Source organism: Rutidosis leptorrhynchoides, chromosome 4 (genome assembly GCF_046630445.1).
Source record: "Rutidosis leptorrhynchoides isolate AG116_Rl617_1_P2 chromosome 4, CSIRO_AGI_Rlap_v1, whole genome shotgun sequence".
Classification (NCBI taxonomy): domain Eukaryota; kingdom Viridiplantae; phylum Streptophyta; class Magnoliopsida; order Asterales; family Asteraceae; genus Rutidosis; species Rutidosis leptorrhynchoides.
In genome coordinates, this window is record NC_092336.1 from 449,422,098 (window position 1) to 449,494,186 (window position 72,089).

General features: G+C 35.6%; 3 protein-coding genes and 1 pseudogene across 3 annotated transcripts; 3 read left to right on the forward strand and 1 right to left on the reverse strand.

The window, feature by feature from the left end:
- The first annotated feature begins 2,630 nt into the window (after positions 1-2,630).
- On the forward strand, positions 2,631-5,586 carry LOC139844392 (exosome complex exonuclease RRP46 homolog). The gene is made up of 9 exons (XM_071834609.1): positions 2,631-2,742; positions 2,838-2,997; positions 3,808-3,921; positions 4,080-4,180; positions 4,329-4,349; positions 4,423-4,495; positions 4,581-4,648; positions 5,079-5,202; positions 5,286-5,586. Exons 2-9 carry the CDS (start codon positions 2,892-2,894, stop codon positions 5,399-5,401), a joined length of 723 nt encoding a protein of 240 aa, XP_071690710.1. The 5' UTR covers positions 2,631-2,742; positions 2,838-2,891; the 3' UTR covers positions 5,402-5,586.
- Positions 5,587-6,445: 859 nt separating this feature from the next.
- On the forward strand, positions 6,446-8,002 carry LOC139844393 (putative RING-H2 finger protein ATL12). Its single transcript, XM_071834610.1, has one exon. It carries the CDS (start codon positions 6,681-6,683, stop codon positions 7,686-7,688), a length of 1,008 nt encoding a protein of 335 aa, XP_071690711.1. The 5' UTR covers positions 6,446-6,680; the 3' UTR covers positions 7,689-8,002.
- Positions 8,003-14,563: 6,561 nt separating this feature from the next.
- On the forward strand, positions 14,564-16,881 carry LOC139842171 (probable glycosyltransferase At5g25310). Its single transcript, XM_071832342.1, has 5 exons — positions 14,564-15,283; positions 15,376-15,506; positions 15,587-15,941; positions 16,623-16,715; positions 16,816-16,881. The coding sequence occupies exons 1-5, from the start codon at positions 14,564-14,566 to the stop codon at positions 16,879-16,881; spliced, it is 1,365 nt and encodes a 454-aa protein (XP_071688443.1).
- A 127-nt stretch (positions 16,882-17,008) lies between these two features.
- Positions 17,009-17,249, reverse strand: LOC139844394 (uncharacterized; annotated as a pseudogene).
- Positions 17,250-72,089: the final 54,840 nt, after the last annotated feature.

Below are 72,089 nucleotides of genomic sequence, written 5' to 3' on the forward strand. Positions count from 1 at the left end.
ATTAAAAGTATTATTATTAAAATTTGAGAACTTCCATTATTATTATTATGATTAACGTTAGTATTGTTATTATTAAAAATTATTACCATTATTATCATTAGTAGAAAAACTAATATTTTTATCATTATTATTTAGTTATCATTATTAATATTATTTCTAACATTAATATTACTATTTTTAACATTATTATGATTATTATCATTTTTACTATTAGTATTATTATTATTACAAAATAATACAACTCTTTATTCATTATCGTTATTAATATTATTTTATCAAATAAATACTTATATATAGAATATATATAAAAGTATACATATAAATATATAACAATTGAAATAATATATATAAACTTATTCGATTACGAGTATATGTGTTAATATATATACTTGATATAGGTTCGTGAATCCGAGGTCAACTCTACATTTGTTCAATGCCGTCATATGCATATTTACTACAAACTATCGTATCGTATCGTGAGTTCATCTGCTCCCTTTTTATATATATTTTTGGGCTGAGAATACATGCGCAACTTTTATAACTGTTTTACACGTTAGACACAAGTACTCAAACTTTTATGCTATATACGTGCTTTGTCATGCTAAATTCCTGCCGTAATATCGTTAATTGCTGAGGTATAAGATGCAAGCTTAGTTATTGTGAGTAGAGCTACTGAGAGTGACGTCTCTGTCCATTTGACCGTTGGTCCTTGGATACATAATAATGATTCAACGTCACTGACAGTACAAGGTGTCACGGGGTAACTTTTGTTTAGTCGCGATATTACAAACAGCAACTCTTTCGATTGATATATTTGGTATTAATCAACTTTAAACTGAAATCTTGTGGTCTAATGCTATACTGAACTATTGATTTATGATAAATCTATGAACTCACTCAACCTCGTGTTGACTTTTTAAAGCATGTTTATTCTCAGGCACTTAAATATTGCTTCCGCTGTATATCTGCTGCTTTGATGATGATTGCTTGCTATGCTTGGAGTCTTCATTACATATCATATCAATTAAAGACATTTAATGCTCTAAATACAATGTAATCTATTTATCTTCTGCTACAAAACTCAATAAAACGTCTCATATAGAGTCGTTCTCGTTTATACAACTGTGATTTGATATAATTAGTCACAAATACCCGAGGCCCTATTTGGAAGTGTGACATGTATGATATTTCTTATCGTCACATCTGAGTCTACTTTATGGGCTCATTCGCGAAGTTTTTCTAGAGCGGTGAATCAAGATGCGTCACAAGCTACAATTGGTTCTGATGGTATATGATAATGAGGCGCTTGAGAAGCTTTTAGGAAGTTTGTAATTCGAGGCGCTTCCATGTAACAACTTCGACAACGTCAAGATTACCGAAACAATCAAGACGAAACTACAACTGCGGTATTAACAAGTATGTCGTACTTCTCTTAGAAGTTATGCTTTTAAAATTATGGAAACATGCTAAAAAAGAAAATTACGAAAGATTTTCGAAACTATAAATATGGTATTTCTATAACTTGTGATGTTTGGACCGCACCACATGGTACAGAAAATGCTTATCACGCCATTATGGTTCATTGGTTTAATCATGAATCTTAGAAATTAATGAAATGAACAATTGTTTTTAAACTATTTGGTTATTCTCATACGGAATATAATTTAAGAATAAATTTAAATGATACTTCATTTAAATATAATTTAGTAGATAAATTTTTTACCACTATATAACGACTCCAATTCTACTAGAGCTATAGATTTATTAAAATTATGTATAAAACCATATTTAGATGTTTTTTTGTGTGTGTGTGTGTGTGTGTGTGTTTCTCATGTGATGACTATGGCGAAGATTGACATGTATCTGTATTTAGAGTCCCTGACATTGTATATTTATGTTGTTTAAATAAAAGTTATGATTGTTACAATCGTAATGAATACGGAGTATTTGTTTTATTATTGTTTAAATATAAGTTATGTTTTTATCAAATAATTTGTATTTAGTTAATTTTATTTTTTATCTACATTTTTGTCGAATAATTTGGTTATACACTTATACCAAAGTCGAATGCAGAAAAAAATTGAAAATACTTGAAAAACCGGTTGAAAACCAAAAAATGATTCCGAACATTTAAAACAAAAACAAAACGATTACAAAAAATCAAAATCGAGCCGAAACCACTGTCTTAAAAAACTTATTAAAATAACATTTTTTTACCGGAAAACGATAATAATCAGTTTTTTCCATCTCTATTTGTGCCCAACAACTTAGAGATTATCACCAAAAAGCCTATTTTTTGACCTTTTTTGCGTGAAACCCTTAAAAAAATTCTCAATTTGCCCTCGCAAGGAGCAAAGTGCCTTGCTCCCTTGCGCTTTGCGTCTTTACGACCTTGGTTTCACCTGGGAGCAAGGTCGCAAGGCGCAAGGGAGCAAGACACCTTGCTCCTTGCGAGGACAAATTGGCCAAAAAAAAAAAAAAAAAAAAAAATTTGGGCTCTCACACAAAAAAATTTCAAAAAATGGACTTTTTGGTAATAATCCCAACAACTTATTACATTCCTTAAAAATCTAACCCATTGGGCTAGACTTATAGCCCGTCTAGCCTAATTTACCTATGCAAAATTTAAAGAAGTATCCGAAACAAAAAGATACAAAAAAAAACCCTGTAAACCCTCCGGTTAACAAATCACCACCGCCGGCCGTCGCCTATTTTCGCCGTCGCTGTTCTGTATTTTCTACGGTATGTAACGCTTTATATTTCACTATATCATAATTTTTTTTCATATGTATAAATATAAATTATAGTCTATTGTTTTAATCCGTCTAATAAAATAGGATTTGCCTGTAAAGCATAAACCCTAAATTGAGAATTTGAATTTTCTGGAGATTATGGAAGTTGAGAGGGAGGATGGACGGACACATAATCAACGGAGACCTGTGGCTTGTACACGTGGCATACTTCACCGTGCTCATGGCTCTGCTACTTGGGCTCAAGGTTTTTTATACATTATTTATATAATATATTTGTTCTTTTTCCATTTCTTTACTTTTTTTTGTTTTTTTATTTGTTACAGTATATATGGATTTTTGTAGTGTTGGGGATTTGTATCAGGTTGTTTATTTGCACAGCATATTATTAGAGTACAACGAATAAGAGCACTAGGAGTAGGAGTCAAAAGACTGGACTCAGTGTCTAATTTCAGTGTCTTTCAAGACACTTAAATTTAACACTGAAGGCAAAATCGGGAAAATAGTTCACTGTCTAATTTATCTGTCATTTAATATTTAATTTGTTTTTTATACTATTATTTACTATATTTTCAATAACAAAAATAAATTAATAAAATAATATAGAACAACGTAGATGTGCAAGTTCATGTTCATGTGGTATGTAGTGATGTGTGAGTTCGAAGAATGAGTTGATTTGTATATAGATGTATGTATTGTTTATAGATGAAAATAAGTATTTAAAAGATAATAATTTTTATTGTAATATATCTGAAACGGATGTATTTCACTTTTTTCAAACAAAAAGCGCAACCATTCAACGTTGCCTACACGGAGTCGCTGAGTGATTCGACTCCGAGTGCTCTAAGTATGTACTGTATTTATATTGTTGATTATTATTAGAAAAGGTAAAAGGTTAAATATTTATTAAATAATCAAAAGCAACTACCCCCTTGTGGTATTTTTATGCATAAGTAAAATGGTATCGATTATTTTGCCATTATTTAAGCTTTCGAAAGACTTACTCTTTGTTTTGTTTGTTGTTTATTAAATTTTCTTTGTTGTTTTTTTTTAATAGGTGAAACGAAGGTGATTGCTGCAGTGTATGGACCGAAAGCTGGAACGAAGAAAAACGAAAACCCTGAAAAGGCGTGTATTGAAGTCATTTGGAAGCCAAAAACCGGGCAAATTGGTTAGTGTGTATTTTGATGTTTGATGTTTTTTTTCATGATGCTAGTATGTAAAGTATTATATAAATATGAATATAGTTGTAAACTATCTGAATCTTTTAGCCGAGGTTATGCTTAATTGATTATGTTGTATTTTGTTTGCGTTGTCTTGATAATTTAGGAAAACCTGAGAGGGAGTATGAGATGGTATTAAAAAAAACACTGCAGAGCATTTGTCTTTTGAATGTTCATCCTAATACAACAACATCAGTTGTAATACAGGTAGACCAGTTAACCCTTGATCCTTTTTACATTTCATATATATTGTTGGTTATGTGAAACAAACTATATAATGTTCATGATGACACTATCTTGAACTTCGCTGTATGTAACTTCATATCCAACTTTAAAAGTTATTATTTTGATGCAGGTTGTGAATGATGATGGCGCTGTATCCTTTATGGTTGTAATTTACTCATTTGATTTTAAATGTTTGTTATTTTTCTTGACACACTTTTTTTTAGCTTTTTCCGTGTGCGGTAAATGCAGCTTGTGCTGCTCTTGTAGATGCAGGGATCCCCTTAAAACATCTTGCTGGTAAGAAAACAAATTACTAACATCCGTAGTTATTTGTACTGGTAATTTCATGGATTTACCATTTTGGATTTAATGGTTTTTGTAGTTGCAATATGTTGTTGTATGGCTGAAAGTGGCAGTATTTTACTCGACCCTAGCAAGTTGGAAGAACAGGTTCGTGTAATTTTCTATTGTCAAGCTACTGATTTTGGGTACTCAACATTTTTTTGTCAGTTTGAGGTGTTGTAGTTTTTATATCACCAAAATATCGTGCTTTTATAATTATTTCAAAAATTGTAAGGTATGTCATATAAGTTTTGCTGTTTCAAAAGATTGATTTGAAAAATATCTTTTGATGCATACAAAACATAAAAATATAGCGCCACAATGATCCAAATCATTTTTTCCTATATTTCTCTCTCTCTTTTTTTTTTTTTGCTGTGAGATGCTTCAAAAGGTACCTAAAGAATATCTAGTTGGTTGTAAAAAGAAGTCAGAGACATAAAATAAATAAAAAAGGCGAGTACCCGAATTGAGAAACATGGTTGACCTGGATGCTTTTTATGCCTTTCGAAATGCAAAATAACTTTTTATCTAAATGCAGAAAGTGAAGGCATTTGTATATTTAGTATTTCCAAATTCGGTAGTTTCTGTTCTTCCGGAAGGGTCGAGAGGTGAGGTAGTGGAACACGGGATTATTACATCTGTAACACATGGCGTAATGGCAGGTATTTAATGTTTATTTGTTCAAATTATTATTATTTTCTATTTAATTTCTTCTTAAGTAATCATTTTTCTTGTTTTTTTACAGTGGACGATTACTTCAGCTGTTTGAAGCTGGGACGTGCTGCTGCTGCCGAGTTGTCCGAATTTCTCAGAAACAGTTTAAAGTTAAAAGGCAGCAACGATTCATCTAAAGCTGGTTGATCATACTTTCTGTATGTCGTTTTGTTCTGAACAGAGCAAACAACTACTTTAATCAATACGATAGAGGTGGAAGCATTGTACGTTTCAGGTAATCACAAAATCATCATCATTGGATGTGTAATTTGTTTGTGCGGCTATAGTTTGGAATATTGACATGAATCTTAAGTAGTGCTTATTCTGTTCAATCTAATGTTTTGAGGCAATCAACCGACACCGGGCATAATGGGTTTTAAGCTGAGGGATAGTAGCAATTTAGATCATATCAACCCCGTTGAGAATCTGGTACTGAACGTACTCTGCCATTGCCTCTGTTAAGTTTTTAAAGGTAGGAAGTGAACCCGTTTGACCCCTTCAAATATTTTTGTTATATTGGGCTTGTTTTGGTTTACCTGTCTTATGTAATGTGTATGGGTTAGAGTTTTTTTTTTTTTTTTTTTTTTTCACGGCAAATACGCCCATTTTGTCCACGACGGGACTCGAAGTCAGGGTTAAGAATTTTGTTGCTTGACCAACTTAATTAATAGGGAAGGATGTAACGAAATGCATCTTCTTCTTTTTTTGGAGTATTAATCAATTTGTTTTTTTTCTTTATTTTGAGATAGATTTCTAGTCCGGGCTCTATTGTCCTTTAAAAAAGATATTTAAAAATTTGTATATTAAAAAAAAAATCATACACTAAATTTCTGTTATGCGAGAAAATGTGGTTTTTTTTTTCTTTCAAAATTTGAAGTATGTTTGTAGTAAGTAGGTTATATATGTTGGTCTGTCCACTTTTTGTATCATCTTGTTGGTCTTTTGTGTTTATCGTCTCGTTATTCATTGACCAACCGTCCATGTCATACCGGCTATACAATATAAAACGTATCTTGAATTAACTTCTAATAACGTAAAGTTATGTCCTACTAGTTGTTTTCATTTATTATTAGTATCTATAAAATAAGTTCATAGTAATAATTATGAAATTGTCAATACCTTAAACAAGTAACGACCATTGTTGTCTGAAAATCAATATAAAATGCATGCTATTTGTGAAAATACATTAATTGGATGCATATGGTGCCATAAAGACAAATTTAGAGAGACAAAGGCCGCCAACAATAAAACAAAATATGAAGTCACTAACTTATGGACCATGCAATTAAAATTGATTCCGTTGATGCTAAACTTGCACTAAATTATAGTTTCTTGAAAGAGACCACTAACAGGACATTTAATAAGATGAACAAACCAATTTGCAAGACTTAACAAAAACAATACTCAAGAGCTCCAAATCTTTTGAATGAATCCCAAATGTTTTATCAAATTCCTTTTCTTGATCTTTGTGTTTTTCATCATCTTGTTCTCCAATGTTTTTGCTCAACAAAGTTCATCTGATACGGACCAGGATGCCGTGCATGTTGTTCATCCTAGCGTTCTTATCATCATCGGGGTTCTATGCACTATGTTTTGTTTAACGTTTCTCATACTCGCTTGCATGAAGTTTTGTCGATCGGATGTAATTCTCCAAACCCCAGTAGGAATGGTTAGGTCCAGGTCAAGGTTTTCTGGAATCGACAAAAAAGCCATTGAATCTTTACCCTTCTTCAGATTCTCGTCGCTTAAGGGATCTAAAGAAGGGCTTGAATGTGTGGTTTGTTTGTCGAAGTTTGAAGATTCTGAGGTTTTAAGGTTGTTGCCAAAGTGTAGGCACGCGTTTCATATGAAATGCATCGATGAATGGTTAGAGAGTCACTCTACTTGTCCTCTCTGTCGATATAAATTTGATATATCGGATGTCACTAACTTCACTTGCACGAATAGTTTGAGGTATCCTGAAGACGACGGTTTTACTAATCTTGAAATCTTTGTTAAGAGGGAGCAAGATGGTTCGTCTAGATCATTGAGGAACTTTGCAAAAAGTCCAAAAGATGATGTTTTGATTCAATATGGAGATCAAAAGTTGTTAGATAAGTTCAAACATAAGATCATTGTATCCGATATTGTTTGCAAAAACCGATGGAGCGATGTCAATTCCTCAGATTTGATGTTTTTGAACTCAAAAATGCTTAATGAGGTGTCAAGCAAGCGTTTTTCGCCTTCTTGTAGTGGGAAGTTTGAAGTAGATATCGAACAAGTCATGAAGATTAAGGAAGATATGGATAGAAGAAGATTATATGAGTTGAAGGTTGGTAAAACTGTAGATAGTGGCGAAACATCAGTTTCGACTTCTGACATTCCTACCTTTACGAAAACTGGGGAGTTTGAAGGTATTGAGAAGAGATCAATGTCGGAGATTACAAACGTCTAGAGATATAGAGAAACTAGAAGTTTACATTGGTCCAGTAGTGGGGAAGACGAAAAGTTATATCGAGTTTGGTTGCCAATGGCTAAAAGGACCATTCAATGGTTTACGAACCGTGAGAGAAGTTCCTTAGAATCAAGTTTGAACCATGTTTGATCGGATCTTGCTAGTGGTCTGTCTAGTGAATCGTTCTTTCGAATATTGTAGGCTTAAATCATAAACTGTGATAATTTGTACAATTTACTTGTTGAGATGAGATATGAAAGTGGCTAAATATTGGTAACCTGGATTTGTAAATGTTTACAAACGATTGTACAAAATTTTAAAGGGTTAATAATATGAACATTCCCTGTTACTCTTAATAGAATGTCTCATAATCTGCAAAAGAACAGAAACTTTCCAGTAACTTAAAAGCTTAGTTTAACTTATGGGATTAATCTTCGTAACTCTAAACTACAAACGGGTCGGAAAGGTTCCTTTACATGTTATTTTGGGAGAGTGGTTAATTTTAGTCAATGTACATGATATTGCTCATTTTAGTCATATATTTTAATATTTATTCATAATATCAGTCATTTCATTGCATATTTGAGCGTGTTATAGAACTATTATAACTTATTTTGCATGAAGATTGTTTCATGTATCTTTGTGGGGCAGTGTATAGGTTTTGATCAAAAACAAGCCTTAACCTGCTCTTTCATGAGGCTTGATTGCACTCTCTCTCCTAACAAAGATAGTGTACGCGCCACCCACCGTAGCTTTATTTCATGTGATGTCTCTTGTTCAATGTTCATTACATTTGATCGAAAATCCTACGAATTCACTGGGATTCATATGTAGGTCATCGGAACCAAATCGGGTGTTCAACCGTGAGAGCGGTGGTTGCACAACATGGCCAGAAACCAGACAATGTGCCAGACCGAAAACTACTATGGTCGGTCTTCACTAATTCTCACAAAGGTGGTGTACGCGCCCGAACACCTCACCCGATTCTTAAGCATGACGCTCACGGATTTAATCCAAAATTATTACGATAACCTGAGCGGAAATCCAACTCTTACATAGGTCACTTAAATTATATTTGAGTGTTAACAGTTTCTTGTTCATCGCTTTCCTTTTCACTCGGAAAGTAGTTTACCGAGCAAGTTAACTGGTTCGTGTCGCTATCCGTTACTAGGTTAGCAGTGGTTGACACGCACACCTCACTTTTACTATTGCTTTCCCATCACCTTCCTTTTCATTCGGAAGGTAGTTTATCGAGTTAGTCAATTATCTATGTCGCTATCCATTACCATGTTAGCAGTGGAAGACACACTACACAATTCACAAACTCCGGTGTCTTGCTCATCTTACTCCTTTTAACCCGGAGTGCTTTTGTCAGAGCTTGATACTTGTACCGTGTCGTAATCCTAAAACCAAGAATTTGCTGTGGATGACACATTTTGTCGCCTAAACAACGGTTAACCCGTAATCATTGGAGACTTTTTGGGGCTACAACCAAAACATGAGAGCCACTTGGGGCCAAAGCCAAGTACGCGAAAAACCATACTGAGTCACCTGGGACTATCACCACGACCCTCCTTTCACTTGGGCATTCTATTCTAGATAACAAGAATAGCCGACTTCAGCACTTATGATTGTTATGCTGCTTTCCTAAACAGCAAGGAAGATTCGTGGATGGCACACCCACTTTATATCACATTCTGGTTGTCACAACGTTATTTGAGTACTAATGAGTCTCGTTTCGAGTCAGGGATCGAAATTAGCATTTCAGACTTTTTCCAGGCCAGAATGATATTCTGGGCCTCGTAATCGTGAGATTTTTTGCTCGCAATCGCGAGGTTCTTTACGAGAGTTTCTCGCACTTCGAAGGAAAGTGAAAAAGATAGTGAAAAAGATAGTGAAAAATGAAATCTGGCAACCTCGTGGTCGGGAGATTTAGCTCGCGGTTGCGAGATTTGAGTTTTGTGAACTTTGCGGTTGCGATATTTGCCTCCCGGTAACCTATTTTACTGACAGGGTGTAGTCTGTATTTTACCCTAATATTGCTCTTGAAAGAAATTACTTTTTATTTGGCCGTTTTAAAGAGAATATACGCAAATTTGGTTGATTTTTAGATATACATGATCATATAAACGATTCAATCATTCCAGAAACAAGCATTGATCTCATCAACAGTCAAGATTACTACTTTGATTGGGTTGATTTTTTTTGTCAAATACAATGATTTATACTATTAATTTTGGTTTGATTTTGTCTTTGAACATGGTTGTTGGCTAAGTTATTTATGCTTATCTAGACTAATAATCAAGATGTTGGATGTCTAATTTTGTGATTAATTGTACTTCATATGATAGTTTGAAGTTTGAATAAAAGAACGATTCTTGTGATGTTTTTTGTTCAACTTAATTGATATTTGTGATTGTCTAGTAGAATGAAACTCATTGGAGTTGTTTATTGGTGATTGTGATTGTCCGATTTAGTGACGTTTATTGGAGTCTATTGCAACCATTTTAATTGATTATTTTGGGTTGTGTAATTAAGCGTTTATCTACCAACGAACGTTTGCTTCAATGGTATCATGCCTCATTGTGGAAGGGCCCGCGATTAGTTGTCAAGCAACCCGGGTTCAATTCCTGGGGGCGGAAGGTTTTCTCTCCAATTTCCTATGATTAGTTGTCAAGCAACCCAGGTCCCGCGATTAGTTGCCAAGCAACACGGGGAGGAGTTTCCTTCTAGCGTGTGTGGATGCAAATGATGAGGGTCGTTGAAATAAATGATTCACTGATGCAAATTCGCCGTTAAAAAAAATTAAGCGTTTATCTAGACCAAAGAGACTAATTAAGTTTTTCTAATAGTTGATACAAGGGTGAATTGTGCTCGATGAAAGTTTGCTCGATTATTGATGTCTATGAAAATATGTCACAATTTGAGTCTTTGAACTAGTTGATATAGTCGGTTACAAATAGAGAGGTCTTAGGTGACAATGACACTTGCAGCGTGTAATCTAGTTTGAGTGCGCAAGAGTACTCTTGATGAACCAACCGTATGTCACATACGTAGTCAATTAATCAGATTTTTTATTACAAATCACCAATATCGAGAGTAAAAGATGTAGATGAACATTTGTGTTTAATTTGATTTCAAAACTATCTTAATTGCTTTGCTTACTTTTGTTAATTGAAAAACAGAAAAATGTTGTCGTTTACTTTATTACCATCATTTTGATTTCCTAACCGTTAAATGGCACCCCTCCCCCAAGTTATTACTTGCTTTTTTTTTTCTTTTTCTTTTTTAATATATATTTACTAATTTAGTTACATTTTAGTTTACAATCTTGAATTGCATTTATATTGTTTTGTAGATGATACTTCGAATATCACCATTTACAGTACTACTATACGATTAGATACACTTGTCTAGTTGTCTGTTAGTGTTTATTTTGGTACATTTCTATTCATAATTTATAACTTAAATTTTACACATCAATACATGGTTTAACTAGGTTATTTTGTGAAAATTTCCGTCATATTTACTTGTCACCTAATTATATGGTGCCAGTCAATTTTTAACTTTGAAAGTATTTGTAAAATGTTTATTAGTGAATATATGAGAATTTTTGACCAAACACGTGTCTATGAATCTTATTTACAAAACGCATGCCCCTTCAGAAATATATACCAATATATACCTAACTAATGTACATCCCTTTAATTTAGCTTTTACTTTTTCGAGTAAGGAAAATACTAAGTATTAAAAAACCATTTAAAAAACCTAGCCCCTTTTATCACGATTACTTCTTTGTTCCTGAAGTCGACTTCCCTCGATCTCTTCTCGCCGATCTTCGTTGCTCCGTTTGGCCGTTCTTTCGCTTCCAGTCAGGTGGTACATTTAACTAATAGTATAAAATTAATCAAACTATTTGTTTAGAGATGAGATACTCCGTAATTAACTTGCTGCTATGATTACTCAACATTCCAAGTTATCATGCGACATTATTCTTATTTAATTTATTTGTTGAGATTGAAGACTTGTGATTACTAGCAACATTTTGTGAAGATTATTTATCGGTACATATTATTTATCGGTACATGCTTGTTGTGTACATACATGAAAGAATTTTTTGTGAAGACTTGTTTAGTTGTTTATACCATCATTGAAAGAATTGAGAACTCCTTTTAATATTTGGATAAATTTGCTGAATTAAAAACATGAAAAAAAAATCTAGAGGTATAAACGAGAAGTTAATGGGTAAAAGAGGTCTGGAAATGGATTAAAAGGGTATCAGTTGTAGTTGTAGTGTAACCGAAAAGATGGACAAAATGCTTATAATTATTCTTTTCTTCTCTTTGAAAAAGTAAAAGATCAAAAGCAACCAAATTCTTTTTGCAGAAATAAAATTTTCATGATAAAAAGGTAAATTTCGTATACGTAGTTGCACAAATTTACAAAAATTATCTATATGTATTTTTCACTTAATTAATTAAAAAATATGTCTATCTTTATTTCAAAAACAAATAATCAATCATTCAAGTGATTAAAATAACCTTACTTTAACATTTTCAAATTTGTGAATAACTTTTATGGATTGTACACAATCAATTTTTAGCCGTAACACAATCAAACATGTTTTAATGGATTGTACTGTACAATATCATAAAGCATATTTAGTTGTGTACGTTTAATCCCCGATTAATTTTCAAATTGCCAATTACTCCTTCTAAAGTCCCGATCGATTAATCTCCAAATAACGACCTTTCATATAATGTATCTTCTTAAACAACACTTATAAATAAAACAAATACGGTTATATTTTTAATAAAGTAAAAAAGAAATAAATAAAGAAAACAAACGTGACTCAACTCACTTGTTTTTCAAACATTTAAATATAAAGTAAAATTGGATTTAGTGTAATCAACATGACACTCGTTAATCACTATTATATAAAAATAGTAAAATAACATATAGAATAGCAGAATTATCAAATGATACAAGTTCATTTTTAGACACATAAGCTTTATCGACAAACATTCTTCAAACATGTGTGGACCAGTATTCCATAACCCCTACGCCAAATCAACGGTGAAGAACTTTAAGGAACACCGGTAACAAACTGGTGCTTATGGCATAAAGTGGGTAACAAGTGGCACGTAGCCGGTAACGATAAATATTTGTGGAAAAACGAACGCTTTTTGAAAAACGATAAATATTTGAGTTACTTTTCATACACGTTGATTTTGCGTTAAATTTTTAAAAGTCGACAATTTCATAGCGAAACGCGGAGATGTAAAATAACATTTAAATCTTTGACAGGTTATACCTTTTAGTTCGACTCGAGTTGCACTTCAACGACATGATCGTTAGCCACGAAATAATTTTACAAACTAAACACAATAAAATACATTGAAAATCGAACCCCCGGCGCAAAGCGAGGGTTCGATAACTAGTTTAATACAAAAGTAACAAAATGAACAAAAATTAAATTTTGATGATCTACCAAATCATTATCAAATCAAATTATCAAATATAAATCATAAATAGTCTAAAAAAATGATAAACTTAATTGACCTATTTATATATAATTTCTAATTTGAATTAGTCACGTGTAGGAAAGTTTATATGCAATTTAATTTAATTCGTGAATAGCACGCGGATCATTCACAAAAAGTACTCAAAAAAAGTTCACCGTCAAAATTTGTACTGTAATTCTTACAACAACAAATTTTAATTTTAATACTGTAATAATTAATAATTAATAATAATGATAATGATAATGATAATGTAAAAAAAAAAAACTAAAATAAAAATAAAAATGTTAATAGTAATAAACTGTTACTCCGTAGTACTCCGTATATATAAGGAAAGAATCATGCATCGTTACTGAATCAAAGCAAAATATCAGCTAACCAACCTTAAAATAACTACATACATACATTCCGTGTGCCGCCATTGAAACATCTGGCATTAAACCTCACAAATTCAACCACGTTTCACTCTCTCAGGTAATTAATTCCCAATTTTTCAATCGTTAATGAATCCTCATGCAAATACTGTGAATACATTTATTTTTATTTTCAATTTCAATGTTTTTCGCTTCGATCGATGAAGAATACGTACAAATCTACGCAATTATACTTCTGAATTTGTTATCAATTAGTTTGACTGATTATATTAGTCACTTTAATTTCTTCAAATACTCTGTTTTTACCGATTGATGCTCGTAAAAAATCGCAATTCGGTTGAGGTAATTTTTATTTCGTTGAATATTTTAATTGCCGTGTTTTTTGATTTAGGATTGCGTATGCATGTAGATTTAATTTTGTAATTTTTTAGTTGGATTTTAGTTATTGAGTAAGTTGTTCAATGTTTATTGTATGTTTCTTTTACTAATTTTAGCTATAGCTATTTAATTACGTAATATTAAGTACACCAGTTTGACACTCAAGCTAGATACTGATTCTATTTTGTTTTTATATAAATTGAAAAATGAAAATGAATGAATTAGTTATAGTTATAGTTATAGTTATAGTTGATAGAGGGTGAAAATTCAATGTTTATGTATGTAATTTTGTTTATATGTATTCTGTGATACATTTATGTAAAGGTTTGATTATATGATCAATAGTTAGTTTTTACAAGGATATATGATCCGTACTGCTAGCAACACACAAGATGTGTACCGTTATCGAGCACGGTTTTGAGCTGAAGTTTTTAGTTCAAAACCGCAAGCGGTATGCATCTTACATACAATTAGCAGTACGGATCATATTTCGTTTTACGAGAAAAAGCGTATGTAATAATATCGATTTGTGGTTTTGCAGTGGTGGTAGGGTATATTGCATATGTGTTTTGAGTACTTGTGATTTTGGTGGGGTATAACAATGGGTCATGAAGTTCAGTATATACTCGAATTCAAGAGATTAATATGGCTAGTAGCAGTTGTTTTTGCTGCAGTTATTATCTTTCAGTATTTTGAGTTTCCGTATGGTAATGTTTCGTCATCGTTGTTTACTATCGGAATGACTCAACCGCCTGTCAGTGGGTCCGACCCATCTGAACCGTCATCTCAAGTTCCTGAATTGTTGGGCAATTTTACCCGTTTTGATGGATCTAATAATGATACAAAGCTTGTTGATTCACTTGAGAAGGGTAGCAATGTAAGTATTGAAATTGAAAGTAAATCGAATAAGGATGATGTCACTGATGAATTCGCAGAAAAAGATGGTACTCGCGTGTTTGGAGATCATGTAGATGAGATGCATACCGGGAATTTGTCTATGACTAATGTTAGTAATTCGATAAGCCCAGTATTAAAGTCAGTTGAGACGTCTGTAATTGCTCCTTCGATGGCTTTGGATGATAATAATAGTACATATAAATCAGTGACAGAGATACCGAGTGCGGGACCCAGTTTGAAGGAGCCAGTGACATGGCAGAAAAGCCTTGCCATATCACCTGCTGACTCATCATCGAAGAAAATTTCACCAGTGAAAGAAGTTCCTCTTGTGCAAAAAGTTCACGAGCTGTCAATGGGTGACGTAGTGACAGTCTCTGAAATGCATAACATTATGCTGCATAATCGTGCTACAGTTCGTTCAATGGTATTATATTGTTCTTGTGATAAACGCGTTTTTGTTTAGTAATGGTTATTTATGATGTTTTAACTTGTGTATATGCAATTATGCTATTGTAGAAACCATTATGGACTTCATCGGTAGATCAAGAGTTACTAGACGCAAAATGGCAGATCGAGAATGCTCCTGATGACGTCAGCGATCCTGCACTTTACCCTCCTCTGTATCGTAACGTTTCAAAGTTTAAAAAGTATGTAAAAATCCGCTTACTTTTTAAATACTCTAATCAGATACAAGTTTCTTGCTTTTTGACACGTGTACACAATACAGGAGCTATGAATTAATGGAAAAGATTCTTAAGGTTTACGTATACAAAGAGGGCGACAAACCGATATTTCACCAACCGCAAACTGTACTTTCGGGAATTTATGCATCTGAGGGGTGGTTTATGAAACATATGAAAGAAAGTAAACATTTTGTTACAGTTGACCCGAAACAAGCCCATTTATTTTACCTTCCTTTTAGCTCGTTAATGTTGGAAGAAAAGCTGTATGTGAAGGGGTCCGGTAGTCGAGATAATTTGGTACAGCACTTGTTAGACTATCTTCACCTGATTGCTGGGAGATATGATTCGTGGAATCGGACTGGTGGGTCCGATCATTTCGTCGTTGCTTGTCATGATTGGGTAAGTTTTTAGTCTTTTACACGTGTTTGGATATGCGTTTTGAAAATGATAATGTGATATATATTATGTTTGTAATTTGAGTTGAGCTAAGAGTATTATCGAAGTTGACTATTATTGATTTAGCTACTCAAGTAGCCTTTGACTAATTTGCTCGTAAAGCTCTTAGCTTTATCGAGCTTGTGCCATCTTAGACCACTCCCTATGATAGCTGCTCGCCATGGCTCACCGCAGCTCAACATAGCCATGGTGCCATAGGCACCAGCTCACCATCATAGCATTCACCGCAGCTCAACACTTCTTATCTAACTGGGGCCTGCATACTTAATATTAATTAGACTTTATGCTTTAAGAGCAGTATTGTTTTAGCCATGATAGGGAGGGTTTAGTTCTAGTTAGTTATAAGATTTTGGTGCTGATGTGATGCATTTAAGATAAGTATTTTGTTAGCCATGTTAGGGAGTGATCTTATAGGTTTACCTAAAAAAAACCATATTTGCAATATTATTAATTATGTAATGCTGAAATTGATAGTTTCAAGTTTAGATGAGCTCAAAATGGTCAGTAAAACAATCAAACTCAATCCGATTTTGAAAATAGAGGCTACATCGAGCTTTAGTCCACTTTTGTAGTAGGCTCGATTATATATTCTATGTATAACTGACTAAAATTGATTTTTTCCAGGGAACAGATGAAACCAAAAGATCTTTGAATACCAGCATACGTGCTCTATGCAATTCGGATGTTAAAAGAGAAGGTTTTGAATTAGGAAAAGACGTATCACTCGCTGAAACCTACGTTCGCTCATCTCAAAACCCGTTACGTGAACTTGGAGGCAAACCCGCTTCCCAACGCTCGATTCTCGCTTTCTATGCAGGCCAAATGCACGGTGACGTTCGTCCCATTCTCTTACAACATTGGGAAAACAAAGATCCCTACATGAAAATTTTCGGCAAGCTTTCGAAATCCAAAGGCAACAAAAATTACATCAACTATATGAAAACCAGCAAGTACTGTATATGTCCTAAAGGCTATGAAGTCAATAGTCCTCGAGTTGTGGAAGCCATTTTTCACGAATGTGTTCCCGTAATCATATCGGATAACTTCGTACCCCCGTTTTTTGAGATCTTGAATTGGGAGTCGTTTGCGGTTTTTGTTCTGGAGAAGGATATTCCGAATTTGAAAAACATTCTTATGTCGATTTCGGATAGGAGGTATTTGGTGATGCAACAGAGAGTTAAAAGGGTACAACAACATTTTCTATGGCATATCAAGCCTGAGAAATATGATATTTTTCATATGATATTGCATTCAGTTTGGTATAATAGAGTTTTTAGAGTGAATGACATTGAATGAGTTAAGAGTTTTGTGATTGAGCGAATTTTGTTGACGTTAATAGATGTTGCAACATTCTTTATTGTCGATTTTAAAGAAAATGTAATAATATTCTTTTTCTTTATATATCCATAATAAAGGTTATGTATTGTTATGTGTATTCCGGGAAGTTAAGGTTCAAGTAATTGATACGGGTTGAGATGTCACGGTTCCAGGGTTTGTTGAACATGATAGAGACAAGGAAAAAGGGCATCCTTTTTATTCGACACAGTTTGAGGTTGCTATTGAAAATGTTAAACGAGCAAAGAGTGCTGCTGATGTCGTTAAAGTTGACGACTCTTACTAGATGAAACGCCAAAGATGGACAGCCCTATTGGGCTCGCTGTTAACACGCTATACACCATATAATTGTTGGGTCAATGGAAGTGGACCTTGGTTTTGATAATGGGCCCAATCAGGTCTCTGGCAATGGGCCGGTGTTGGAAGATGCTGGGAATTATCACCAAAAAGCTCATTTTTTGACCTTTTTCGCGTGAGAGCTCAAAACTTTTTTTTTGTTGCCAATTTGCCCTCGCAAGGCGCCTTGCTCCCTTGTGCCTTGCGACCTTGGTTCCACCTTATTGTTCCCATGTGAAAGCAAGGTCGCAAGAGGCACCTTGTGTCCTTGCTTTCACCTGGGAGCAACGAGCAAGGTGCCTTGCTCCTTGTTCTTTGCTCCCAAGTGGAAGCAAGGTCGCAAGAGGCACCTTGCGTCCTTGCTTCCACCTGGGAGCAAGAAGCAATGCACCTTGCTCCTAGGTGAAACCAAGGTCGCAAGGACGCATGACGCAAGGGAGCAAGGCACCTTGCGAGGGCAAATTGGCATTTTTTTGGGCTCTCACGCAAAAAAGGTTAGAATGGGCTTTTTGGTGATAATCCCAAAATTTTGTTGCGATGGACAACTTGGTTAACACAGGTATTGGGACAGAGAATGAGGCCTGTTTGTTGACGGCCCAGTTGCTGTTGATGAAGTTGTTGGGCATTGTTATGGGCCAAATGAAGTGTTGGAGCCAATTGATGATAACATCACGTTGGTAGTAAGTTTGGATCGGTTGAAAAAGGAAAAAAAGAATAAGAAGGAAGAATTGGCAAAATGTATGACAAAATCAAATGTTGATAAGCCTACATTGGTTTTGATTTGTCGGAGTGGATATTTGCGACTGTGAGGTCCCATCGTGCGAAGGATTTCGTAAATCATGATATGTCTTGAATATAAATGTCTCAAAAAGTTTACTTGGTGAAGCTAATCCGAGGTCGAGAATGAAGGCAAACGAGGCTTTCACTTCGGGCGTTTATAAGCTTAAAGATAACATCGATGATTTGAATTATGAGGACGCAATTCAAAGCTTGTTTATGGGTCCTCAAGATGGAAGAGATGGCGGTTCATCGGCAATCGGAAGAATAAATATGTTTGCAGAAGATTTCGCGGCTTTCGATGTATTAATGACACGTTTGGCCGATGAGAGCATATCGGTGTTATCCTACAAGATAGAGAATCAGTCCGGCAAGAATACTTTGAAAGAGATGGTTAATGGCAAATTGAAAAGGGCGGGACCTATAGGTTGATTGTTGTGGTTTGTCTTGTGGAATTCGCTTCATTTGTTTCTTTCTCTTTTCATTTAGTTTTCGTTTTGTTTGGTTTGTGTTTTTTAAAGTTTTCTGGGCGTTAGAGGAGATTCAGTTTTAGATAGTTTTCCATTATATAGTTGTTTTCTAGGAGCGAGTTTTCACGTTTTTCTGTCTTCTTGTAATCCTTGTTGAGCGTGTTTTCCTTTGAAAAGCGGTCTCGGTTCTAGATAAGTATTCGTTTTTTCACCAAAAAATATGTTCAACTGGGTTTATCATTCAAATGTTCAATATAAAATAAATATGTTCACTCTATTGGTCAACATAATTGGTTATATAGCAGGGTTTACTGATCTAGATCAATAGTTGTTTCTAAAGATTTTAGAATTTTTTTTTATTGTATGTGTTGTTTCAAAAGATTATAGGATTTTTTTAATCGTATGTTGTTGGATATGAATCAATTGTAAAACAATTTTATTTTCATATACTTTTATTATAAATTTCTTGTTTAGTGAAAAACAAGATGTTCAACTATGTTAGGTTTAACTTACGAATTAACGGTATCTCTAAACTTAATCTTAGTAGTGAAAGTGTTGCGAAAAGGTACTACTGAAGTTATGTCCCTTACAACAATCTCGTCTTTTGGAGATTAGCTCTTGAAGTGCATTAGCTAACAAGTGTTCGATGGTGAAAGGACCCGTTCATATACATTATAAACGATTCACAATAGTTGATTACATCGCGAGGTATTTGACCTCTATATGATACATTTTACAAACATTGCATTCGTTTTTAAAAGACAAACTTTCTTTACAACGAAAGTTGACGGCATGCACATCATTTCATAATACATCCAACTATAATTGGCTTAATAATAATCTTGATGAACGCAATGACTCGAATGCAACGTCTTTCAAAATATGCCATGAATGACTCCAAGTAATATCCTTAAAATGAGCTAATGCACAGCGGAAGATTTCTTTAATACCTGAGAATAAACATGCTTTAAAGTGTCAACCAAAAGGTTGATGAGTTCATAGGTTTATCATAACAATCATTTCAATATATTAATAGACCACAAGATTTCCGTTTATAAATATATGTACACTCGCAAGTGTATAAAAGTATTCTATAAGTTGTAGGCACCCGGTAACAAGTCTTAACGTTCATGTTTTGCCCTCTGAAGTACACCAGATCAGGTGTGTTTAAAATAACCTCGAAGTACTAAAGCATCCCATAGTCAGGATGGGGTTTGTCAGGCCCAATAGATCTATCTTTAGGATTCGCGCCTACCGTACATGGACAAGTAGTTTAATGTTACCAAGCTAAGGGTATATTTCTGGTTTAAACCCACGTAGAATTAGTTTTAGTACTTGTGCCTATTTCGTAAAACATTTATAAAAACAGCGCATGTATTCTCAGTCCAAAAATATATATAAAAGGGAGCAAATGAAACTCACAATACTGTATTTCGTAGTAAAAATACATATAACGTCATTTAACAAGTGCAAGGTTGGCCTCGGATTCACGAACGTATCAATATTGAGATTCAATATTGCAGGAAAGTACGTAGACGCAACGGAGATGATAAACACTAGATTGACCTCACGAGCATACCCATGAACCATACCCATCACCTCCATAGCTATAACCCATAATTTCCTTAGCTTCGACTCATTCAAAAAAAACTATTTTGAAATCACTCGGACAGCACTCCGTCGTAATATTTTATGTATACTAATAATATCTTGAAATAATACAGAGCAAATATATATATATATATATATATATATATATATATATATATATATATATATATATATATATATATATATTTAAGTTTCTATGAAATAATGAAACCTATTGAATTCTATTTATAATAGATTTTTGAATTATTAAAGTGAATTATTAAAGTGATTTATTTTTTTTTTTTTTTTTGAAAGGCAAGCTTGCATCAGTCCGGACCGAAGCCTAGTCATCATTTGCACACACACACACGCGCTTTCGGGCAGGAAACCCGAACCACACTCTGAGGATCCGACCCTTTAACCATCCCGAGGGGCAGGCGGGCCGGATCTTAGTCCCGGAGCGGGTCGGTAAAACCTTCCCTTTGGGCCACCTTCAAGGAATATATTTCAATTCCTAGAGCGGGTGACGAGGCTCGAACCCGAGACCTCTAGCCCTGCGAGTACACAAGTGTAACCGCGGTACCATTGAAGCAATGTTTCGTTGGTAAGTGAATTATTAAAGTATGAATTATTAAAGTGAATTATTAAAGTATGAATTATTAAAGTGAAAGTAAAGTAAAAGTAAAGTAAAGGTAAAGTTAAAGTATAGTAAAAGTATAAAAACTATGTATGTATAATACGCGTATAAATATATATAATATTAATTTAAATCGTTATATATATTTAATGAAATAAAATATAAATATCGTTATATTTATTATACTGGTTAAGTAATGAGTTGTAAAAAGTGATTCTAGATATTTATAAAAGTTATATACGTTTTAATAATAAAGTTCTTTTTAAACTGAAAACGTCTTTGTACGTTTGAAAATAGATTAATAGAATATTATGGAAACCAATTCTCCACTAACTTTTGTCTAACTTTCGTAAATGACACTTTTTGTTTTTATTTATAAATAGCTTTACAAATTATTTTGAATATCGTTAAGAGGAATAGATTTTCTCAAATCATAGTGGACCTCTCAACAGAGACTTGTAATCATAATTCAATGTTTCTGATAATTCAATCATTTAATATATTTTTTTAATTTCGTCGAAAATCATATTGAAACAAATACGTTCGTTTAAAGTATTATACGTTTAATACTTTATTAATATTCTCAAGTTATAATATATATATATACATATACATATCTATTTATATATAACGGTTCGTGAATCGTCGGAATTTGGTCGAGGTTATAATGAATGTATGAACACAGTTTAAAATTCTTGAGATTTAACTTAACAAACTTTGCTTATCGTGTCAGAATAATATAAAGATTAAAGTTTAAATTTGGTCAAAAATTTCCGGGTCGTCACAGATGGTTGGATTGAAGGATTGAACTGATGACAAGAGTTACTACCCGAGTTGGGCTTGGTTCCGTGCAACACAGGCCATTTTTTTTTTAAAACACAGCGGAAGACTTTTATATTAAAATCACAACATTTAATACATCACAGCAGAAATCCACATAATTATGTTTAAGTTTACACGACGATGTTACTTATTACAAAATACATGTTACAAAAGTCCACATCAGAGTTCACACGTCAAACATGTCTTCAATACTAGCACCCGTCCAAACTAGCAGTACCTAAACCTGCAAGGGTGGAAATGTGGGGGATTAGCATAACGCTAAGTGAATGGAATTTTATCTAACATATATAGCTTAAGTCACACACAAGCTATATACTAACAACAACACATGCTAACTACCAACTAGCATACAATAAGACAATACGAGGATCGGCGGATTGTACGAGCATACGACTCTCAGCTGATCGGACCTGAGTCTGCCGATAATCCCTGCTACTCAATTCACAGTATAGTTATCCAGATGCATGGGATGCATCATTCACACTATACTCCACAATCAGTAGCATATGGACCCAACCTCCCTAGGCACAGTTGACCTCATCCAGACTCTAACCTCTCCTAGGCACGGTCTCAAGTCCCCAGTCTCCCTAGGCCCGACTAGTGTCATTCACACAGTGTACACATAATTTACACACAACATCAGGCATATGATATTATTCTAACATGGCAATTTCTACACTATACATGGTAAAAGAGTCAACCACATTAGCATGATATGCTACTTAAACTCTATCCGGAGATAGACCCACTCACCAATTACCAGCAACTGCTCAGTTATTAATTCTGAGCTTCTTCCTTATTCTTATCTCCTGAGAACAACAAAACCCAAGTTAGAATAGTGTTTCAATCAAAATTAGACACACTGACAGCACATTTCAACAAATTAGTAAAAAAAAACGTTCGCTAAAAATTCATGCATTTTCAAAATTTACATCCTGAAAATCATAAAAGCACGCGGGTAGCATAACGGCTAAACATTAACACTTGGTAAAATATTCTGCCCATAAAGACACACGGTCGACTGAGTTACACAGTCGGTTGACTGTGTCCACACACTCGGTCGAGTGTCATCTCACACGGTCGACTGACTAAATTAAATAATCTGGCCAGAATTCATACACACTAGGTCGAGTGTGTAACTCAACCGGTTGATCGTCTGAGTCGCTCGGTAGATTGTCAAAGACAATCGGCCGAGTGTGTTCTTAGCAGCTGATGCTACAAAACCCACGAGTTTCACCCCCAAATCACCAAATCTTGATTTTGGACTCGTTTCTGACCCTGAAAATGGTTACACCTTTTGCACAAAACCTTTTGGGACTTAAACCCACAAATCTTACACTCAAACAACATCAAAATCAACCAATATGGCACCAAGAACCAACTTTGACAAAACCTAACTTTAAAACCCATTTTGACACAGATTTGATCATGAAATCGAACAAGCTTTACCTTGTTAGAATCACAATAACACAAGGAATGATTTGACACTAAAATCAAGCTTCAATTTGAGATCAAAAGATTTAGGGTTTGAGATGGTGAGGAAGGAGAGATTACGAGGTGTTTTTGGAGAAAATTCTAGAGAAAGGGAGAAATGAGAAGAAAAAGACATTAACGTTTCATCGTCGGGTATTTATCAGTTATCTGAAATCTTTCGTACCTCGTTAGGCGACGCTAACGGAGTCCAAATTAAATAAACAAACATGGTCTGTGACCCTTGTCACAAACTGATCTTAACCAAATAATAAAATAACACTATTCACATAATTAAAATAAAAGCATATAAAACACATAATAAAATCCTAAGGGCAAAATAGTCCACTTATAACTAGCCCAGTTTCCAGTCTGTTACAAATCCACCCCCCTTAAAGAGATTTCATCCTCGGAATCTGGTCTTGGTCAAACAAACGAGGGTAGCGGGTTCTCATCAACTCTTCCGTTTCTCACGTAAGAATAGAACCCAAACTGTATTTCCACTCAATCAACACCATCAGTATCTCTTTCTTTCTCAACTTATTCACCTTTCGGTCAACTACACGGACTGGTTCTTCCACCAATTTCTTATTCAAATCGACCCTTAAATCTTCTAAAGGAAGAAGTTGCGTTTCATCGTCGACTTTACACTTACGAAGATAACACACGTTGAATGTATTATGAATACCGGCTAACTCCAGCAGAAGATCTAACACCACAGTCTGATCGTTCAACACTTCACTGATCAGAAACGGACCAATAAATCTCGGTGCTAACTTACCACGTTTACCGAATCTGATAACCCCTTTCCACGGCAAAACTTTTAGATATACTCGTTCACCCACATTAAAGGTTACCGAACGTCTATGCGGGTCAACATACATTTTCTGCCTATCTCTAGCGGCTTTCAACTTTTCTCTAGCAATTGCAACTTTTTCAGCTGTCATTTGAACAATTTCGGGACCTGCAAACTGTTTCTCCCCGGCTTCTAACCAACAAGTCGGAGTCCTGCAATGACGGCCGTACAACATTTCATAGGGCGGCATCCCTATACTCGAATGATATGAATTATTATATGCGAATTCGACCAACGGAAAATGTCTATCCCACGAACCACCGTATTCTAACACACAAGCCTTAACATATCCTCCAAAGTCTGTATCGTTCTTTCACTCTGACCGTCTGTATGAGGATGATAAGCTGTACTTAAATTCACACGTGTACCCATATTCTGTTGAAGACTATTCTAAAAATTTGACACAAATCTGGAATCTCTGTCTGAAACGATCGATAACGGCACACCATGTCGACTAACTATTTCTTTCACATACAATTCGGCTAACTCACTTAATGAAGCTGTTTCACGAGTAGCAAGAAAATGAGCACTTTTAGTTAGACGATCCACTATTAGCCAAATCATATCATGTCTTTTCTGAGTTCGAGGTAATTTGGTCACAAAATCCATCGTTATATGTTCCCATTTCCACTCTGGAATCTGTAACTGACGTAACGAACCATAAGGTTTCTGATGTTCTGCCTTCACTTGAGCACAAATATGACACTTTTCGACATATCGAGCGATATCTGTTTTCATTGTCGGCCACCAATACACTGTTTTCAAATCATGATACATCTTATTACTACCTGGATGTACTGTCAACCTGGATTTGTAAGCTTCTGTCATGATTAAATCCCTCAAGTCTCCAAGTTTAGGCAGCCAAACACGATTGTTTAAGGTCTTTAGTCCCCGTGAGTCATCAATTAATTCCACTTTTCGTTTGGTCATTTGTTCAGATTTAATATGTTCGTCCTCTAAAGCACAGGCCTTAACGGTTCTTAAGCTGTTAATCAAATCTGAAGTTATATTCAAACGAAGGAATTTCACATTTTCACTTGACTTTTTACGACTTAGCGCATCTGCAACCACATTTGCCTTACCCGGATGGTATTTAATTTCACAATCATAATCTTTGATCAACTCTTGCTATCGTCTCTGACGCATATTCAATTCTTTCTGTGAGAAGATATACTGCAAACTCTTGTGATCTGTACATATAACACAATGGGTTCCATACAAATAGTGTCTCTACAGTTTCAAAGCAAACACTACTGCAGCCATTTCAAGATCATGCACTGGATAATTCTTCTCATGAACTTTCAACTGTCATGAGGCGTAGGAGATTACTTTATGTCTTTGCATTAATACACAACCCAACCCAGCAAATGACGCATCACAATATACTACAAATTCGTCTGAACCTTCTGGTAAAGCTAACACTGGTGCCTGACACAGTAGCTGTTTCAAAATCTGAAAAGCCTTTTCCTGTTCATCAGTCCATCGAAAGGCTACATCTTTACGAGTCAACTTAGTCAACGGACCTGCTATTTTAGAAAAATCTTTGATAAACCTGCGATAATAACCAGCCAATCCCAGAAAACTCTTAATCTCAGTTGGAGTCTTCGGAGAATTCCAATTCATTACCACACTTATCTTTATTGGATCAACGTTTATACCTTCGGCACAAATCACATGACCTAAAAACTGCACTTCACGTAACCAAAATTCACATTTTGAAAATTTTGCAAATAGTTGCTCGCGTTTCAACAAGTTCAAAACCTGTCTCAGATGTTCAGCATGTTCACTCTCTGTCTTTGAATACACTAGTATATCGTCTATAAACACAATCACAAACTTATCTAAGAACGGACGACACACTCTATTCATTAGATCCATGAAGACTGCTGGCGCATTCGTCAACCCAAACGGCATGACAAGAAATTCATAATGACCATACCTTGTTCTGAACGCTGTTTTCGGTATATCAGATTCAGCAACACGAACCTGGTGATATCCGGATCGTAAATCAATCTTAGAAAAGAATGAAGCACCCTGTAACTGATCGAACAAGTCGTCTATTTGAGGTAACGGATACTTATTCTTCACTGTTCTTTTGTTCAATTCACGATAATCAATGCACATACTCATTGACCCATCTTTCTTTTTAACAAACAATACCGGAGCACCCCACGGTGAAGAACTCGATCGAATAAACTCACGATCTAATAACTCTTTGATAATGCTAAAAACGAACATATATTTCATAGCATTATTCCTCAAGAAAGACAAGCTTTTAGTTGCAATTGTTCTATTTACAAGTGATATTCGTTTAAATAATAAAAGGTGAAGACAAAAGACAGATTCGACGAATTGAAGACGCAAACGACCAAAAAGCTCAAAAGTACAAAAGACAATCAAAGAGGTTCCAATTATTGATAAGAAACGTCTCGAAATTACAAGAGTACAAGATTCAAAACGCAAAGTACAAGATATTAAATTGTACGCAAGGACGTTCGAAAATCCGGAACCGGGACCAGAGTCAACTCTCAACGCTCGACGCAACGGACTAAAAATTACAAGTCAACTATGCACATAAATATAATATAATATTTAAATAATTCTTATAATTATTTAATATATTATATTTATATTTAAACCGCCGGTAAACAAAGAGCCAAACTCCTCTGAGCTGTAAAACTAAACTCCGCGACTCGCGGAGTTTGAAGGCCAAAATGGCCGCGAGTCGCGGAGCGCCAAATTCAGAAACCCCCTATAAATCTCGCGCATTCTGATCGTAAAATATCATCTTTTTTTTCTTCTTCTCCTCATACGTAAAATATATATATATAATTTATATTTTAATTTTAATTATAATTCTAATAATAAGGGTATGTTAGCGAATGTTGTAAGGGTGTAAGTCGAAATTCTGTCCGTGTAACGCTACGCTATTTTTAATCATTGTAAGTTATGTTCAACCTTTTTATATTAATGTCTCGTAGCTAAGTTATTATTATGCTTATTTAATCCGAAGTAATCATGATGTTGGGCTAATTACTAAAATTGGATAATTGGGCTTTGTACCATAATTGGGGTTTGAACAAAAGAACGACACTTGTGGAAATTAGACTATGGGCTATTAATGGGTTTTATATTAACTAAACAATACCTTGTTAATTTAATATACAAACTTATAATTCGACGTATTTATATATAACCACATACGCTTGACTGGGTACGGTGGGCGGGATATCTATAAATACCAATAATTATTCATTTTACCGGATATGGAACTGGATTAATAGTTAATAAACTTGTTGAAACAGGGGTGAATTACATTCAAGGGTAATTGGTGTAATTGTTAACAAAGTAGTAAAACCTTGGTTTACACGCAGTTGATAACCTGGTGTATTCATTAAACAAAGTATTAAAACCTTGTTACAATTCGAATCCCCAATTAGTTGGAATATTTGACTTCGGGAATAAGAATAATTTGACGAAGGCTTTCGCTCTTTATATTTATGACTGATGGACTATTATGGACAAATCCGTATGGACATATTAAATAATCCAGGACAAAGGACAATTAACCCATGGGCATAAAACTAAAATCAACACGTCAAACATCATGATTACGGAAGTTTAAATAAGCATAACTCTTTTATTTCATATTTAATTTCCTTTATTTTATATTTAATTGCACTTCTAATTATCGCATTTTTATTTATTGTTATTGTATTTAATTGCACTTTTAATTATCGTACTTTTTAATTATCGCAAGTTTATTTTATCGCACTTTTATTATTTGCAATTTCATTATCGTTATTTACTTTACGCTTTAATTTAAGTCTTAATATTTTACATTTGGTTTTAACTGCGACTAAAGTTTTAAAATCGACAAACCGGTCATTAAACGGTAAAAACCCCCCTTTATAATAATAATATTACTTATATATATATTTGTATTTTTATAAAAGTAAACTAATATAGCGTTAAGCTTTGTTTAAAGATTTTCCCTGTGGAACGAACCGGACTTACTAAAAACTACACTACTGTACGATTAGGTACACTGCCTATAAGTGTTGTAGTAAGGTTTAAGTATATCCATTCTCTAAATAAATAAATATCTTGTGTAAAATTGTATCGTATTTAATAGTATTTTCTGCTAAAATTAATAAGCTATTTTCGTATACACCTCGCGAAACATCAAGTATTTTTGGCGCCGCTGCCGGGGATTAAACCTCTTAAAAGCCGGAAGTGCAACGCTATATAAAAAAAAAAAAGATTTTTAGATTACTTTTATTAAAATTCGTTTTTATAAAAATACGTTTTAAATATTCGAAAATATAAAAAGAAAAACAAAAATATAAGTATTTTTAAGATTTTGTTAAATATTTAAGTTTTATAAAGTTTCTTTATTTTTATTTTATAAAAACATAAGTTTTATTTAAGTATTTTGTTTTTATTTAAAAACATAAAAAATATATATATATATATATATATATATATATAAATATAGTTTTAAGCATTTTATTTATTAAAATTATAAAGTAGTTCTATTTTATTTAAGTTTTTAAAATATAAGTTTTTATTATACACATATTTTTTTTAAATATATAAACAGAAAAATTAAAAACAGAAAAAAAAATTAAAAAGAAAAACGCGTCGAATTTTAAATATCATGTCAGTTGAAAACTGGAACCCCGCGACTCGCGGGGTTTGCTGCATTGAATACCGCGACTCGCGGAGAAACTCTGACACCGACAGAAACCCTAAACATCATTAATTACGGAGTTATTATTATTATTATTTATTAATTAAAACCCTAATTATGCTTTTAGTTTTTAATTAGTTTTTAGTTTTTATTATTATTTTGTATATTTTGTTTAAATTAGTTTAATTAAATTATAAAATTAGTAGATTTAATAAATAAATAATATAAAAATAATATTTTTATAAAAATTGTAATTTTTACAACTTTTTGTATATTTTTATATTTTGTCCCTTTTTAATCGTTTTAGCGTAATATTTGTATTTTTCGCTCATATTTAATTTTAAACTTAGTTTTTGCCATAGTCATTTTTACTCATAGATTTTTAGGCTTTGCCGTAGAATTCCTTAAGTGCTTTTTCTTTAGACTAAGATTTAGGTACTTTAGAATTTTGCGACGCCTTTTTTAAGTTTTAGTTTCTTTTTAAGTTAATTCCATTTGGGATTTAGTTTTTCTTGTAAGCTTTAATATTTTTAGACGACCTTTTACTATGTATCAATTATCATTCCAATTAGTAATCTCAATTTGCGATTATAATTTTAAGCTAGTTGTAGTAATAAGGTTAGGTTAGTCAAGTATTTTTAAGTTTTTATAAGTTTCTTTTATTTTTCCGTCACCTTTTATTTTTCAACTATTTTTCTTTTTCGACCTTTTTCCTACGAACTCTTTTTCTTTCTTATTTCTCGCTATTCTAGTTTTAGGACATAGATTTTTATTCTACTTCTTATCTAAATTTCTTAAAATTACGAAAATTTATTTTAAGTGGTTAAATTAATAGACATAAAAATTTTCTGGTTCGTAGTAATAGTTGGATTTGTACGTGGACCGGGTTATTGGAGCCAAACAGTCCTCAATTATATTGAGATCAAACGAATCCTGCCCCTCTGCTGCATCTTTTGGCTATTCGAAACGTGGGCAAAATCAGAAAATTCTATTGATTGGATAACTTATTATAATTTTTCTTTCCTTTTAAAAACTAATAGGATATTCAGTGAATGCACCGAGCAAGACGATCACCACCTTTTGTACGTTCACCACCTGTAACTAGATCAAGACATTTAGCAAATATTACCGCCGTTGATTTTTCTTTAGAATCGTCATCCAGTCAACCAAGTACTTCAGTTCAAATTTCCGATAATCCATTTTTTGAACCCAACCTCACAATTGAGAATCCGAAGAATATTCAGGAACGGTTCGTAGATCCTGAACCATTAAACTTTCCTCCGGAACCACCAATCATTCAAACAGAGATTGTTGAGGAACGAACCATTAAATCAGAATCCTCTAGTGATTACGATTCAACAAATTCAATTATGGAGAATCTGGAACCTTTAAGTATGGAAGACCGAATGAGAGCTAAACGCACTGGCCAAGGTCACGCAATTACTCATCCAGAAATTAATGCGCCAGATTATGAAATCAAAGGACAAATTCTACACATGGTGACTAATCAATGCCAATTTAGTGGTGCGCCGAAGGAAGATCCAAATGAACATCTACGTACCTTTAATAGGATCTGCACACTATTTAAAATCCGAGAAGTGGAGGATGAACAGATATATCTCATGTTATTTCCCTGGACTTTAAAGGGAGAAGCCAAAGATTGGTTGAAATCGTTACCTGAAGGGGCGATTGATACATGGGATGTTTTAGTTGACAAATTTCTTAAACAATTTTTTCCTGCATCTAAAGCCGTAAGACTTCAAGCAGAAATTGTTACGTTTACACAGAAACCAAATGAAACTCTATATGAGGCGTGGACTAGATATGGAAAGTTATTAAGAGGATGTCCGCAACATGGTTTAGACACCTGTCAAATAGTACAAATATTCTACCAAGGATGCGACATCACTACAAGAAAAGACATAGATATAGCAGCTGGTGGTTCTATTATGAAGAAAACCGAAACTGATGCTTACAAAATTATTGATAATACTGCTTCCCACTCACATGAGTGGCACCAAGAAAAAGATATCGTTAGATCATCTAAAGCAGCTAGAGCCAATTCTAGCCATGACTTAGATTCCATTTCCGCAAAGATAGATGCTGTGGAAAGACGAATGGAAAAGATGACTAAGGATATTCACTCAATACGAATTAGTTGTGAGCAGTGTGGAGGACCACATTTGACAAAAGATTGTCTCAGTATTGAATTAACAATGGAACAAAGAGAGAATATTTCATACATAAACCAAAGGCCTGGAAATAATTATCAGAATAATTATCAACCGCCAAGACCGATTTACAATCAAAAACAGAATTATAACCGAAATATTCCATACAACAACCAACAAGGTCCTAGCAATCAACAAGTATCCAATAATACTTACAATCAGCAAAGACCTAATTTTCAAAACAAACCACCACAACAAACCGATGATAAAAATCCGAATTTAGAAGATATGATGACAAAGCTAGTTGAAACTCAAACGCAGTTTTTCACCTCTCAAAAACAAACCAATGAACAAAATGCTCAAGCATTTAGAAATCAACAAGCTTCTATTCAAAATCTGGAACAAGAAGTAAGTAACCTAGCAAGGTTAATAGGTGAAAGAAAACCGGGAAGTCTACCTAGTGATACAAATGCTAACCCCCGAAATGAAACAGCTAAAGCCATTACCACAAGAAGTGGTACAACACTTAAACCACCGGAAATACCTGTAACTTCTGATGAAACTATTCCTACTCCACAAGAACCACAACCTGATCAAGATAAGGAAAAAGAACCGGTAGTTGAAAAGGTTAATGAAGATAACACAGTTAAGGCTAAACCTTATGTTAAACCATACCAACCACCACTTCCTTACCCGAGTAAAATGAAGAAAGAGAAACTTGAAGCCGAGCAATCCAAATTCTTGGATATGTTTAAACAGATAAATGTAAATCTTCCTTTCATTGATGTGATTTCAGGAATGCCTAGATATGCTAAATTCTTGAAAGATCTAATCTCAAATAGAAAGAAAATGGAAGAACTCTCGGCTGTTACTATGAATGCTAATTGTTCAGCAGTGCTGTTGAATAAGATACCAGAAAAACTATCTGATCCAGGAAGTTTCACAATTCCATGTTTTCTGGGTAGTCTTAGTTCAATAGAAGCATTGGCAGACTTAGGTGCTAGTATAAATCTAATGCCGTATTCACTATACGCTAAACTAGACCTTGGAGAATTGAAACCAACCAGAATAAGCATACAACTAGCCGATAGATCAATAAAATATCCTAGAGGGATAATGGAGAACATGCTAGTTAAAGTTGGTACTTTAGTATTTCCAGTAGATTTTGTTGTTCTGGACATGGAAGAAGATTCTTAAGTTCCTCTCATATTAGGAAGACCATTCTTAAACACGGCTAAAGCAATGATAGACGTGTTCGGTAAGAAATTAACCCTAAGTATAGAAGATGAGAGTGTTACCTTTTCAGTTGATAGAGCAATGCAACAACCACAATCTGCAGATGATACGTGTTATTATATTCAAACTATAGATGCACATGCAGAATTATTAGAAGAATTTCCAGAATTACAAGGAACAGGAGAATGTTCTTTAAGAGAAGGTAATGAACCAATTGATGAAGCTGAAATGTTAGCTACGCTAATAGCTAATGGATATGAACCAACAACAGAAGAAATTCAAATGCTAAAAGAAGAAGACAGATATCGATACAAATCATCGATAGAAGAACCTCCGAAATTAGAGTTAAAGCCACTTCCAAACCATTTGGAATACGCTTATTTACATGGTGAATCAGAATTACCTGTAATAATATCGTCTTCTCTTACTGAAAATGAGAAATCACAACTCATTTCTGTGTTGAAAGCTCATAAACCAGCCATTGCATGGAAGATTCATGATATTAAAGGAATAAGTCCTTCGTATTGCACACATAAAATCCTTATGGAAGAAGGTCATAAAACGTATGTGCAACGCCAACGAAGACTAAATCCTAATATGCAAGATGTAGTTAAGAAAGAGATTATTAAACTGCTAGATGCAGGTCTAATTTATCCAATCTCTGATAGTCCATGGGTAAGCCCAGTTCAATGCGTGCCTAAGAAGGGTGGCATGACTGTCATTACAAATGAGAAAAATGAGCTTATTCCTACTAGAACTGTAACAGGATGGCGTGTGTGTATTGATTATAGAAAATTAAATGACGCCACCAGAAAAGATCACTTTCCCTTACCTTTCATAGATCAAATGTTGGAAAGATTAGCCGGAAATAGTTATTATTGTTTTCTAGATGGATTTTCCGGATATTTTCAAATTCCAATAGCACCCTAGGACCAAGAGAAAACCACATTCACGTGCCCTTATGGTACTTTTGCTTACAAACGCATGCCATTTGGACTTTGTAACGCCCCTGCAACCTTTCAAAGGTGTATGATGGCGATTTTTCACGACATGATAGAAGAATGCATGGAAGTATTCATGGATGACTTTTCAGTCTTCGGTGATACATTTAAATCATGTTTAGTTAATCTGGAACGAATGCTAATTAGATGCGAAAAATCAAATCTAGTACTTAATTGGGAGAAATGCCATTTCATGGTTAAAGAAGGCATCGTTCTTGGTCATAAAATTTCAAAAGAAGGAATTGAAGTGGATAGAGCTAAAGTAGATGTAATTGCTAAACTTCCACATTCCACCAATGTTAGAGGAATTAGGAGTTTTCTAGGGCATGCCGATTTTTACCGACGTTTCATAAAAGATTTTTCTAAAATTGCCACTCCTATGAATAAACTCCTAGAAAAGGATGCTCCATTCATCTTTTCAGATGATTGTATCAAATCTTTTAATATTCTTAAAGAGAAACTCACTAATGCACCGATCATGATAACACCAAATTGGAATCTACCATTTGAACTAATGTGCGATGCAAGTGATTTTGCAATGGGAGCCGTTTTAGGACAAAGGATTGAAAAACGATTTCAACCTATATATTATGCTAGTAAGACATTACAAGGAGCACAAACGAACTATACAACAAATGAAAAAGAACTCCTTGCTATTGTCTTTGCTTTTGACAAATTTTGATCATATCTCGTTCTAGCAAAAACGGTGGTCTATACCGACCATTCTGCTCTTAGATACCTATTTTCGAAACAAGATGCTAAACCAAGATTAATCCGTTGGATCTTACTCTTACAAGAATTTGATATTGAAATCCGAGATAAAAGAGGAGCAGAAAATCTCGCCGCTGATCATCTTTCTCGTCTTGAAAATCCCGAATTAGAAGTTCTAAATGAATCAGCCATACAAGACAACTTTCCTGATGAATATCTATTGAAGATAGATTATAATGAAATCTCATGGTTTTCAGACTATGCAAACTATTTAGTATGTGGATTCCTTGAAAAAGGATTATCGTACCAAAGACGAAAGAAATTCTTCAGTGATATAAAACACTATTTTTGGGAAGATCCACATCTGTTTAAAAGTTGTCCCGATGGAATAATACGCCGATGTGTATTTGGAGATGAAGCTAGTAAAATATTAAACCATTGTCACACAGGACCAACAAGAGGGCATTATGGGCCTCAACTAACAGCAAGAAAAGTTTATGAAGCTGGATTCTATTGGCCTACAATTTACAAAGACGCACACCTTCTTTGCAAATCCTGTGATGCATGTCAAAGGGCCGGAAAAATAAATCAACGTGATGAAATGCCACAAAATGTCATCCAAGTATGTGAAGTATTTGACATTTGGGGTATTGACTTTATGGGTCCATTTCCAAAATCTCATAATAATCTATATATACTCGTAGCCATTGATTATGTATCTAAATGGGCGGAAGCACAAGCTCTCCCAACTAACGATGCACGAGTTGTAGTCAACTTTTTAAAATGTCTTTTTGCAAGGTTTGGAACACCGAAAGCTTTAATAAGTGATCGGGGTACTCATTTCTGTAATAATCAACTTGAGAAAGTTCTTAAAAGATATGGAGTAACTCATAAAATCTCCACCGCATATCATCCACAAACAAGTGGACAAGTTGAAAATACCAACCGAGCTCTAAAACGTATTCTAGAGAAAACCGTAGGATCAAATCCGAAGGAATGGTCCATTAAATTGGAGGATGCACTCTGGGCTTTTAGAACAGCCTACAAAACTCCAATTGGAACTACACCTTTTAGACTTGTTTATGGAAAAGCATGTCATCTTCCATTAGAAATTGAACACAAAGCATTTTGGGCTTTGAAGACATGTAATCTTGATTTACATGAAGCCGGACGTCTATGATTAAGTCAACTAAACGAATTAAAAGAATTAAGACATGAAGCATACGATAATTCGTTAATCTATAAAGAAAGAACGAAGAAATGGCATGATAAAAGAATCAGAAGTTCAAAAGAATTTAAAGAAGGAGACAGAGTTCTTCTTTTCAATTCACGATTCATGCTATTTCCTGGAAAATTGAAATCAAGATGGTCTGGACCATTCATGGTCAAAAGAGTTTTCCCATACGGAACGATAGAATTAATAAATTCAAATGGGATTGAATTTAAAGTTAATGGTCACAGAGTTAAACATTACATACATGGTCCGATGGAAGTCGACAACGAAGTTAATCACAATTTCGACACCACAGCTAACTAAGTGTGGGGAGAATCAAGTCTTTAAAGGATAATATGTATTTCTGTTAGAGTTAGATTGTCTGTTTTCGTGTAGTTCTCGAAAATGGAACCCGAATAGTCTTTCCCTAGCAGACCCTAAAGAACTAGTCTTCTCCCCCCATTCTGAATTTTTATTTTTTTAGGTTTTTACAAAATGAAGACTGCCTGTGAACTAAACCATGGTCTAATGCTACACGCTTTGATCACTAAACGTAATAATGACATACTACCGAGTGAAATAGTATCAGTAATCAGAGAAAGAATGGACGGAGTTAGAAAAGAATGCAGATGCGAAGATAATAAGTTACAATTTGGTAAAGGAAAATCAAAATCCGCAGCGAAAAGAAGAGCACGACACCTAGAAAGATGTCACAAATGCGGAAAATGGTCACATGGAGGTAAATGTTCAAATAATCAAACCTATTCAAATACCGAATTTGTTACTTTATGCAGAGACGGACCGTTCATATGTTTAGAAGAAAAGACACTGAATGCTCGAGGTTACGCCTATGTAGCCATGGAAAACCAATTAAACCGACTATCTTATGAATGGGATAGATCATATAACTAAGAAATCTATTTCACAGGTATGTCTGTACAGTTTTTATTTTTATTTTTATTTTTAACCTTTTGATAATAAATGCTAATTTGTTCGCTAAAAAGTATTAAATTGGTATTGAATAAAATTAGGTTTGGCGACCGAAATTATTGATATCATTCAAAAATTTATTACATCACTGCAAAATTTAACGTTTATTCTTAAGGTATAAATATCTTTAAACAATCAACCCAAAATATTTCAAAAATTCTTCATGAGTTAAATTAGGTTTTGGAACCGAAATTACTTTACCGAAAAGAGGGGCGCATATTTTTGATAATATTTGATTGATTAAAGTGGGATAAAAAGACAAAAAGATTTTTAATTTTATTTTTACCATGTTTTTAAAATTAATATTTAAATCTTAAATTAATATTGTAAACTTTGTAAAAACAATATATTTAAAATTGTAAATATTTGAAAAATTAATATAAGTTTGGTGTGAATTTTTAATATGAATTTTTAATTTTATGCATTTCAAATTTTAAGTTTGGTGTGAATTTTTAATATTAATTTTGAATTTTATATTTAAGCTGTGTGAATTTAAAAACAAAAATTTACTTTATCTCATTAAGTTAAAAATATGATTTTTAAAATTCGTCGTAAGTTGAAGACTAGGTCTTTGAACCGAAATTGCTTTACCCGAGGGAGGGACGAGAACTTTTATTATCATTGTTTTTAATCTTATTGAATTAAAGTATGCCAAAAACATTAAAAAACCCAAAAATCTTAGCTTTTAAAACAATCGCTACAAAAAGACAAATTTTAAAATTTTGTCGAGGGACGGACTAGGACATCGATCCGAAACGACCTCGTCCTAAATAACAAAGGAAACGAAATTTTAAAATTAAGTACTTAATTGTTTTATAAGTTAATGATTATAAAAATAAAAAAAATATCAAACTCCGCGACTCGCGGAGTTTGAAGGGTTATTCACCGCGAGTCGCGGGAGGACCGGAAATCAGAAAAAAATAAAGAGCTGAAACTGATCAGTTCACTCCCCACAACAGCAAAATAACTGCGAAATAACCCACGAAAAACCCGAAAAATACACCCCAAATTCACAATTTTTAACCGTTAATCACCAAATTTTTTACTAAAATCATGTTGAGAAGGATGCTATCTAGGAATTACTCAAGAAAAACGGTAAATTTCTACACCTAAACACCATTTAATCCGAAATTAGTGTTCTTGAGCCATTTTTTCCCCAATTTGATTTTGATGCTTTTTAGTGTAATTATGCTTAAATTGTTTATGTATTATGCTTGTATAACCTAGATTGATGCTGTTTAACATGATTAGAAGCCTTAAACTTCAAATTTTGAGTAATCTAGGGTTTGTGTTCTTGAGCAAATTTAGGGCTTTTTGATATAAACAAGTTATGGCCGATTTTTGTCATGAATTGTTGCTAAATTGAGTAGTGTAACATGTCTAGGTAGTTAAATGATCCAAACTTTGAGCCTAAACATGATTTTGAGAATTAAAGTGGACTTTTTCAAGTCTAAAATTCATGAACTTGATTTTTGAAAGATAATGCCATTTGAGACTTGTTTAATTGCTAGTAATGATTATTTTGACATGTTATTTGAGTTAAATGCTTATGAACTTGGCAAACATTTTCGTATATGCTTATATGAAAAAGTGTAGATTTGATGAAAATATGAAAATGAGCTTAAGTTTGATATAAATTGATAATGTCATTGTAATTATTTTGATTGATGATTTTGCTGACACTAATGCATATTTGGATGCACAAAATTTGTGTTTGATGTGTTTTGCAGACTGAAAGGGGTGAATCTTCATCCCAAGCCCGTAATACTCCTGCTGAGAATGCGGAACAACAGGAGGTGGATAACTACTACAAGCAGGATATACCTCATCCAGTCATGACCTTTTCTGATATGCACTTGGAAGAATTGCACCCGAACCTGAGATTTGACAGACTTTGGATAGATTATCCAAAATATCAAAGGGGTTTGCATACTCTTCATTCTATGGTTGTTGAGGTACCAAGGGTCATAGAATGGGGACCCTTAGAAGCTGTAGAATTGGCCGGGCCAATTAGGGAATTACTTGTACAGAGGTATGGTAATTCTTCTTTTAATGACTGGGTACGTTTATTCACCATGCGTAGACCTGTATATAAAGTATGGTGTGAAGAATTGTTATGTAGTATAGAGTTGAATGATCGGGTAGCTAATTTAACCGATCGTTCTTTTATTAGATTTTTGTTAGGCGGTTCGATGCGCCACATGTCTTTACTGGACATGGCTCAGGCTTTACGTATATATACGTCTGAGGAGTTAGCATCTGCCGATTGTAGAGGGTTGATACTAAACGGTAGAAAGATAGATGAAAATTTTGATACACACGGTGTGTGGAGTCAAATGACAAGCCATCACCGTTTCAAAGGGGGAAATTACTCTTATTTGGATATAGATAGAGCCGAATTAAGAGTGATTCATAGGTTTTTAGCTAATTCGATTACACAAAGGGGTAAAAACAAGGAAAAAGTAAATGAACAGGATTTGTTTTACCATATGTGTATTCGAGACCCACAAAGCGCTGTAAGTATACCATATTGTGTGGGTTATTATTTATCAGCTATGGTTCGGGGGATGAGACCGCATAGCATAATAGGAGGTGGTATTTTTATTACTTTGATTGGTGAATATCTCGGTGTGGATATAAGTCGGGGGGGATTATTAGTAGAAGAACCGGAACCCCGCGATACTATAGTTTTAAATGTATACCATGGTGCGAAAGTTTTGAAGAGGCGAAATAACGCCGCAGTACAATACCATGGTAGACATCCACAGGTGGAGAGAAACCAACAGCAAGGTAATGTAGGAGGGGGGAATGAGATGCAAGAAATGCAAAGGTTTATAGCTTCTCAGGAATACGAAAATGCTAGACAGAGAGCATTTGAAGATTGGCAAGTTCATCAGAACCAAATCATAGCTCATTGCCAACATATAGGTAGAAACTATATTCCTACACCGAAACCCATCTTCCCTCCCTGGTCTATAGAGATGCAGCCACCGTATCCTACGTATGACCCTGCCGAAGCATTGTATAGCACCTATGGTTATGCCTGGAACCCCTATTGGTACCAGTATCATCCCTAGTATACTTAGTTTTATTTATTTTGTAATTTGTAATCATTGATACGTTTAATACTTTTGTTAATATTGTAATCATTTTTATAATTATCTAACTTTTATTCTTAGATTTTAATAATTTTTGAATGTGGGGTAATATACCAAACTTCAAAAATATGTATATATGTTTGCAGTTTATCTTATGTACACAACAGGGTAAAACAACGCATTTTCAAAGACTGGCATTAAGTTCAGCAAAAGCAACTAATTTTGACGACAAGATGCAAAATATATGTGAAATAACAACAAGATGGAATGAACAAATGATGTGCACCATTTATCATTCAGCAAACAAACGCCAATATATTTGGAAACTTTGGTAAAATTTAATCATTTTCACACAAATCACCCTCAATAATTTAAATTGTTACTGATTTCTTGCAAATGAGGGCATTGCAAGATCTTAAGTGTGGGAAGGGGTTAAATTCTTTCGGATTTTAAAAATTTTTACTTTATACATTTGGTTACCATTAAAAATACTAGTAAAGCAGTAGTTGTATTAGAATCTAGTGCTCTCTGATAATAAAGAACAGCCCTGGTCTTATATACTGACTACCCAATTCTAGTAAAATTTTTCAAAATTTTCAATTAAATGAACTAAAAATCATGTTTATACATATTTATGAACGATAAAACTAGGTTTTAACACCGAAATTATTGTTACCTCAAAAAGGACATAAATTGAGAAACAAACCAAAATGTTAAAATTCATTTAAAATGGAATAGAGGACGATAAAAAGGAAAATAAAAGCCAAGTGTGGGAAAATTTACCAAGTTATCTTAAACATATGTCACATATCTCTGTAACAAATAACTGAAAATACTTTTGCTTTGGACTAAACTAAACTGTTTTACCCGATGAAAGAAAAGAAGAGATGGATCTACACGATGAATCAATTCCATCATTAAAAGGAAGTAAAGTCTTCCGAAAAAGACACGCGCTTCTTAATTTAGGTCATGAAGTTGTCGTCCAGACCAGCTGTAGGTTGACGAAAAATCTAGAAAAGTCATCACTAAAATCAGCAGGAAATCCACGGACCTCAGCATTAAACAGGGTCGCCAAGTGGTCAGATTTATCCTAACCATGAGAAGGATTTATCTCGTACAATGGGGGGGCACCATGCAAATTAGCTGGACAAGACTAATGAATCAGATCCCCAGAAAGGATAATCTCCTTAAAGATTAAAAATCAGCTTTTAAGACTGATATTACTCAATCCTAGAGATTGACCTTAAAGATTGAGAATTACAAACTCATGGAATTCAATGATATCTAAACTCGAGTTTGAACGAGAAAATATTTTGATCAAAATTACAAACCGATTTATTTTCTGAAAACCCTATTTTCAATGCGTTCATTACCATTGAACGTAAAATCCTAGGAATTCACCTGGAATTCATTAGGTCACCTGAACCAAATCGGGTGTCAACCGTAAGAACGGTGGTTGCATAGCATGGTCAAAGACAGGACCTTGTGCCATACCGAAAAATTATAAGGGTGAGCTTTACTATTGCTCCTACCAAGGATAGTAATTGCGTCCGACACGTTATAGACCATAATTAAAAGCATGTCAGGGGACATTGCCTTAACAGTTGCTTGTTCAACGCTTTCCTTTACAACCGGACTGTAGTTTACCGAAAGGTAATATACGGGACAAGTAAACTGGACGTGTTGCTTTCCAAATACAAGATTAGCAAGTGGGTGACACAAAACCATAAGTTTTGAGCTAAAATTTTCAAATCTGAAACCCACCAAACCCACAAAAATATTTTGCAAACACCGGTAAAGGGTTATCCCGGAAAACTTATCTAGGGTAAAAACTAGATTTAATTTTCAAAAGATCAAATGTTTTCATAAAGATCCAATTTCCTTAATGGATCTAAATTTTTATAGTCATGTGGGACTGTAAACCATATCGTTACTACCATTGTTCATACCACCGTATAGAAATCACTGATGTACAAAGTGTGAAGAATAAAGAAGTGATTCTAGTATTTCAAGACGATATTGCTTGAGGACAAGCAACGCTCAAGTGTGGGAATATTTGATAATGCTAAAAACGAACATATATTTCATAGCATTATTCCTCAAGAAAGACAAGCTTTTAGTTGCAATTGTTCTATTTACAAGTGATATTCGTTTAAATAATAAAAGGTGAAGACAAAAGACAGATTCGACGAATTGAAGTCGCAAACGACCAAAAAGCTCAAAAGTACAAAAGACAATCAAAGAGGTTCCAATTATTGATAAGAAACGTCTCGAAATTACAAGAGTACAAGATTCAAAACGCAAAGTAAAAGATATTAAATTGTACGCAAGGACGTTCGAAAATCCGGAACCGGGACCAGAGTCAACTCTCAACGCTCGACGCAACGGACTAAAAATTACAAGTCAACTATGCACATAAATATAATATAATATTTAAATAATTCTTATAATTATTTAATATATTATATTTATATTTAAACCGTCGGTAAACAAAGAGCCAAACTCCTCTGAGCTGTAAAAGTAAACTCCGCGACTCGCGGAGTTTGAAGGCCAAAAGGCCGCGAGTCGCGGAGCCCCAAATTCAGAAACTCCCTATAAAGCTCGCGCATTCTGATCGTAAAATATCATCTTTTTTTTCTTCTTCTCCTCATACGTAAAATATATATATATATATAATTTATATTTTAATTTTAATTATAATTCTAATAATAAGGGTATGTTAGCGAATGTTGTAAGGGTGTAAGTCGAAATTCTGTCCGTGTAACGCTACGCTATTTTTAATCATTGTAAGTTATGTTCAACCTTTTTATATTAATGTCTCGTAGCTAAGTTATTATTATGCTTATTTAATCCGAAGTAATCATGATGTTGGGCTAATTACTAAAATTGGGTAATTGGGCTTTGTACCATAATTGGGGTTTGGACAAAAGAACGACACTTGTGGAAATTAGACTATGGGCTATTAATGGGTTTTATATTAACTAAACAATACCTTGTTAATTTAATATACAAACTTATAATTCGACGTATTTATATATAACCACATACGCTTGACTGGGTACGGTGGGCGGGATATCTATAAATACCAATAATTATTCATTTTACCGGATACGGAACTGGATTAATAGTTAATAAACTTGTTGAAACAGGGGTGAATTACATTCAAGGGTAATTGGTGTAATTGTTAACAAAGTAGTAAAACCTTGGTTTACACGCAGTCGATAACCTGGTGTATTCATTAAACAAAGTATTAAAACCTTGTTACAATTCGAATCCCCAATTAGTTGGAATATTTGACTTCGGGAATAAGAATAATTTGACGAAGGCTTTCGCTCTTTATATTTATGACTGATGGACTATTATGGACAAATCCGTATGGACATATTAAATAATCCAGGACAAAGGACAATTAACCCATGGGCATAAAACTAAAATCAACACGTCAAACATCATGATTACGGAAGTTTAAATAAGCATAACTCTTTTATTTCATATTTAATTTCCTTTATTTTATATTTAATTGCACTTCTAATTATCGCATTTTTATTTATTGTTATTGTATTTAATTGCACTTTTAATTATCGTACTTTTTAATTATCGCAAGTTTATTTTATCGCACTTTTATTATTCGCAATTTCATTATTGTTATTTACTTTACGCTTTAATTTAAGTCTTAATATTTTACATTTGGTTTTAACTGCGACTAAAGTTTTAAAATCGACAAACCGGTCATTAAACGGTAAAAACCCCCCTTTATAATAATAATATTACTTATATATATATATTTGTATTTTTATAAAAGTAAACTAATATAGCGTTAAGCTTTGTTTAAAGATTTTCCCTGTGGAACGAACCGGACTTACTAAAAACTACATTACTGTACGATTAGGTACACTGCCTATAAGTGTTGTAGCAAGGTTTAAGTATATCCATTCTCTAAATAAATAAATATCTTGTGTAAAATTGTATCGTATTTAATAGTATTTTATACTAAAATTAATAAGCTATTTTCGTATACACCTCGCGAAACATCACTCTTGAATCTGTGACATCATTTCACAAATTTCAGACGGCGCTAATCGGTAGGGAGCATTTGCAACTGGAGTTGTTTCAGGAACCAACTCAATCTTATATTCGACTTCCCTTACCGGCGACAGACCAGGTTGTAACATCCCGCATTTTTCCGTTAAATTATTTTAACGCCCGTCTTTTTATTTTTGTTAATATCGTTCGTATCTAGATTCGTATCCTCCTTTAGCTAATGTTCTAAATATTTTCGTTATTAGATTATAACATCTCCCGTACTCTCGTGTATTTCAAAATAATCCATTTGGTTAATTCCCTCACCAGACTACAAACTTAAGGGACTAATCTTGCCACTTGGGCAAAATTTGGTTAACTAGTAACCTCCTCACCACCACACATTTCATTTCATCACCTCCTTCCTCTTTTCTTACTTCCCTTTTTGCTCTCAAAACCTTCAAACACAAATTCATCATCCAAATCCGGTCTAGCAAGTGTTCTTCAAAACAAATTGCATATTTGGAATCCTTGCAACTTCCTCTTCGATTCCATACCAATTTCATCACATTTGGATAACTTTCTAAAAACACTAAATTTCTTGTTCTTGATCTTTTAAACTTAAAAGTGTGTTAATTAGTGTCTATGGCTCAAGTCTAACATGAATATGTGTTTAGTTTACTCGATTTGTTGTTTTGAGTAACTAGCATGAACACTTGAAATGGGTGTGCTTAATCTTTGATTTTGGATGATTAAATGTTGTTTAAATGTTAAAATTCATGTATTAAATGTGTTACTAGCATCATTAGCTTCAATTTGATGTGTAGGTTGACTTGGAAAACTTAACTAACATGATTATTGATTTTGTGATTCTTGGTTAGGGTTTGATAGCTTTTAAAATGACCTTTTGATGCATTGAATGCTTGTTAATGTTGTTAGTAAGTGTTTAGCTGCAATGTATGTTTAATTACCTTCGAAACGGCATATCGTATGTGTAAATTGGATTCCCGAATCATAAAATGCGTTTTACGAACTTGAAACTTCAATGATGAACTTTTAACGATCATTCAACGAGGATTTGGTCATTTAAATGATGTAATTGTTTGATGATATGTGATTAGTTGTATTCCTCGTCAAAATACCTTTCCAACGATATAAGATACATGTTTTAAGTGTTTTCAGTTCACAATTTGTGTTTGTTTGAGTTTTGGTTCAAGACTTGTGAAATTTCAGCTTCAGCTGTGATGCCCCGTACAAAACCATCGTGTACGAATCATCAACAACAGGATCATTACAAGGTTAAGTACTATATGTGTTTTAAAAACAGAGTTTGCATTCATTAATAAAAGTGACGTCGTAACATACGTCAATTGTTTTACAAATCAAAAGTATGCTTCACTAAGTAGAAGCATTAAATAAGTGTACGTGACCATAATGGTCGTTATATAACATAAGTTCATAAGTAAAAAGTTTGAATGCAAGATAAGTAGTCATGCGAATACAACTCTAGGCAGCGGGTTCTACAGCACAACAAGTATGATAGCGGAAGCGACTTCAAGCACCTGAGAAAATACATGCTTAAAAAGGTCAACACAAAGGTTGGTGAGCTATAGTTTAAGTATAACAGTAACGTAAGTAGGCCACGAGATTTCAGTGCTACAACGAGCGTTTCAAAAGTATGTAAAAGTATATGCTTAACCGTGGGCACCCGGTAACTAACTTAACGTTTAATGTACCCCCTTAAAGTGCACTTGGAAAGTGCGTATAACCTCGAAGTATTAAACACTCGTTAAATGCTAGCGCTACTAGCCCGAGTGGGGATGTCAAACCCTATGGATCCATATCTAAAATTCGCGTTCATGGTTCAAAAACCAATGATTAAACGTTACCGAGCTAAAGGGAATGTTTATGCCATTGTATAACCCACACATATATAAAGTTTAAGTACTCGTGCCTAGTATGTAAAACATAAAATCCGCATGCATTCTCAGTTCCCAAAATAAGTTAAAGTAAAAAGGGAATGCTATAACTCACAATGATTAGTAGTAATGGTAAGGTAGTAGTCGGAAAGTGGTGTGCAAGTAACGGTCCAAACGTCCTCAACCTAAGTCAAATAGCACTAAGTCAATAAGTCGTCTCAAAAGGTTTACAAGTACGTAATTAAGGTCATAAGGGTCATCATCAATCATCATTAAACAAAAGGTAACAAGTAAGACTCGTTTATGAAAGTCGTTTAAAACAAAGGCTGACTTCGGTCAGTCACCACAGCCTCTACCCTTACTGAATTAAGGTGAGACCAGTGGTCATGGCTCCGTCTATGAGTCCCTTAAGTGTGGTAAAATTTACAGAAGCAAATTCGTCTTGGTTTGACCGTGGCGACGGTCTAAGTGCGAGTAGGTCAGAAATTTCTGCACAACGTTAAAGGACATGGTAACGATCGGAGGGCCATAAATCCTAAACCGTAACTCGGATTAAGACGAGTCCTATATGAAAAGTTATCTACTCGAAAAGTTCTATCTAAAAATCAAGGTTAGAACAGCCCAGGTCTACTGGTCTGTTCCAGAAGCAGTAGGTCAGAAACTTTTGGACAGAATGCAGTGGGTTTTCAAGGGTTCCGGTGATCTTGGTGTTGGATGCTCATCATGGTTCTCATCCTTGATGTGTCTAGCTTCAAGTGCACAACTCATGGATGTGTATACATCATCTTAACCAAGATTTGTCCATCATAACCTTAGTGCAAGTCTAAGACATGAATTTGATGAACCAAAGTTACATCAAGTCCTAGATCTACACACACATGAACAATGAAAGTAATTCTAACTAAGTTTTGACACTAGCAACACAAGTGTGAGTCTAAGACATGTAGATCAACTCACTTAAGAGTTGTATAATGTTTGATGAACCAAGGTTTCGTCAAAGTCTTAGATCTAGCACACACATGAACTTTTAAAACAATAATAAGTTACAAACTTGAATTGAACTTAAGTAAGCAAGATCTTAGCTTGTAGAACATAGTTCTTAGTTAGGTCTTGAAGATTCAAGACTCAAAGTCTAGATCTATAGTTCTTAAGTCAAATCAACACAAGTTAGAGAGTTTAAAGTGTTGTTCTTGAACTAACAAGTTAGATCCAAGAAATATAAGATCAAGATTAACTAGTAATCATGACCAAGGTTACATGTAAGTTTATGAACAAGTTCATGAACACTAAGAAAGATCACAACCAAGTGTTGGATCCATGATACTTGCACCAAAGTGTAAGCTCTTGTTGGTTTCATGTCCTTGTTCAAATGTGTAGTAAGCAACTAACAATAAGAAATAAAGAAAATGAATGATAAGCCTAAACCAACCATGAAGGTGGTATTCTAGTAACATACAACAAACAAGAACACAAGTAACAATTATGAAGATTATAAACTTTAAATCTTGAAAACAAGTAGAGTAGAACCATAAGTTATGAAAGAACTTAGATCCTTTGTTCTTGACTTCCTTAAACATAATGGAAGTAGCAAGATTACATGAGATACAAACTACTAAGTTTGATCTTTAACAATGACAAGTAACAATTACAACAAACAATCAAGTAATAACAAAAGATGATGATGATCTATGTATCATTTGGGTTCGGTTTTCACAAGGAAAAAGAAGAAGAAAAACTTCAAGTTAACTTACAAGAACAAGAGAGAATTTGAGAGAGAATGAAGCAAGTTTTGTGTGTGTGTTTGAGTGAGGGATAACAAGTGAACTAGTAATGTAAAATATGAAGTGTAGACTCCTTTGAAGCCCCCCAAACCGACGGCCTGCAGGTGGGTCAAGGGGAGGTCTTGGTTTGTTGGATAATTGCATGTAAAGAGGCTTAAAGTTGGTTAAAGAATGGGGTTACATGGGGATTATGGCAACTAGATTCCATTTGCAAGTTAACTACCTAGTTTGAGTTCAAGTATTACTTACACTTAAAAGAATGGGCTAAAGGTCCACTAATATAAGTAGGGTGGGCTTGGAAGCCCAAGTCAAGAGTCCACTTCATTAATTAAAGCCCAAGTTCAATAAATCCCAAGTTAAACCAAATAAAGCCCAAGTAATTAACCTATCACCTTAGTTAATTTAAAATGATTAATAAAATTAATCATGGATGTAAATAATATCTTAAAATATTATTCGTGCAAGTTCCGGGTGTCACAAAGACGTTTCGGGCATTTAAAGTTCAAGTACGGGCAATTAAAGCAACATGTAAATGTAATAACATACATTCGTTTAATCAAGCGTATTAATAATAATAATTATTAATAAATAACGTAGGAAAAACCAGGGTCGTTACATTACCCACCTGTTAAAGAAAATTTCGTCCCGAAATTTAAGCTGAAGTAGATGGAGGAGTCGGGAAAAGATGAGGATATTTCCGCATCATTTGATCCTCTCGTTCCCAAGTAAACTCAGGTCCTCGTTTGGCATTCCATCGTACTCGTACAATCGAAATCTTGTTGCGTTTCAAAGTTTTGATCTCACGATCCATAATCTCAACAGGTTCCTCCACAAAGTGGAGTTTGTCATCGATAGTAAGTTCTTCCAATGGTATGATGAGTTCGGGTGCAGCAAGACACTTCTTCAAGTTTGACACATGGAAGGTAGGATGAACTGAGCTCAATTGTGCTGGTAGATCCAAACGGTATGCAACTGGTCCAACACGTTCCAAGATCTCGAAAGGACCAATGTATCGTGGGTTCAACTTTCCACGTTTTCCAAAACGGATCACACCCTTCCAAGGTGCAACCTTCAACATTACACGATCACCAACATTAAATTCAAAGTCTTTCCGTTTAAGATCGGCATAGCTCTTTTGGCGATCACGGGCAGTCTTAAGTCTAGCTTGGATCTGAGCAATCTTCTCCGTGGTTTCGTGAACTACCTCGGGTCCGGTGATTTGCTTTTCGCCTACTTCGGCCCAACAAATAGGAGATCGGCACTTACGACCATACAATGCTTCAAAAGGTGCAGCATTAATGCTTGAGTGATAACTGTTGTTGTACGAGAATTCGGCGAGTGGCAAATGCCTTTCCCAGGCCTTTCCAAAATCAATGACACATGCACGCAGCATGTCCTCCAAGGTCTGAATCGTTCGTTCACTTTGCCCGTCAGTCTGAGGATGATAAGCAGTACTCATGTCAAGACGAGTTCCCATGGCTTCTTGCAAAGAACGCCAAAATCTGGAAGCAAAACGGGGATCGCGATCGGAGATGATTGATAAAGGTACACCATGACGAGATACAACCTCTTTGATGTACAGCTGAGCAAGTCTTTCCATTGTATCAGTTTCCTTCATCGCTAGGAAGTGTGCAGATTTGGTGAGGCGGTCAACAATAACCCAAATAGTATCGCATCCGCCCACCGTCTTCGGCAGCTTAGTAATGAAATCCATTGTGATCCCTTCCCACTTCCATTGTGGGATTTCCGGCTGTTGAAGTAACCCAGAAGGTCTCTGATGCTCGGCTTTAACCTTCGAGCAAGTCAAACACTTACCAACATAAGTCGCAACGTCCTTCTTAAGATTCGGCCACCAATACTGTTCTTTAAGGTCGTGGTACATCTTACCTGCACCGGGGTGAATCGAATATCTCGATTTGTGTGCTTCATCAAGTATCAGGCTTCGTAGATCTCCATAGTAAGGTACCCAAATTCTTCCGGCATAACATCGGAGTCCAGACTCTCTAACCTCGAATCGAGAGACAAGTATGTTCAAATGCTCGTGAGATAAGTTCTCCTCTTTGAGAGCCTCAACTTGGGCTACTCTGATCTGGTTGTTGAGGTTCAAATGGATGGTGATGTTCAGAGCCCTAACACGGAGAGGTGCCGTCCTCTCCTTTCGGCTTAAAGCGTCAGCTACAACATTGGCCTTGCCAGGGTGATAACGGAGTTCACAATCGTAGTCGTTGAGCGTCTCGATCCATCGACGCTGTCTCTGTCATAACCCGTCCTTAACCATAAGAACGTGTTAAATAACGTATGATTTCATTGCGAGGTATTGACCTCTATATGCGACATTTTTAAAAGAAAAACTGCATATATTATACATTACAAACCATGATTCTTATTTTTGTTACAAGCTTTGGACAACATAAAAATGATTATCGTTTAGCGATAATCTTCGACTTACAAACTTTACATATAATGATAACAACACGGTTTCTAGCATATTTTACAACACAGATCCTCGGGTATGCAGTTTTATTTTTGACACAAATATGCGTACGCAAGATCCTGCTCAAATTCAACATTATGCAGCGGAAGCTTTAGTAATCACCTGAGAATAGACATGTTTTAAAAGGTTAACATAAAGTTGGTGAGATATAGGTTTAATGCCGGCAGCAATATATATATATATATAGACCACAAGATTTCTTATATAAACAGTTTAATAAAAATATTCTAAGTGGTTGAGCACTTGGTAACCATACTTAACATTTAATCACGTCGCATATTCCCTTTAATATGAAATCTTACTACACCGTACCAAGTGTAGTCACAAAACGAAGTACTGTGCAACCGTTGAATACTGGTCGTCCAGTCCGGTTGGGGTTGTCAGGCCCGATAGATCTATCAACAGGATTCGCGTTTACAATACCGCTGTAAATATTAGTTACCAAGCTACAGGGAAGTATGCCAGTGGTACAACTCAACGTAGAATATATTTTTCAGTTACTTGTGTCCATAACGTAAAACATAAAATACATGTATTCTCATCCCGAAATATTTAGAGTTTAAAAGTGGGACTATATACTCACGTTCGTCTTGAAGATATATATATTTTTGACTTGGTCTTCCGGTTGATATCACGAACCTATCCATATATAATATATCAATACCTTTTCTTTTTAAACAAACGTCTCATATATATACTTGTTATACTTTTAATACTTTGAATAATTCCTTAGTCCGTAGTTAGCATTTCGTTGTTAGTAATTCAATTTTAATGGTTCATTTGTAGATGTTTAATATACCCGCAATGAAATAAATAAAACCCCCAACGAAATAAATAAAACCCCATCGTATATGTATTGGTCGAGATTAATCTTGACCCACGGTACCGGTGTTGTCAAATGACGTGTTGCGTACATAAAGTACCGGTGTTGTCAAATGACGTGTTGCGTACAAACATGGGATCTTATGATTAATCTTCTCGTATTGTTTATGGGTGATCCTGAACCATATAAAATTGAATTATAAGTACATATATATAAAATATCATGTTATCTTAGAAAGATGTGATTTTATTTAATTTTTCCCAATTAATCCCGAAGTTAAACAAGTCTTGGATAACCAATTTTGTTTCGGTCATAGTTTCTTCGTTACAAATCCGTTTTCGTTGATTCAACTTGCCATCTCCTTGGATCGAGTTCCTCTTTAAGACTATGAACTGAAAATACCTTGGTTTGTATTCAAAATCACACGGCATAGGTGAAACTTTAGTGAAACTTATGAAGTTAAACATTTTCCTTTATGTAAACAACCTTAAATGATTATTTTTCTAAAAATACTTATACTTTGAATTAAATCATGAAATTTTTATGTGTTATCATATTCATATTAAAAATCATTTTTCCAGAAGATAAACTTCCAATTCAAAGTTTAAGATGGTTTTTAATTATCCAACCCAAAACAGTCCCCGGTTGCACTCCGACATCGTAAAAACAGTTTTTAAGGTGTTCTTTGAAAAACCAAGTTATACCTTGTTAAATTAGCATGTAATTAAGTTATATTACAGGTCTTGAAGTATTTTAAAAGTTAAGTTAGAAGGATCTATTTAGTTTGCAAACAAGTTTGAAAACTTTCAAACTATGTTCTTGTTGTTAAAATTTTATACCACAAAATAAGATAGCTATATATATATGAATCGAATAAGGTTATGAACATAGTTACTACCTCAAGTTCCTTGGACAAGGTTTCTGTAAAAGAGGAGTAAGAACCTAGAACTAAAAGGGTGATGGAATTGGATGAAAGATTGGAAGTAAGTTTGTGTTCTTGGAAGGATTCTTGAAGTGTTTTTGTAAGGGTTTTCTTATGGTGATTAAGTGATGTTTTTGAAGCTAAATGATGGGGAAAATGCTTGGAGATGATCAAGTATGAAGTTAAGAGTATTTTGAGAGAGAAATGGGAGTGTAAGTATGAGAAAATGGGGTGAAGAAATGGTGTGCATGCATAAAAACGTTTTTAGGTTATAAAGGAAAAAAAAGATACCTAACTTTGTTTTCTTGCTAAATAATTCATGCTACTTGACAAATGGTTGGTTCCACATGTTTCTTAATCATTTAAGGCTGCTAAGGAGCAGATTTTTATTGGTATATACCAATAGTAAATACATCTAGAAGCTGCGTATGATACGGGTACATATACCCTAGATATACGTGTAGAAATCTTTGAGAAAACGGAACGAGGATTCAAATATAGCTATCTTTTGTAAATATACTTATATTGTTTTATGTATGTAAGCCCTTTAAAAGTGATAAAATACATATCTATACGATGCATGTATAAGTATTATAGGTTATAAGTATTTATGTCGAAGAACGTTACGTATAGTTATCGTTTTGAAAACTTAAGTTAGTAGTTTCAAAATATACTTATAACTCATTGTTATTAGTACCCAATGAGATGTTAAACATCCTTAGATCATGTTAAATATATGTAAATACATATATATACATAAACGTATAATTATCGTATGTTATATAGTTCGTGATATCATCGGTCAAATTGGACGGTCAAACGTTGTGTAAAACTCTTTTCGAAGACATAAGTCTCAACAATTTGGATTGCTTGTCATGTTGGTAAGGTTTAATTTATGTAAATATTAATCTTATAAATATAGAATGATCGAAAAAGTGCGGGTCATTACAGTACCTACCCGTTAAATAAATTTCGTCCCGAAATTTTAAAATTGTACCTATTTTGCGTCATCGGGAAACAAGTGTGGATACTTTTGTTTCATTTGATCCTCTCGTTCCCAAGTAAACTCGGGACCCCTTCGAGCATTCCAACGAACCTTAACGATCGGTATGTTGCTCTGCTTGAGGCGTTTAACTTCACGATCCATGATTTCGATTGGTTCTTCGATGAATTGTAGTTTCTCGTCGACATGGATTTCTTCAAGAGGAATGGTGAGGTCTTCCTTTGCAAGACACTTCTTAAGGTTCGAGACGTGAAAGGTATTATGTACTCCGGCGAGTTGTTGCGGTAACTCGAGTCGATAAGCTACCGGTCCAATGCGTTCGATGATCTTGAACGGGCCTACATATCTTGGGTTCAGTTTACCTCTTTTACCGAAACGTATTACACCTTTCCAAGGTGACACCTTTAGCATAACCATGTCACCGATCTGAAACTCTAATGGTTTCCTTCGGACATCGGCGTAGCTCTTTTGGCGACTACGGGCTGTTTTCAATCTCTCTTTGATTTGTACTATCTTTTCAGTAGTTTCATGTATGATCTCGGGACCAGTTAAGTGTCGATCTCCTACTTCATTCCAACAGATAGGAGATCTACACTTCCTTCCGTATAATGCTTCGAATGGTGCAGCTTTAATGCTCGCATGATAACTATTATTATACGAGAATTCTGCTAATGGTAGATACTTATCCCATCCGTTTCCAAAATCGATCACACATGCCCTGAGCATGTCTTCAAGAGTCTGAATTGTTCTTTCACTCTGCCCGTCCGTTTGCGGATGATATGCGGTACTCATATCCAAACGAGTTCCTAGTGCCTCCTGTAGTGATTGCCAGAACTTTGAGGTAAATCTACTATCACAATCAGATATAATGGAAATAGGTATTCCATGCCTTGAAACTATTTCCTTTATATATAATCGTAATAATTTCTCCATTCTATCTGTTTCCTTTATAGGCAAGAAATGTGCAGATTTGGTAAGACGATCAACAATTACCCAAATGGTGTCGTATCCCCAGGCAGTCTTTGGTAACTTCGTGATGAAATCCATGGTAATACCGTCCCATTTCCATTCTGGAATTTCTGGTTGTTGAAGTAACCCTGACGGCTTCTGGTGTTCTGCTTTGACTTTGGAACAAGTTAAACATTCCCCAACATATGTTGCAACGTCTGTCTTCAAATTAGGCCACCAATAATGCGTCTTAAGATCTTGGTACATCTTTCCAACTCCAGGATGTATCGAATATCTTGTCTTATGTGCCTCGTTCAATATCAACTTCCTTAATCCACCCAACTTCGGTACCCAATTACGATTTGCAAAATATCGAATTCCATCTTCCCGCATAACGAGTTGCTTCTCATACTTCTTCATTATTTCATTTCCTATATTTTCTTTAGTAAGTGCTTCTCGTTGAACTTCTTTGATTTATGAGTTGAGATTCATGCGAATTTTTATGTTCATCACTCGTACTCGAATTGGTTCTCGTTCCTTTCTGCTTAGAGCGTCGGCCACCACGTTCGCTTTCCCGGGATGATAACGAATTTCACAATCATAGTCATTTATTAACTCAACCCACCTACGTTGCCTCATGTTCAGCTGTTTTTGATCGAAAATATGTTGAAGGCTTTTATGATCAGTAAACACAGTGCATTTAACCCCATACAAGTAGTGTCTCCATATCTTCAATGCAAACACGACTGCTCCCAGTTCTAGATCATGCGTCGTATAATTCCGCTCGTGAATCTTTAATTGTCGGGATGCGTATGCAATAACTTTCTTTCGTTGCATAAGAACACAACCAAAACCTTGTCGCGAAGCGTCACAATATATTTCAAAATCATCGCTCCCTTCAGGTAACGATAAAATAGGCGCCGTAGTTAACTTCTTCTTCAGTAATTGAAATGCGTTCTCCTGCTCCGAGGTCCATTCGTATTTCTTCCCTTTTTGCGTTAATGCTGTCAACGGCTTAGCTATTCGGGAAAAATCTTGAATAAACCTTCTATAATAACCGGCTAAACCCAAAAATTGGCGTATCTGCATTGGTGTTTTAGGAGTCTCCCATTTTTCAATGGCTTCAATTTTTGCTGGATCAACCTGAATTCCTTTGCTACTAACAACGTGGCCAAGAAATTGCACTTCTTTTAACCAGAAAGCACACTTAGAAAATTTAGCGTATAGCTGTTCTTTTCTCAACAACTCTAATATCAACCTTAAATGCTGCTCATGCTCTTGCTCACTCTTGGAATAGATAAGAATGTCATCAATGAAAACGATAACAAACTTATCTAAATACGGACTACAAACTCGATTCATGAGGTCCATGAATACAGCTGGCGCATTCGTCAATCCAAACGGCATGACCAAAAATTCGTAATGACCATAACGTGTCCGAAAAGCAGTTTTCGGAATGTCCTCTTCTTTGACACGTAGTTGATGATAGCCCGATCTTAGGTCGATTTTCGAATAAACACATGATCCCTGGAGTTGATCAAATAAGTCGTCAATTCTCGGTAGTGGATACCGATTTTTGATAGTTAACTTATTTAATTCACGATAATCTATACACATCCTAAAAGATCCATCTTTCTTTTTAACAAATAGAATCGGAGCTCCCCACGGTGAAGTACTTGGTCGTATGAATCCATGATCCAGTAATTCTTTTAACTGACTCTGAAGTTCTTTTAACTCGAACGGTGCAAGTCTATATGGAGCACGAGCCACTGGTGCGGCTCCTGGTACTAAATCTATTTGAAATTCTACAGATCTAAATGGAGGTAATCCCGGCAACTCTTCCGGAAAAACTTCAGGAAAATCTCTTGCCACAGGCACGTCGTTGATGCACTTCTCTTTTTCTTTCTTTTCGACTTTATTAACATGTGCTAAGATAGCATAGCACCCTTTCTTCAAGCACTTTTGAGCTTTCAAATAACTAATGAGTTTTAGCTTTGAGTTACCCTTCTCTCCATAAATCATTACTGGCGTTTTATTCTTACGAGGAATGTGAATTGCCTTCTTGGCGCACACAACTTCAGCTCCTATTTTGGACATCCAGTCCATGCCGACTATTACATCAAAACTTCCTAATTCTACGGGTATCAAATCAATCTTAAATGTTTCTCCGGCTAAATTTATTTTACAATCACGGCAAATTTTATCGGCTTTAATTAGTTTACCATTAGCTAACTCAATCATGTACTTAGCATCTAGAGGTAATGATGAACAATTCAATTTAGCGTGAAAGTCTCTACACACGTAACTTCTATCAGCACCAGTATCAAATATAATTGATGCGGATAAGTTATTAATGGTAAACGTACCCGTAACAAGCTCCGGATCTTCACATGCCTCTCTAGCATTAATAACAAATGCTCTCCCACGTGCAGGTCCGATATTCTTCTCTGGATTCGGGCACTGGCTCTTATAGTGACCTTGTTTTCCACACCCAAAACAAGTAATGGTAGCCAAAGCAGTTCTATTTGCATTGGTGGCAAGAGTCTTGGTACCATTTGTATTTGTAACGAGAGCCCTACAATCTTCAGCAAGATGACCCTTTCGATTACATTTGTTGCATACCACATTACAGTAACCAGAGTGATGTTTGTGGCATCGGTTGCATAAAGGATTTTGTCCTTTGTAACCAAAGCTTGAACCACTACCTGCACCTTGTATGGTTTCTTGTTTCTTAAAAGATTGTTGTTGGTTACCTCGATCATAATTTCCATTCCACTTTCTTTTGTTACCTGATATCTTCACATCAGTATTGGATGCTTTCTTATCCATGATGACCTGATCCATTAGCTCGTTTGCCATGGTTATAGCTTCATGAATTGTCTTAGGTTTCGATGCTGTAACGTTTGCCTTGACCTTTTTGGGCAAACCATCTTTGTACATTTCAATCTTCCGTTCTTCAGTTGGAACCAATTCAGGACATAGCAAAACTAATTCCATGAATCGCTGATTGTAGTTGGTGATTTCAGTACCAACAACCTTCAGGCTTCGTAATTCATCTTCCAACTTCCTAACCTCGTTCCTTGGACAATATTCGTTGATTAACATTGTTTTGAATTCTTCCCAAGGAGTATCATAAGCTACATCTCCTCCTACAGCCTTCACATAATTTTTCCACCACGTGAGTGCACTATCTTGTAAAGTGCACGATGCATACTTGGTCATGTCCTTTTCAACACAACCACTTATTTTAAACACAGTCTCCATCTTTTCTATCCACCGGGTTAAACCGATCGGTCCTTCTGTTCCACTGAATGATGAGGGCTTGCAAGCTTGAAAAGTTTTGTAAGTGCACCCCACACGAGGATTTGGGTTAACTGCAGCACCTCTTGCAGCCTCGACCCATAACATTCTGTCGTTCACTCGCTGATTGATGAGTTCCTGGATTTCTTGTTCCGTCATTCGGTTCAATCGCGCCATATTCTTCTATAAGAATGAAAAGAAAATAATTATTCACATGGAATATTATAGATGTAGTGTATATTTACAGTACATTATAGCTTATTAATAATATGAACCAGGTATTATTATAAAAGCCTTTTCTTCTTATTAGCGTTTTATAATTATATCTAGGGTAGTACCTACCCGTTAATGTCCATACTTAATAGCTTAGTACAGAATCAATTACTACCATCTAAATAATACTTAACCATGGAAAATTATTGCATTTCACACTTCACTATTTTACATATGCTTATCTTACATCGAACATTAAGCAAACCACACTAATAATATTATACAAAACATTATATGATCCCATGGTTTAATACGGCAGCGCATCGTTTGGTCTATTTTCTAGGACGTTTAGGTTCAAAGAATCGCTTAACGCTTATCCTGGCTGTCTGCCTATATTTTGGCTGTGGGACTGAAGAACTGGATGCCGGGATAGAACGAATAGGAATAGCGGGAATAGGGGTGGTAGTGTCTAGTGGAGTTGGTGCCACATCATCCTTATTAAACTCAGGATTTGAATTTTCTAATTCATTAGCCTTTCGTTTCTTTCCTAGTTCGAACTCGTCTTTTGTAATTTCCTGTATTTCTTCCTCGGGTTCACTTTTCTCCTCGGGTTCACTTTCCTCCTCGGGTTCACTTTCCTCCTCGGGTTCACTTTCCTCCTCGGATTCACTTTCAGGGTTCTCTATAGTTGGTTCATCCGGAATTTGTGAGTCTTCCCCAAAGATATCATTTTCGTCATCGGATAGGTTAATGACTGGAACACCATCTGAAGATTCTGGTTCGGAGTCGCTGAATGTGATAACAAGTTTTGAGCCCGACATCTATCATACAACAACTAACCCATTAGTACTACATAATATTTACATATAAATTTTAACCAACAATGATAAGCAATGGTTTTTAAATCAGACCCGGTCAAAGTCCAGACTTACTAATGTATCCTAACGACTTATCGGTTAGACACACTAATGCAAACCTGGTTCGCTAAGACCACCGCTCTGATACCACATGTCATAACCCGTCCTTAACCATAAGAACGTGTTAAATAACGTATGATTTCATTGCGAGGTATTGACCTCTATATGCGACATTTTTAAAAGAAAAACTGCATATATTATACATTACAAACCATGATTCTTATTTTTGTTACAAGCTTTGGACAACATAAAAATGATTATCGTTTAGCGATAATCTTCGACTTACAAACTTTACATATAATGATAACAACACGGTTTCTAGCATATTTTACAACACAGATCCTCGGGTATGCAGTTTTATTTTTGACACAAATATGCGTACGCAAGATCCTGCTCAAATTCAACATTATGCAGCGGAAGCTTTAGTAATCACCTGAGAATAGACATGTTTTAAAAGGTCAACATAAAGTTGGTGAGATATAGGTTTAATGCCGGCAGCAATATATATATATATATAGACCACAAGATTTCTTATATAAACAGTTTAATAAAAATATTCTAAGTGGTTGAGCACTTGGTAACCATACTTAACATTTAATCACGTCGCATATTCCCTTTAATATGAAATCTTACTACACCGTACCAAGTGTAGTCACAAAACGAAGTACTGTGCAACCGTTGAATACTGGTCGTCCAGTCCGGTTGGGGTTGTCAGGCCCGATAGATCTATCAACAGGATTCGCGTTTACAATACCGCTGTAAATATTAGTTACCAAGCTACAGGGAAGTATGCCAGTGGTACAACTCAACGTAGAATATATTTTTCAGTTACTTGTGTCCATAACGTAAAACATAAAATACATGTATTCTCATCCCGAAATATTTAGAGTTTAAAAGTGGGACTATATACTCACGTTCGTCTTGAAGATATATATATTTTTGACTTGGTCTTCCGGTTGATATCACGAACCTATCCATATATAATATATCAATACCTTTTCTTTTTAAACAAACGTCTCATATATATACTTGTTATACTTTTAATACTTTGAATAATTCCTTAGTCCGTAGTTAGCATTTCGTTGTTAGTAATTCAATTTTAATGGTTCATTTGTAGATGTTTAATATACCCGCAATGAAATAAATAAAACCCCCAACGAAATAAATAAAACCCCATCGTATATGTATTGGTCGAGATTAATCTTGACCCACGGTACCGGTGTTGTCAAATGACGTGTTGCGTACATAAAGTACCGGTGTTGTCAAATGACGTGTTGCGTACAAACATGGGATCTTATGATTAATCTTCTCGTATTGTTTATGGGTGATCCTGAACCATATAAAATTGAATTATAAGTACATATATATAAAATATCATGTTATCTTAGAAAGATGTGATTTTATTTAATTTTTCCCAATTAATCCCGAAGTTAAACAAGTCTTGGATAACCAATTTTGTTTCGGTCATAGTTTCTTCGTTACAAATCCGTTTTCGTTGATTCAACTTGCCATCTCCTTGGATCGAGTTCCTCTTTAAGACTATGAACTGAAAATACCTTGGTTTGTATTCAAAATCACACGGCATAGGTGAAACTTTAGTGAAACTTATGAAGTTAAACATTTTCCTTTATGTAAACAACCTTAAATGATTATTTTTCTAAAAATACTTATACTTTGAATTAAATCATGAAATTTTTATGTGTTATCATATTCATATTAAAAATCATTTTTCCAGAAGATAAACTTCCAATTCAAAGTTTAAGATGGTTTTTAATTATCCAACCCAAAACAGTCCCCGGTTGCACTCCGACATCGTAAAAACAGTTTTTAAGGTGTTCTTTGAAAAACCAAGTTATACCTTGTTAAATTAGCATGTAATTAAGTTATATTACAGGTCTTGAAGTATTTTAAAAGTTAAGTTAGAAGGATCTATTTAGTTTGCAAACAAGTTTGAAAACTTTCAAACTATGTTCTTGTTGTTAAAATTTTATACCACAAAATAAGATAGCTATATATATATGAATCGAATAAGGTTATGAACATAGTTACTACCTCAAGTTCCTTGGACAAGGTTGCTGTAAAAGAGGAGTAAGAACCTAGAACTAAAAGGGTGATGGAATTGGATGAAAGATTGGAAGTAAGTTTGTGTTCTTGGAAGGATTCTTGAAGTGTTTTTGTAAGGGTTTTCTTATGGTGATTAAGTGATGTTTTTGAAGCTAAATGATGGGGAAAATGCTTGGAGATGATCAAGTATGAAGTTAAGAGTATTTTGAGATAGAAATGGGAGTGTAAGTATGAGAAAATGGGGTGAAGAAATGGTGTGCATGCATAAAAACGTTTTTAGGTTATAAAGGAAAAAAAAGATACCTAACTTTGTTTTCTTGCTAAATAATTCATGCTACTTGACAAATGGTTGGTTCCACATGTTTCTTAATCATTTAAGGCTGCTAAGGAGCAGATTTTTATTGGTATATACCAATAGTAAATACATCTAGAAGCTGCGTATGATACGGGTACATATACCCTAGATATACGTGTAGAAATCTTTGAGAAAACGGAACGAGGATTCAAATATAGCTATCTTTTGTAAATATACTTATATTGTTTTATGTATGTAAGCCCTTTAAAAGTGATAAAATACATATCTATACGATGCATGTATAAGTATTATAGGTTATAAGTATTTATGTCGAAGAACGTTACGTATAGTTATCGTTTTGAAAACTTAAGTTAGTAGTTTCAAAATATACTTATAACTCATTGTTATTAGTACCCAATGAGATGTTAAACATCCTTAGATCATGTTAAATATATGTAAATACATATATATACATAAACGTATAATTATCGTATGTTATATAGTTCGTGATATCATCGGTCAAATTGGACGGTCAAACGTTGTGTAAAACTCTTTTCGAAGACATAAGTCTCAACAATTTGGATTGCTTGTCATGTTGGTAAGGTTTAATTTATGTAAATATTAATCTTATAAATATAGAATGATCGAAAAAGTGCGGGTCATTACAGTCTCATATTCAATTGCTTCTGATCGAAGATGTGCTGGAGACTCTTGTGATCGGTGAAGATAGTGCTCTTAGTTCCATACAAATAATGTCTCCACAATTTGAGTGCAAAGACAACGGCTCCAAGTTCAAGATCATGTGTAGTGTAGTTCCGCTCGTGAATCTTCAATTGGCGGGAGGCATAGGCAATAACCTTTGATCGTTGCATCAGTACACAACCAAAACCACTCTTCGATACATCGCAATAAACAACAAAGTCGTCACTGCCTTCAGGAAGTGATAGGATAGGTGCGGAGGTTAACTTCTTCTTCAAAATTTGGAATGCTGATTCATGTGTGGGTTCCCAAATGAACTTCTTGCCCTTGTGAGTCAGTGCGGTCAAAGGACGCGCAATCAGAGAAAATCCTTCGATAAACCTTCGATAATAACCGGCGAGACCTAGAAATTGGCGAATATGCGTTGGAGTAGTAGGGGTATCCCACTTGCTGATGGCTTCAATCTTGGCGGGATCAACTTTGATACCCTGGTCGCTCACAACATGACCCAAAAACTGTACTTCCTTCAACCAAAATTCGCACTTGGAGAATTTGGCATAAAGTTGCTCTTGTCTTAAGAGTTCAAGCACTAGCCGAAGGTGTTGCTCATGTTCTTCTTCGCTCTTAGAGTAGATGAGGATATCATCTATGAAGACGATAACAAACTTATCCAAGTAAGGCTTGCAGACACGATTCATGAGATCCATGAACACGGCAGGTGCATTTGTCAAACCGAATGGCATCACGAGGAACTCATAATGACCATAACGGGTCCTGAATGCAGTTTTCATCACGTCACTTTCCTTCACCCTCAGCTGGTGATATCCGGATCGCAAATCGATCTTTGAATAAACGCTCGATCCTTGTAGTTGATCAAAAAGATCATCAATTCGTGGAAGAGGATATCGATTCTTGATAGTCAATTTGTTGAGTTCACGGTAGTCGATACACATACGGAAGGATCCATCCTTCTTCTTTACAAACAACACAGGTGCGCCCCAAGGCGAGAAGCTTGGTTGGATAAACCCTCGATCTAATAGTTCTTGTAGTTGACTCTGTAATTCTTGCATCTCGGAAGGTGCGAGTCTATAAGGTGCGCGAGCTACAGGTGCAGCTCCTGGCACTAAGTCAATCTGAAACTCTACTGCTCTCTGCGGCGGTAATCTAGGCAATTCCTCTGGGAAGACATCAGAAAATTCATTCACAATTCGAACGTCGTTCACGTTCTTCATCTCAATTTCTACCGCTTTCACATGTGCTAGGACAGCAAAGCGTCCCTTCTTCATGATCTTTTGCGCTTTCACGCAACTAATGAGGTTCAACTTCGAGGTACATCTCTCTCCATAGATAACCAGTGGTTCGCCATCTCCTTGTGGTATGCGAAGTGCTTTATCTCCACAGATAACATCGGCCTTTATCTTGCTCAACCAATCCATACCGACGATCACGTCAAAACTTCCCAGTTTGATAGGTATCAAATCAATTTCGAAATCTGCACCAGCTATGTTGATAATAGCTCCACGACTAATATGGTCGACCTTTTCAAGTTTTCCATTGGCGACCTCGACAAGCATACTTTCCTTCAAAGGAACTAACGACCAATCTAACTTATCACAAAAATGTCTACACACATAGCTCCTATCGGCACCAGTATCAAATAGGACAGAAGCTAAAAGATTGTTGATCTTGAATATACCTGTCACCAAGTCGGGGTTGTCGCGAGCGTCCCTTGCATTAACATTGAAGGCTCTAGCACGTGGTGGTCCGCCATCCTTACGCTTGTTAGGACACTCGTTTCTGAAATGGCCCATCTTTCCACATTCATAACACTTCTTAGGCCCATTGTTGTTGTGGTTTGGCTTCACATTCAAAGTGGTAACCTTGCAATCCTTGCCAACATGTCCAGATCGTTGGCACTTCTCACAGATAACATTGCAATACCCAGTGTGGTGCTTGTAGCACCTATTGCATTGTGGTAAGGTTCCTTTGTAGTTCGGATTGGTGCGGTTGTTGTTGTTGGGGTTGGTGTTGTTGTTGTGTATGTTGTTGTTTTGCCTGAACCCTTCATGTCGTTTTGTCGGGTTTTGATCATAGTTCCTACCCCTGTTGTTGTTGTGGTTGTTGTCCCATTTCCTCTTTTCACCGCTAACAGTTTCAAACTTAGCCTTCTCCGGCTCGTCAAGGATGATTTGATTCAAGAGAGTATGCGCCATGCGCATTGCTTCGGGAACACTTGGTGGCTTGGATGAGGTAACATTACCCTTGATGGACTTAGGAAGTCCCGAGAAGTATTTCTCCAAACGCTTAAATTCGGGGGTGACCATGGTTGGACACATAAGAGCCAATTCCAAAAACCTACGGTTGTAGCTGTTAAGGTCGTTCCCTACGGTTTTCAATTGCATAAATTCGATTTCCATCTTTTGAATCTCGGTTCTCGGACAGTATTCCTCGATCATAGCACATTTAAATTCTTCCCAAGGCGTAGCATACGCCTCATCAATTCCTTGCGCTTGGGCCATGGTATTCCACCATGTGAGCGCGCCATCAGAAAGTGTGCAAGATGCAAATTTCGTTTTGTTAGCCTCAGAACAATTGCTAACCCTGAATACCGATTCCAACTTTTCGAACCATCTGGTGAGACCGACGGGTCCCTCAGTGCCGCTGAAGTAGTGTGGCTTGCAGCTTTGAAATTCCTTGTAAGTACACCCATCTCGGACGACAGGTGGATTGACAGGCGGTGGTGGTGGAGCTTGGGGTTGTCTTTCAGCTAGTGCAGCAGCGACTCGCTCGTTAATCATTTCCTCAATTTGTGCCGCGGTGGGGATAGATCTCCCGTTGGCCATGATGTTCTATACAAACATTTTGACTCAAGTCAAAATCCATTATGCAAATAATAATAGTACATTATATAACAACCAACATGAAAACAGCACAACACATGTTGATTAAATAACGCAAGTAGATATAAGTACCACAAAACCATGAGATGATAACGTAAATAGAACACTTGCGCAAGAAGTAAGCAACACAAATTCCATTCATTAATGATAATAAGTTCATACATTACAATAAGTTCGTACATTACATAAGTGAAATATGAAATTACGAAAGAAATTACAATACAGAATCTAGTACAAAGTCCTACGGCGATGGTGGGTACAAGATGTCCAAAACATGAGCCAACTGCTCCTCAAGCTCAGTAACTCGAGTCTGGAGAATCTCAATCTCCCGCCTCATTTCCTCATTAGAGGAAGATGATGGGGCAGGTGGTGCTGGCGGTGCAGGTGGAGCCGGTGGTGCTGAAGTGGATGGTCCGGCTCTGGGTGGAGACGGTAATATCTGTGGGTCGGCGGGGTACGGCACCAGCCGTTTACGAGCAGTGATCCTACGACGCCGACCATAAGCGTCAGTGACAGTACGACCAGGAATTATGCCAGCGAAACGATACCGCTTCTTCGGCGGGGTAGAAGGTGCCTGAATCGGTCGGTCAGCGGGATCCTCCTCATCACTGGAGTCGTCAGATGAGGTGTCATCTGAAGAAGCATCGGTGGAAGAACCGTCGTCTGAATCATGCGGTGGTGGCGCGGGTGGCTCAACATATCCGAAAGCGGCCAACATCTGTCGGTGTCAGCCTGGCGTAATCACGGCTAAGCGGCCGTCGGCAGTGCGTCGGCAAGGTGTGCGCCAGTGATTACGGAAGGGTCCTTCCCCGAACTCCGCGGGGATCTCCATGCCACCAATGCGAGCCAGTTGCCTCAGGGGTCTGGAAGAAGACGCCGGGATAGGCACACTAGAGCTAGCTCCAGAACTAGAGGCGCCGGGGTCGCCAGTGGGTGTCGGGGCCGGAATGTTGGCAGCAGCAGCAGCAGCAATAGGTGCAGCAGTGGGTGGAACAACGGGGCCTGAGCCGCTCGGGATGTCAGCAGGTGGAACGTCCGACATCTGAACAAGGAAAAATAAATTTTCCATGTCAGTATGTCATAAAGCAAGCAAATAATAGGCCAACAGTTTAAATCATGTATAACAATAAGTAGCATGGCAATATCAGTACTCGTACGAAACTAGCATGCAATTGAAAGCAAGTAATAGCATGCAGTAGTGAAATCACGTAGTAGCATACGGCATATAGCAGTAACAGTAAGCAGCAGCATGCAGTAAGTTCAGCGAAAACAAGTAAACTAACAAGTTGTAGATTAGTCCTATTAGTGAATCCTACTCGGGTCGGTCTTAGACTCACTAATGCATCCTAATTCCCTACAACCAATGCTCTGATACCAAATGTGATGCCCCGTACAAAACCATCGTGTACGAATCATCAACAACAGGATCATTACAAGGTTAAGTACTATATGCGTTTTAAAAACAGAGTTTGCATTCATTAATAAAAGTGACGTCGTAACATACGTCAATTGTTTTACAAATCAAAAGTATGCTTCACTAAGTAGAAGCATTAAATAAGTGTACGTGACCATAATGGTCGTTACATAACATAAGTTCATAAGTAAAAAGTTTGAATGCAAGATAAGTAGTCATGCGAATACAACTCTAGGCAGCGGGTTCTACAGCACAACAAGTATGATAGCGGAAGCGACTTCAAGCACCTGAGAAAATACATGCTTAAAAAGGTCAACACAAAGGTTGGTGAGCTATAGTTTAAGTATAACAGTAACGTAAGTAGGCCACGAGATTTCAGTGCTACAACGAGCGTTTCAAAAGTATGTAAAAGTATATGCTTAACCGTGGGCACCCGGTAACTAACTTAACGTTTAATGTACCCCCTTAAAGTGCACTTGGCAAGTGCGTATAACCTCGAAGTATTAAACACTCGTTAAATGCTAGCGCTACTAGCCCGAGTGGGGATGTCAAACCCTATGGATCCATATCTAAGATTCGCGTTCATGGTTCAAAAACCAATGATTAAACGTTACCGAGCTAAAGGGAATGTTTATGCCGTTGTATAACCCACACATATATAAAGTTTAAGTACTCGTGCCTAGTATGTAAAACATAAAATCCGCATGCATTCTCAGTTCCCAAAATAAGTTAAAGTAAAAAGGGAATGCTATAACTCACAATGATTAGTAGTAATGGTAAGGTAGTAGTCGGAAAGTGGTGTGCAAGTAACGGTCCAAATGTCCTCAACCTAAGTCAAATAGCACTAAGTCAATAAGTCGTCTCAAAAGGTTTACAAGTACGTAATTAAGGTCATAAGGGTCATCATCAATCATCATTAAACAAAAGGTAACAAGTAAGACTCGTTTATGAAAGTCGTTTAAAACAAAGGCTGACTTCGGTCAGTCACCACAGCCTCTACCCTTACTGAATTAAGGTGAGACCAGTGGTCATGGCTCCGTCTATGAGTCCCTTAAGTGTGGTAAAATTTACAGAAGCAAACTCGTCTTGGTTTGACCGTGGCGACGGTCTAAGTGCGAGTAGGTCAGAAATTTCTGCACAACGTTAAAGGACATGGTAACGATCGGAGGGCCATAAATCCTAAACCGTAACTCGGATTAAGACGAGTCCTATATGAAAAGTTATCTACTCGAAAAGTTCTATCTAAAAATCAAGGTTAGAACAGCCCAGGTCTACTGGTCTGTTCCAGAAGCAGTAGGTCAGAAACTTTTGGACAGAATGCAGTGGGTTTTCAAGGGTTCCGGTGATCTTGGTGTTGGATGCTCATCATGGTTCTCATCCTTGATGCGTATAGCTTCAAGTGCACAACTCATGGATGTGTATACATCATCTTAACCAAGATTTTTCCATCATAACCTTAGTGCAAGTCTAAGACATGAATTTGATGAACCAAAGTTACATCAAGTCCTAGATCTACACACACATGAACAATGAAAGTAATTCTAACTAAGTTTTGACACTAGCAACACAAGTGTGAGTCTAAGACATGTAGATCAACTCACTTAAGAGTTGTATAATGTTTGATGAACCAAGGTTTCGTCAAAGTCTTAGATCTAGCACACACATGAACTTTTAAAACAATAATAAGTTACAAACTTGAATTGAACTTAAGTAAGCAAGATCTTAGCTTGTAGAACATAGTTCTTAGTTAGGTCTTGAAGATTCAAGACTCAAAGTCTAGATCTATAGTTCTTAAGTCAAATCAACACAAGTTAGAGAGTTTAAAGTGTTGTTCTTGAACTAACAAGTTAGATCCAAGAAATATAAGATCAAGATTAACTAGTAATCATGACCAAGGTTACATGTAAGTTTATGAACAAGTTCATGAACACTAAGAAAGATCACAACCAAGTGTTGGATCCATGATACTTGCACCAAAGTGTAAGCTCTTGTTGGTTTCATGTCCTTGTTCAAATGTGTAGTAAGCAACTAACAATAAGAAATAAAGAAAATGAATGATAAGCCTAAACCAACCATGAAGGTGGTATTCTAGTAACATACAACAAACAAGAACACAAGTAACAATTATGAAGATTATAAACTTTAAATCTTGAAAACAAGTAGAGTAGAACCATAAGTTATGAAAGAACTTAGATCCTTTGTTCTTGACTTCCTTAAACATAATGGAAGTAGCAAGATTACATGAGATACAAACTACTAAGTTTGATCTTTAACAATGACAAGTAACAATTACAACAAACAATCAAGTAATAACAAAAGATGATGATGATCTATGTATCATTTGGGTTCGGTTTTCACAAGGAAAAAGAAGAAGAAAAACTTCAAGTTAACTTACAAGAACAAGAGAGAATTTGAGAGAGAATGAAGCAAGTTTTGTGTGTGTGTTTAAGTGAGGGATAACAAGTGAACTAGTAATGCAAAATATGAAGTGTAGACTCCTTTGAAGCCCCCCAAACCGACGGCCTGCAGGTGGGTCAAGGGGAGGTCTTGGTTTGTTGGATAATTGCATGTAAAGAGGCTTAAAGTTGGTTAAAGAATGGGGTTACATGGGGATTATGGCAACTAGATTCCATTTGCAAGTTAACTACCTAGTTTGAGTTCAAGTATTACTTACACTTAAAAGAATGGGCTAAAGGTCCACTAATATAAGTAGGGTGGGCTTGGAAGCCCAAGTCAAGAGTCCACTTCATTAATTAAAGCCCAAGTTCAATAAATCCCAAGTTAAACCAAATAAAGCCCAAGTAATTAACCTATCACCTTAGTTAATTTAAAATGATTAATAAAATTAATCATGGATGTAAATAATATCTTAAAATATTATTCGTGCAAGTTCCGGGTGTCACAAAGACGTTTCGGGCATTTAAAGTTCAAGTACGGGCAATTAAAGCAACATGTAAATGTAATAACATACATTCGTTTAATCAAGCGTATTAATAATAATAATTATTAATAAATAACGTAGGAAAAACCAGGGTCGTTACATCAGCAACCTGTAGTTCATTGGGACGCCATCTCATATCTTGGATGCCGTCCTAGCTTTCACATCTGGACACCGTCCAGCCAGTTTGGACGCCGTCCAGATGAACTACCGAGGGCTGTCCAAATTTCCAATTTCCCGTTTAATTCTAACTATGCTACGCACCTCCGATTGACATGAAACTTGGCCAACATGCTCATATATGATTATATAACTTAGAAAAATAGTTCAGGACCCGAACCGAACGTGTTGACTTTTTCGTTGACTTTGACTTGACCAAAGTTGACTTTTGTTTAAACTTAACCAAATACTTATGCAATCATCCTAACATGCTTTTGTATTTGAATCATGCATGAAACTTGGCAACGTGATTCACATGCTATATGTAATCGAGTCGTAACGAGCCATAGGACTAATTGAACAACTTTGACCCATCGTGTTTACCGTTATTGATACAACCTATTTGTTTAGGTCAAGACTAGCAATTGTCCTTGCGCACATTTACTTGTGAAGTACTTTATTACTCGTGCACTCAAGGTGAGATCATAGTCTCACTTTTACTCTTTTAAACTTACATTGGGATGAGAAAACATAAACGTTTTATTTTACAAAGTGAACATAAGTATGAAAACAAACATTCTACATACGAGTTAGAACAAAATCCTCAATTCGATTATCATTAGTTACACTTGCCGGGTGTAAGCGAGAACTTATGTTGTATGGCCATATGGGTTTGACAAACCCTCATTCAGACGGTTCGCTACCGTTACTTCAGATGAAATATATTTTCGAGAAACAATGTATGTTCTAACACTATTGTGATGGGGTTCTATGGATGGAAAGTTAAACCTTGATAATAGGGTGCTCGTGATAACAAATTTTAGAATGGTTTACTATTATTTCAATGTTATAAATTTTGTGGTTCATTTGTACTTACTTACTTACTTAAACCTATGATTTAACCAACGTTTTCATTGACAGATTTCTATGTTTTTCTCAGGTCTTTGAACGATATCTGATACATGCTTCCGCTCATTATTTTGATACTTGCATTGGATGTTGAGTATTTATGCATGCATGGAGCGTCTTTTGACTTTATTTTAAATTGTGTCGCATAGGTTTCATTTGTACTTATAACATTGTAACATAACTTGTGGTTGAACTATTCCTATAAACTTGAAACAATCTTTACATTTGAAATGAATGCGACATATTTTGGTCAAACGTTATTTTAAAGACTTATGACCACGTAACGGGACCTAAGTAGACGGCGCCGTCAATGATGATTTTGTCGGGTCGCTACAGATGGTATCAGAGCGTTGGTTGTAGGGATTTAGAGTTCATTGGTGTCGACCCCGAGTCATAGGGTACATTAGTGAGTCTAGACTACAACCGGCATATAGACTAGAAGTAGGAATTACTTGACTACTTGTGCATTTATACTCGAACTCTTCTATTACCATCTAACTCTTATTTCATCTAAACCTCACGTTGTTTAATTTGATTGACACGCCACCTTGACTATATGGAATAATGTCGAATGCACATATGAATCAGGGTAATATAATTTCCGGGATTATATTACGATGACTCATATGAACGTTCCGACATTATGACATAAAGAATTTAAGGCGAGTTAAGGAAAATCTTCTCTCTGTCATAATTCCATATCACGGTTAGTATTATTGAGGATACTAATCAACGATATTCTTGTGTTTTCAAGGAACAATGGCTCACCAAAGTCAACACAATATTCCTCCTGAAACTCTAGAACAAGCTCTTCAACGAATGATATCCACCGCCGTGAGTGCGGCCGTGGCCGGTCACTTCTCCAACAACAACAACAATAATCATGGAGCCGGTGATTCAAACGAGGGGTGCTCCTACCAAAACTTCATGGAGTACAAACCTCCCACTTTCGATGGAACCGGGGGACAGGTTGCTCTCACCCGATGGCTCGAACAAACGGAAGCCGTTTTTAGAATAAGCGGCTGTCAGGTCCAAGATAAGGTCAAGTTTTCCACCCTCACTTTCGCCGGTATTGCTCACTCATGGTGGAACATGTATGTACAATCGGTGGGTACCGATGAAGCCCATACACTCTCTTGGACCTAATTAAGAGAAAGAATGATCACCGAATACTTCCCGCGCGAAGAGACTCGAAGGCTCGAATAGGGGCCAAGAAATTTAAAAATGGCCCGAAATGACCACGAAGCTTATAATCAACGGTTTGCCGAACTAGCCTCAATTTGTCCAAACCTCATGGCTCCCGGGCCCCAAGGAGTTGAATTTTACATGGATGGCCTCCCTAAGAGCATTCCACACAGGGTAATGCCATCAAGACCCGCCAACCTACAAGAGTCTTTGACGATGGCCCGCCGATTTATAAAAACGGTGGTTGAAATTGAAGCGTCGGCACCAACGGTCGAGGACCAACCGGGTAACAACAAAAGAAAATGGGAAGCCTCTCCATCAAGCAACCACAACCACAACAACTCCACCAAGAAGCCTTTCACCCCCGGCGGCAGGAAAAGTTATGCTGGAACTCGACCTTTTTGCAACAAGTGCCACAAACATCATTATGGTGAATGTAGCAAACCATTTTGCAACAAGTACCGCAACCATCATTATGGAAAATGTGGCAAGCCATTTTGCGTCAAGTGTCAAGGAAGTGGCCATGTGGCTCATGTTTGTAAGAGTACCGTTACCATCGCTCAAAAGGGGCCCAATGCACAAAAGCGGGTGTTTGTTTCGAATGTGGCCAACCGGGTCATTTTAGGAATGCGTGTCCAAAGAAGAAAGCAAACCCCAATGTGTGCGGATAAGCCTTCAACATTAACACCTAGGATGCTCGGGATGACAACTAGCCACGGGTACATTTCTTCCCAATAACTCTTACGTTTCTTGCTTATTCGATTAGGTTGCCGATAAATGTTTTGTATCCAAGACTTTGACTCATTCTTTTAGCACTCCACCACTTCCCTTAGATACTACTTATATCATTCAGGTGACCAACGGAAAACTATTGCGGGCCGACAATTTTATCGGAGGGTGTACGTTGAACTTTTTGGGTAAAAAGTTTGAAATTGACTTGATACCTATAGAACTAGGGAGCTCAAAACCTATTCGTTAGGAAAAAAATGTTTCCCCACAAATATGTATTGATTATCGTGAACTAAATAATTTTCAGTTAAGAACCGATATCCTTTCCCCCGTATCAATGACCTCTTGATCAATTACAAGGATTACGTGTGTATTCCAAAATCGACCTCCATTCCGGTTATCATCAATTGAGGGTTAAGGGAGAAGGTATCTCCAAAACCACTTTTCGAACTAGCTACGATAGTTGTAAATTTCTTTTAGTGTCGTTCAGTTTATCTAAGGCTCCGTCCGTATTCATAGACCTCCTGAACCGCGTATGCAAACATATCTAGACAAATCCGTTATCGTATTTATAGATGATGTCTAAATATATTTAAGTAAAGAAGAAAATGAACAACATCTCTGTCTTACGCTCGAACTCTTGAGAAAAGAGCAACTCTATGCCAAAATCTCCAAGTGTGAACTTCGCTTAAACAAAGTTCAATTTCTAGACCATGTTGTTAGTGGTCAAGGTATTACAATAAACCTCGCAAAAATCGAAGCCACACGTAATCGGGAAACCCTCACGACTCTGACTTGTATTCGTAAAATCTTAGATCTCGCCTGTTATTACCGAAGATTCATTTCCAACTTTTTCTCGTGTTGCTCGTCCTTTAACCTCGTTAACTCTCTAAGGGAAAGATTTAAACATCTCCATGTCCGGACCTTGAACGTGATTATCCACACCAACCTGACTAGCTAAATTCGTGTAGCACAAGATGGAACTCAAATATGGAAAATATTTTTACGTGAACGCCTGAAAGGCATCCTCTT

Coding starts and splice junctions, on each gene's coding strand:
- LOC139844392 (XM_071834609.1), top strand. CDS start 2,892: ATGGAAGTTGAGAGGGAGGATGGACGGACACATAATCAACGGAGACCT. Junction 2,998..3,807: donor CTCTGCTACTTGGGCTCAAG/GTTTTTTATACA, acceptor TTTTTTTAATAG/GTGAAACGAAGGTGATTGCT. Junction 4,649..5,078: donor CTAGCAAGTTGGAAGAACAG/GTTCGTGTAATT, acceptor ATCTAAATGCAG/AAAGTGAAGGCATTTGTATA.
- LOC139844393 (XM_071834610.1), top strand. CDS start 6,681: ATGAATCCCAAATGTTTTATCAAATTCCTTTTCTTGATCTTTGTGTTT.
- LOC139842171 (XM_071832342.1), top strand. CDS start 14,564: ATGGGTCATGAAGTTCAGTATATACTCGAATTCAAGAGATTAATATGG. Junction 15,284..15,375: donor GTGCTACAGTTCGTTCAATG/GTATTATATTGT, acceptor ATGCTATTGTAG/AAACCATTATGGACTTCATC. Junction 15,942..16,622: donor TCGTTGCTTGTCATGATTGG/GTAAGTTTTTAG, acceptor GATTTTTTCCAG/GGAACAGATGAAACCAAAAG.